Source organism: Juglans regia, chromosome 13 (assembly GCF_001411555.2).
Source record: "Juglans regia cultivar Chandler chromosome 13, Walnut 2.0, whole genome shotgun sequence".
In the NCBI taxonomy this organism is placed as follows: domain Eukaryota; kingdom Viridiplantae; phylum Streptophyta; class Magnoliopsida; order Fagales; family Juglandaceae; genus Juglans; species Juglans regia.
The window spans coordinates 13,256,549-13,328,637 of NC_049913.1; the positions used below are offsets into that span (position 1 = coordinate 13,256,549).

Genomic DNA, 72,089 nt, shown 5'->3' on the forward strand with positions numbered 1-72,089 from the left:
CACGTGATCAAAACAAAAAAAACTTCAAACCCTTCCAAAACCAGTAAAAAAACCTCAATGCACCAAAAAAAAAAAAAAAAAACACACGACGAACCCAAAAAAAGCCGAAACCGTTCAAACTCTTACAAAACCAGCAAAAAAACCTCAACTTTGAACTCGCAACAACATTCCCACCGAAACAAAACCGCAACTTTCAATTCACAAAAAATCGCAACTTTCAACCTGCAAAAAATAGCAACTTTCGTAAAAACCATTCCTATTCGACAAGCACCACCGAAAGCGCAACCCAAACGTCCCAAACAAACCAACACAACACAAAGAGCTATACACAGAAAACGGAAAGGCAAAATGAAAAGCAAGGTAAACGTTCAAATCCGACCAAAATGCACCACCCAAAACCCAAAAAAAACACACAAGATACACCCAAAAAAATCCCAAACCCTTTAACTTTCAACCCAAACCAACAAAAAAAAAACTCAACTTTGAACTCACAACAACATCCCTACAGAAACAAAACCTCAACTTTGAACTCACAAAAAAGCACAACTTTCAACCCTGAAAAAAACCAAACTTTTGGAGAAATCCTTCTTTTCGACAAGCACCATCGAAATGGCAAAATGAATAAAAACCCAGACATCCGAAACAAATCCACATAGCACCAAGATCCATAAGCTGAAAAAGGAAAGACAAAATGAGAAGCAAGAGAAACGTTCCAAACACCTTCAAACTGACCAAAATGCACTACCAAAAATACCAAAAAAAGGCACAAAGCACACCCAAAAAAATCCGAAACCGTTCAAACTCTTCCAAAACCAGAAAAAAAATCTCAACTTTGAATCCAAACCAGCAAAAAAACCTCAATTTTGAACCCACAATAAGATCCCCACAAAAACAAACAAACCCACACAGAGAGCAAACCAAAGGTTTCAAACAAACCCACACAAAAAACTACACGAAAAGAACAGCAAAGAAGGAGAAGACAAAATCTAGAGAAAGAGACACAAAAGACCAAACACAATGAACGGATGAAATGCCAAAATCAAAAGCTACCCAAGCGTCCAAACAAACCCACGGCAGAGAGGGAGAAGGCGAGAGAAAGAAAGAGAGATGACCGAATGGAGAAGATGAAAAGCACCCGTATAACCCACCTAAATATCTACCCAAGGAAAAGATAAAAAAAAACTCCATACAAGGAAACAAAGGGCAGAAATGGAACCGCAAAAAAAGACAAAACACACACACGAAAGAAAAAAACGGAATGGGAAATCACTGTAAACACTATAGCATGTCAATTCCCATTTATATAATAACTATAGATATATATTAAAAAAAATATGTGATGATGGTTGGGCCGTTTTAATATTTTATGGATCCTTAGAGCATTGACAATGGCTTAGTGATTAAATCTAAATTTTGATTAGAATTTGAGGTTTTACCTATTATCAAAATTTTTGAAGAGGTTAATTCACATTGAATTAATCATTCTAAAGTCAATATAATAATATAATATTATATAGTTGACAAGGGTGTTTAGAATACCCTTCGCCATGCAATGACTGGTGTTATTTAATATTTAATATTTTGTATTAATATTAAAATTTAATATTAAAAGAGTGAGGTAGTTGGATGAGAAAATCATAAAATATTGATTTGATCATTCTACAGTGACTCTCCAAATATAATTAGGGGTCCTAAATTACTGTAAATCAAAATTCTACAAATATTCATTGAACTAGTTTAATGCAAGAATTTTAATTAAAAAAAAAATTAAAATTTAGACTTGATTGGCAATAGGGCTGTAATCAAGCCGAGCCGAGCTGAGCCGGTCTTTGGCTTGCTGATCTCGGCTCGACTCAAAATATTCGAGCTCGAGTTTGAGATTTTTTTTTATTCTTTGTTCGAGCTCGACTCAATAAGTTAAACTCTCAACTTGAGTTCGAGCTCGTCCCACAAATGAGTTCGAGTCGAGCTGAGCTCAAGCTCAAATTGTTTATTTTTTTTTTTTTTTGAATAAGATTTAATAATTAATAAAATAAAAGATCTAATATTAAATTTATACAACTAACAAGTAGAACCTCTATTGAATATCTTAAAAAATTTCTAAATAATTAAAAAATCTAACTAGTTGATATTTATCCAAAATAACAATATATTAGTCTACATATATTATTGATACATACACTTAATATGATAGTATATATCTATTTCATATATAGTTCACACATACTAGTATATGAAATTATTAAATTTTATCGACTAATTATTATACAAATTATAAAATATACCTATAAAGTATATTCACTATATAGACATAAGTAATTAGATTATATATTATATATTTAATTATAAAAGTGGTATGCATATATTATTAGCTAATACATATATATATGTATAAATACATAAGTGTATATATATATATATATTTATCAATATATGAATTAATTTTAATCGAGTTGAGTTAATGAGTCAACTCGAGCATAAACGAGCGGGCCTTAATGAGCCTTAACCCAGTCGAGTTTTGTCAGGTGTGTGTCACTTACAAATTAAGCGGATATCTACTTTCATGAATGAGTTTTTTTTTTTTTTTAACAAGTCAAATTCGATTCAAGTTTAATCGAACAAGTATCAAACGGACTATCGAACAAACTAATCTATTTAGAGCAGTAACTGACAATTAGGGGTGTAAATTTAAATAAAAAAATCGGTCCAGAACCGGTTCTTGAATTAAACATAAAATATATATATCAAATTATATTATATAGTCTAATATATTATATGTCTATACTAATATATAAGTTTATGACTAATACTAATATATAACTATACTGATAATATAATATTAATACCATTATATAGTCTAATATATTATATAACTATACTAATATATAAGTTTATAACTAATACTAATTTTTTTACTAAAACAGATTTTTTTATTAGTGTAGATTTTGTAATAGGAACAAATTTTTAAAACATATTTTTTGAAACAATTTTTTTTTATTGACAAATCGGATTGGAATTTGATAAAAACAAAGATACCGATTTAGGAAGCTAATCGGTGCATAATCAATTTTAAAAAATACAAAATCAATATATACCGATTCGACTCTAAATTTTATCTAAAATCGAACCAGACCGATTAAGCCTCTACTTACAATAGCCATCGCCAATAATCTTTGAAAGAGACGTTTTATTTGTCCCAAAAGACAAAGCGGCTTCCAGTTCCCACTCCTTAAAGTGGGCTTAAACCCTTGGCTCCAAAGACCGGTATAAAGTGCCCATAGCCTCGCAAGCTGCCAATTTTTTCTTCTACTTTGTTTAAATTTTCAGCATCGGTGTCTACAAATTCAATTCGATCCTGTTCAGGGAACATAGCGTGAATACCTCTTTTTTTCGTCCATGGATTCGTCTTCATCTTATACATCGTCTCTGCACCTAGCCATGGCGGCATTAGTTGGGGCCTCACTGATGGCCATCTCCGCTTTCTACTGCCACAAGCGCAGCGTCGATCAAGTCCTCCAGCGTATCATCGAGATCCGCCGCAAGCCCCCTCGCAGTGCTGGTGACCACTGTGTAGAAGACTATAACGAGGCAGAAGAAGAAGAGGAGAAGGAGGAGGAAGCAGAAGCAGAAGAAGCGCGAGACGATGACGGCGGTTACGGTTCGGACGGAGAGATGGAGGTTGATCGGAAATTTTGGTCCCGGAGTCTGTCGAGGTCACTGGACGAGAACATGCTTCGCTGTTATAGAATTTCATCCTCCATGCCCAATGTGGCTTCGAGAAATGATTGGCTGCATGAGGACTCCAAGTTTGATCAGCCACTTCCAGGACTTAGGGCTCGAGGTATTGCTTCCTCGTTGGACAAACTCGATTTGATTTCGACGGGGCTTCCACCTCTTCGAATGGTTCAAGGAGACGGTATGCGTTCTATATTCTAATATAGTGATATTATTATAGGTAGGGTCAGAATGCTTTGAATCAGTACGTTTCGTTGTTCGTGGGAAATGATGTGAGAAAATCACGTGGGTAAGAAGAAAATAATATAATTCTAACAGTTTGTTATATTTTTGAAACTTTGGAGGTTGGTTGTCAAATACCCAACCATTGATACAAAATATCTTTGGATATTAATTTGACGAAGCCTCAGTATCTATCAGCATTCAATAGGCTAGTATTCAATGATTTAACATTATGTCCATTTACAGTATTAAGGTATTTTAATCCGGCCAATATATCGCCCCTCCGTGACTACTTTAACTTGTAACGTAATCCTTACTTTGATATCAATTGTTAAAGACATGACCATTAATCTAAAAATTTTAAGACCGTTAAATATTAATTTGGTTAAGCTTTTAACCCTCCTCCTCCTCATCGTAACATGGATTTTGGATTGGAAAATGATTTACATACAACATTTTTTAGAAAACTTTACACAACTATATTTTAAATGAGGGGTATTTTTATAAAATATTTTATAAAAGTAACATTATTTTACAAAAATACCCTTATCTTATAACATTATTGTGAAATATGTTGGGAAAATATGTTATGAAAATGTGTTGTGTGTATATTACTCAATTTTTAATCTTACGTACCTAGTAAACATATGCCACTGAGGGGGAAAAACCGAAAAAAAAATAAATTCGTAAGCTATAGCTATATTAGCTTGCCCATTAGGGAGAAGGGTGGTAAAAATGTTTGCGCAACTATGTTGTTTAACGTGTCTCTGTGTCTTGGTTGACTGAACGGCAATGTGCCTTTTTTTTTTCTTTTTTTTTTTTTTCCTGTCCCTGTCTCTTTCTTTTCATTTAGAAATTGGCCACAATGAATATCTCAGTAGTTAAAGGCTATATCACCAAATTCTTAGGGTCTCTCTCTGTGTGTATGTATATATATAAAAGATATTTTTGAGCTTGTGAACGGTAATAGGCTAATATTAATAAATCTTTCAATAAGTTGAACTGTCTCGAATATCTTAGTAACTAAAGCTTATATCACCAATTTTTTTTTTTTTATTGGCACCGGGTGTCCAGGAACAGCACCCCGACTAATCTCGGGGGTGATCACCAAAATTTTAGGTTCTGTTGATGAATTTAGCCAGGCATCACGATAAAAAGCCTAAGCCTCGGGGTCTCATTTTTCCATCTGTAACTAGATGAATATTTGAAACAAGGGGTTTGATTTACTGCATTTTTTTTACTGCTTGAGTTGTTTTTGTAAAGATGTCTGTATGTGTAATACGCTTTAGAAGGTAGAGTTTCATTAATGACTAAACAGCTGCTGGGCCAACAGGCTTGTATCTTTTGCCGTATCTTCCTGAATTTCACTATTGTTTTCTATGAAATTCTAATGAGAAAACTAAACAAAGAAGCTGAATCCTAATTTCCATGATAAATATGGTTGTAATATTGCCAGCATACGCACGTAACTGCTTTATGGTGATGTGTAAATGATATCCAAATCATTTTCCTTTGGATAGGAGAGGATCGGTTTGTTAAACATTCTGGTATTGATACAAGGATAGCATCTGTTGGTAGGCGAGTAACTCCAAGATCCCCTGGTGGAAATGCTTATGATAATTTCGAAGATTCTGATGAGGAAGGAACTGAGCTTGCATATGAAGACGACATGCTTTGCAACTCTGGATATATTGATTCTGGAACTGAACTCACAAATGCACAAGTATGCGTAGTTATAGCTACTTATTTCATATTCTAGAATAGGTAAGCTCGAATAGTAAAAATATGGTATTTGGTTTTAGAAGTTATCTATCAACTAACAAAAAATAGGTAAAGACGATTTTGAGTTTACCAAAGGTAGCTTTGGGTACTTTGAAAAGTAAACTCCAATCTCATTCTATAATTTGTTTTTTATTGGATGAGTAATGTCAACGTCAAGAAAGTATCTTTGTGTAAGTATACGTTCATTGTTTCTGGTTCTATGTTAGCAAATGAGAAAATCTTTTATGGTTAAGTGAAGAAGAGGGTTCACAGACCAAGGGAAATGAGTGGCAGTCCTCTAGCCAAAAAAGTCAGCACGTTGTACTAATACAAGTTTCTTACTTTTTTGTCGTTATAGTCATTGTTCATGTACAAGTTGTGAGAAAAAGATTATCCATAATATATCTGTTTTGCTTGTTGATGGGTTTGCAGGATGCAAATTCAAACAACCCAAACATGGGCACTGTTCCAATGATGGGTGAGGGCGAGAACTGTCTGCAAGATAGGGTGTGCAGGGTAACTGTAAGTGAAGCAAAAGCTAGTGTAGATCTGCATGGCCATGGAAAGGTGGATACAGCTTCAGAGTACAGAGTGGGAAATGATCGTAATTTCGCCAACACTAATTTACCTCTGAGAACAACAGTCCATGGTATTTTTGACTTCCCCTAAGTTTAGTGGAGATTCATTTCTTGTTTCCATCTCTTCTAGTTCTAGACACCTGTATTTATTGGTTATATTGATGTTGAATTACCCATTGGTGGTATTTCATTTCTCTACTTGACTTTATTTAATTGCAATTCCTTGGGAACGAAAAGTTACCAAATCTGTAAAAGGTTGATATAGATACTCTAATATATAGACAAACACACACACACACACACACAAGTGAATATGCCAACTTGCCAAGGTTTTTTGGACTAGATGGCTTAAGGTCTTGTCTCCAAATGGGAGAATCAGGTTTGAACCTCCCACCCCCTGTATCAAATATATATATATATATTTATATATAAGTGAATACATTTTCCATTTTATGTCATATGGCTAGCCTAATATCTTCATATCTATCTACTTACTTTTACTTATAAAAAAAAAATATCTATATACTTATAAAAAAAATATCTTCATATCTAACCATTAGCGATGGTTGTATTTTCCTCTAACATAGACGCTTAATGTGACATTGGAGCACGGTGTTAGAGAACTTATAGGGACATAAGAGGGAATCGACTGATGATTGCTTGTAGATGAGCATTTATCCTGATAAAGAAAATAATTTTTAAATGCTTTTATGAATGGGATGGGGGTAGGCCGTAATAAATTGGCAAGGTCGGAATATGGCTGCCAAATTTCTGATACATATGGTATTGTATGAAAATATGTCTTACAGCACGGTGATCATGATATGCATTTTCAATTATTTTCTTGTATTTGGATGTCTGTATATGTTTTTGTGTGAGAAAAATTCATGTTGAATATCTTATTTTTATTGTTAAATTTAATTTGCAATTCTTTGGAAGGAAATAATGTTATCAAAATCTATTATTTACAGAAAAAGGTTTTGTAAACCTTTACAAGTGCACAGTTGTATTATTTGAAGGAAATACTAACCGCTTGATGAATATTTCTCTTGTTTGAACATATGGATTCAGAGTCAAAAAACAAAGTAGAGGAGGAAGAAGTATGGACAACAATACGTGAATGTTTAGATTTGCGTAAAAGTTATGTATATCTTGAAATAGTTGAACCATGGAAAAAGGAAGCTGCAGTGGAATCTAGTGCATCAGTGATGAACAGGGATCCGTTTCACTTTGAACCTGCTGAAGCAACAGCTGTGAGTTATTTCATCCTTGTTCATGGAATGAGATTTTCTGAAGATTTTTTTGCTACGTATTAAAGCTAGCTGTATATTACATTAAAATACAAATTCATATATTTGTTAACCTTTTGTCTGATACTTGCTTTGTGGCAAGCAGCACCATTTCAAAATGGAAGATGGAGTTTTGCATGTTTATGCAAATGAAAATGGTAAGCGTTATAAAGCAATTCATAGTGCAGTAAAAGCAACAGTTTTTTATTGGATAATTGATGAGTGTTCTTTTTTGTTATTTTATAGTTTCTTGATGCTAAGTAAATTTAAGCCTTCTCTGATTTCTAACTCAGATACTGTGGATCTCTTCCCCGTTGCTAGTTCAACACAATTTTTCACTGATATGCATCACATCCTGAAAGTTATGTCTCTTGGAAATGTTAGATCTGTATGCCATCATAGACTACGATTTCTTGAGGAGGTACCGATCTGCAACCTTTGTTTTGTACTTCTGTTTTGTATTCTTCACTTTAGCCCATGTTTGTAACATATGCCTGGACATCATACAGAAATTCCGACTTCATCTGTTAGTAAATGCAGATAGGGAGTTTCTGGCTCAAAAGAGTGCACCACACCGTGACTTTTACAATATCAGAAAAGTTGATACACATGTGCATCATTCTGCATGCATGAACCAGAAGCATCTCCTTCGCTTCATCAAGTCAAAACTTAAAGAGGAACCTGATGAGGTAGAAACTGTTCCTTTTTTCCTTCTTCAAAGTTTTTGTTTCATGAAGTAAGTGTTTCAACCTACATTGGACGAGTCAAAATTAAGCAATCCTGTATCACTATTTTACAAAGATTCTCTCCCTTTTCAATTTCGCTTTGTTGATACTTGAGTTACACCATGGCAGGTCGTCATATTCAGAGATGGAAAATATATGACCCTTAAAGAAGTTTTTGAGAGTTTGGACTTGACAGGGTATGCACAATTATTCTCTTGGTTTCTATTTGCATAAGAATGCTCCCCCCCCAAGCTCTCTCTCTCTCTCTCTCAATGTGTTTTCACATATGTATCCTTGTTTGTCTAAACTGAAGGCAATGCAATGCAGGCATGATCTTAATGTTGATTTGTTGGATGTCCATGCTGATAAAAGTACCTTCCATCGATTTGACAAATTCAATCTTAAGTATAATCCTTGTGGACAGAGCAGACTCAGAGAGATATTCTTAAAACAGGAAAACCTTATCCAAGGTTGGTTCACGATAACAGTTTCTGCATGTTGCCTGCATAATCCTCGATGATTGCAAACTGGAAAGAGAATTTGTTGCATTTGGAGAAACTTTTGGAAATAATGCCAACTTTTTTTGATTGGTTTGGTCTTTCCATTCTTATGTAATTGCTTTGTATTCTTTATCCTAGGTTCAAAAGTTTGTGTAAAACATCAATCACACATGATCTATAATCTAGTTTTTCTTCTGCCGAAACCTGACATACCGCCTGGATAGCTTGAACTGAATTGTTGTATCTCTTCATGTGTGCCTAATATGAGTGTTTCTGTATTTACTAGCTTAGTTTCTTCATTTGTGATGTTTCTTGAAACTGAAAATGTGGTCCATAAGGAAATGGTGAACATGAAATTAATGTATTTGACTACTTGGGCTGGCTACATGAATATTTTCTTGCCATTTTATCTAAAGCCATATGAACTCTTATTCTTATTTTATTGTTGCACTTGTTCTATACTTTAAATTGCCCGTATTGTTATTATTAATGTAATTTAGTGAAGCTGAATATTTGAGTTAATATTACAGGTCGGTTTTTGGCAGAAGTAACGAAGGAAGTTTTAGCAGATCTTGAAGCAAGCAGATACCAGGTTTTATCATATATAATATATACTGTCAGAAAGTATGTAATGCCAAATGGACTTATGCATTGTTCTCTTTATTCTTTTTCTATGGATCCTCTGTATTATTTGATTTAATACTATTCTCATATATGTATATTATAGAATTTTTGGTGGCCCTTCTTATCAGTTTTACTGGAAGATCTTGCAGTTGTATACATCTCAGCTTATCTAAGTAATCAGTTTTATGGTTTAATGCTTAGATAATATGTAATAGTTAACTTATAAAAAAAAAATGTAATAGTTAGGGCATCTGCTCGATTTTTGCACCACTTAAATTTAAGCCCTCATTGTACACACAGAATTTGATTTGCACTTAGTTTTGGTATAGAGAGAGAGAATCCTTTAGCACATTGTAATATTTTAAATCAGAGATAGGAGAGCGTTTTGGTGTTAAAAAAACCCATACATAATGTTTTTTTTGATAATTAATAAAAATTTTATTATCACGAATAGGCATAGTCCAAGTACACAGGAAGTATACAAATGAAATACTTACTACACTCTAGAAAACAGGAAAACTAAAACAGAAACAGATTTCGTACATTTTCATCATTCCTTTCAAAGACCTTAGCCCACAAACTCAAAAGTAGAAAAGAAAAAGTTTCGAAGATCTTCAAAAGAGCGCTCCTTGTCTTCAAAACATCTCCCATTTCTTTGCAGCCAAAGACACCACATTAAACATGAGAATCATTCTTCACCTGGCTGCAACCTCTTTCCTCATCTCACAACCCCCCGCCAAATGCAAGAAGCTCCACAACTTCCTTAGGCATCACCCAAAATAAATCTGTCTGACCAATAACCTCATACGATAAAGAGTTTGCCACCTCACAATGTAAAAGCAAATGATTTACAGATTCTCCATCCTTCTGGCACATGACACACCAATCGGCTACACATACCCCGTTTTCTAAGATTATCCGTAGTCAATACTTTCTCTAGAGCAACTACCCAACTGAAGAACGCCACCTTTGTAGTTACCTTCACCTGCCAAATGTTTTTCCATGGAAATACATAGGCAACATGACAATTAAGCACCTTATAATAAGAACTGACTGAAAACCTAAAATTTCTAGCATCGTCCTGCAATAGCCTATCCTCTCTTCCTTGTATCACTTTTGAATTATAAATCCTTCCCAAAAAATCTGAGACAACATTAACTTCCCAATCATTTGGATTTCCAGTAAAGTCAACATTCCATAAAATATTATTATCCGTACATTGAAGGTAATCTGCCACAACAACATTTTGATCCCCTGCCAGCCTGCAGAGAGATGGAAAATTTGGTTTAGGAGCTGATTCCCCACACCAAATGTCATGCCAAAAGAAAATCCTCTTCCCTTCCCCCACCTTAAATTTAATATGTTTAGAAAACTCTCCTCAACCTTTCCTAATAAACTTCCATAAACTCGCCCCTTGCGCTCCTCTAACTTCTTTAGAACACCAATCCTCCCTCCCATTCCCATATTTTACTGCGACAACATTCTTCCATAAAGCATCTCTCTCTTCATGATATCTCCAAAGCCATTTCCCAAGGAGTGCTTTATTAAACAACCTCAAATTTCTAACCCCCAATCCTCCACAAAAAACTGGTTGACAAACCTTGTTCCAACTAACCAAATGAAATTTCTTTTCCTCTCCTTTTCCTCCCCATTAGAAATTACGATAAATATTCTCAATTCTTCTAGAAACCCCAGCCGGCAAAGGGAAAAGTGAAAGAAAATAAGTGGGAAGATTAGACAATGTACTCTTTATCAAAGTAATTCTTCCCCCTTTAGACAAATATATCTTTTTCCATTCAGCCAACCTTTTCTTGATCTTCTTAATCACCCCATCCCATATCAAAATAGATTTGTGAGAAGCACCCAATGGAAGACCAAGATACTTCATCGGCAATGAAGCAATCCACACTCCAAAATATTAGCCAAATCTGAAATATTGCCCACAACACCCACATGAACAATTTCAGACTTGTTTAAGTTAATCCTTAGGCCTGAGACAGCTTCAAAACATAACAACAATGCTCTCAAAGTTCGAATATGTTCTTGGTTGGGCTCGCTGAAAATCAATGTGTCATCGGCAAAAAGAAGATGAGATAATTTAATGTTATTCCTTTCCTCTTTTCCCACCTCAAAACCCGACAAGTACCTTCATTCGATCGCCGCTTCCAACATTCTACTCAACGTTTCCATGACAAGGACAAAAAGAAAAGGAGACAGCGGACCTCCTTGTCTCAAACCACGTGAACTATTAAAGAACCCATCTGGAGTGCCATTCACCAAAATGGAAAATCTTGACGTCGACATACACCATTTGATCCACATACACCATTTCTCCCCAAAGCCATATCTCCCAAGCAAATACAAGAGAAAATCCCAACTAACATGGTCATATGCTTTTTCCATGTCCGATTTAATCAAAATACTAGATTCATTAGATTTAATTTTGCTGTCCACATATTCGTTAGCAACTAAAACTGAGTCGAGGATTTGCCTCCATCTTACAAAGGCATTTTGCGATTTTGAAATAATTTTTCCCAACACCACACTCATACGATTGGCTAACACCTTAGAGATTATCTTGTAAACCCCATTCACCAAACTTATAGGTCGAAAATCCTGCATCTCCACATCCCCTACCTTTTTGGGAATAATTGCTATAAAAGTAGTATTTAAACTTTTCTCAAATTTCATAAATGTATGAAATTCAAGAAAAACCTTCATAATATCGTCCCGCACTATATCCCAGCAAGATTGAAAGAAAGCCATAGAAAAACCATCCTGACCCGGAGCCTTTTCTCTTGCCATTCCTCTAACCACATCAAAGAACTTCATCCTCATCAAAAGCTCTCTCTCCAACCAAGCTGCACTTGCTTGATCAATGGAGTCAAAAAATAGTCCATCAAGCTTTGGCCTCCAAGCATATTTTTCACTGAACAACTTCTCATAAAACTTGACAATGTGATCCTTAATAACCTCTTGATATGAAATGATGTTATCGCCATCGTGAAGAACCTCGATAGCATTATTTCTTCGATGGAAATTCTCCATACGGTAAAAAAATCCCGTGCACTTGTCACCTTCTTTTAGCCAAAGAACCCGGGATTTCTATCTCCAAGAAATTTCCTCCATTAAATATGTCTTCTCTAATTCATCCACCGCCTCCACTTTTTTTCTATCCAATTCCTCACCGGAAACATCCCCCAGCAGCTCCCTTTCCTCCAAACTCTGCAACTGCTGCATCAAGAGTTTCCTTTTATAAGTAGGGAACTTATATTGAGAATTTTCTCTCCGTACACATGCACACTTTTTTTTTTCTTGATGCTTCCTGTAACGTTTTCTTCATCGTTAATGTTACGCTAATTGGTTCTGAAGTTGTGATGGTTATGCTGGGTTGTTCTATAGAAGTGGTGATTGAATCCAAATGTTTTATTTTGTCAAAACTTGGTGGTGGTTTGTGAGTTACTGAGAGAAGCTGGAAAACAGAGCATACGGTGATGCTGGGGCCTTCTTCAACACAGTGGCTTGGGAAGTTGTTAGAGGAGAGCCTAAGCAGGGGGAGTAAAGAGGTGTATTCGGCAACGCAAAATGGTTTCTGTAGTATTATTGCTCAACGCTGTGCAAATAGGAGAGGGAGATATCTTGAAATTTCAGAGTATAACCAGGGGGAGGAGGAATGTTTTATGTATTCTAGAAGGAGAGAATGGATGGGGTTGGAGGAAGATGAGGGGCACTGAGCACCATGCTCGGTTGTATAAGGATGTCCTTTCTGCGTCGATGCCGAAAGATGTAAAGTTGCGTGATGGTGGCGCGAGAGTCGTCGACAGAGGGCAGGGGCAGTGGCGTCGTGAAGTCACGTCGAAGCCGAGTGGTGAGTTGAGCCACTCCCATGGCAGGGTCTCTGCGGCGTGTCAGGAGACGTGGGAAGTCCGAAGGAGGTTACTGGAAATGCAGGGGCAGCTGCGTTCTCTGCAGAGGGACATGGCTGCGATAGTGGCTTTTGTTGGTTCATTTAAGGAAAGGGAAGATACGGTGGATTTAAAAGGAAATAAATAGGTCATGGGTCATGGGCCTAGTAAAGCCTAGGAAGAGGCCCATCAAAAAGTTATAAGGGGCAAGGGATGGGCCATGTGGTGAAAGAGGGGTGGGCCGTCTCGGCCCAAAATACAAAATTCAGATCTGTCTGGTGGGGCTGGGCCATCTCAGCCCAGGGCCCAAAGTTGCAGGCAAGGGCCTGGGGAAGCCCAGCCCAAGATTATGTCCGTTTCGCCCGTCGAGAGCCCTAGCCCAATTTTCCCAGCTGAGCTACACAATCTCGGCTTTGTGCCAGACAGCCAGCCGACGGCGAGTGGTTAGGTGACGGTAGCACAGACGATGCCGACAGAGGTAGAGGAGGCCGCCGATGAGGTGGCGCTGGTGTTCTGTGCTCAACAAGCATTGGTGGGTTTCGATTATCAGTTTTCTCCGTCAGAGGAGGTTCAGAACTTGCTGACGAATGGTGTTATGGTGTTTTTGGCTCCAGTGGATTTGTCTGTGAAACCGTTTGAGGAGTTTGAGTTGGCTGAAGTAGAGGAGGACTCGGATTACCTTATGCATTCAGTGGAGGATGAACTTTTCATCCCTGAGGCTTGCGGTTTAGAGGAGCTTTCGGTGGGGAGTTTCAGAACTTCCAGAACAACAAGATGGGGAATCCTATCCCATTAAACTACAATTTTCCAAATCAAGCCTCAGAATGGGTAATACATAAAGTAAAAGAAATTTAACATGTGGTGGGGATTGAATGTGATGGGTATGAGGAGCAATTTATAGCTTTGTTAACTGCCATAGTTGAACACCACCAAAAAAAGAAGGGGAACTCGAAAAAAAGTGGGGAACTAAAAAGATTGATGTGGTCGATGAACTCGAAGGGTAGCTCTAGTAGGAATAGGGCAAAAGAGAAGGGGCTGATTGTTCCCCAATGAAACCCAAGATTGTATCTTGGAATGTCCGGGGTCTAAACGAGGTAGAGAAGCATCTTCGGATTCGGCGTTTACTTTGTAAGTGGGAAGCGGACATTGTATGCTTACAGGAGATGAAGCTGAAGATGATCAGTAGGAAGACTGTGCGGAGTTTATGGAACAACATTTATGTAGATTGGGTAGACTTGGCCTCTTCAAGGGTATCGGGAGGAGTTGTGGTGATGTGGGATGAGCGGGTGGTGGAGAAAGTGGAGAATTACATAGGGAGATATATGATAGCATATTCATTTAAATGTGTATCAGTGGTTTCTTGTGGGCATTTGCAGGTGTGTATGGCTAATCTAGATATCGTCAGAAGATTATTGTGGGATGAGCTTGCAGGGGTACATAGCTGGTGGGAGCTCCCTTGGTGTATTGAGGGGGATTTCAATGTGGTTCGTTTCCAAAGTGAAAGTTTTGGAAGTAGAAGATTGAGGCCAGCAAGTTTGGAGTTCTCAGAGTGTATTTTTGACTTGAATTTGATCGACCTTCCACTTGTAGGGGGTTCAGCCACATGGTCGAATAATCAAACCTGGTCCCGCTTGGATCGTTTCTTAATTTCACCTGAGTGGGAAAGTTATTTTCCGGATGTATGGCAAATGCGTTTGGTATGTCTAGCCTCAGATCATTGGCCTATTTTGATTGTGGAGGTATTAGTGGTAGAAAGTATTTTAAGTTCGAGAACATGTGGTTGAAATCTGAAGGTTTTGTGGAAAGGATCAAACAATGGTGGATTTTGTATCATTTCGAGGGGACAACCAATTTCATTTTTGCGAATAAATTGAAAGCCTTAAAAAGAGACTTAAAGGAGTGGAATAAGCAGTCTTTTGGCAATGTAGAGGAAAACAAAAATACCAAGTGGATGGAAATACAGGATTTAGAAAGACTACAAGAAGGGAGACCACTTACTGAGGAGGAGCAAGCACAGAGAACTTTGCTGGTCGCAGATCTTGAGAGGATAATCCTACAAGAAGAAATGTCATGGCGCCAGAAATCAAGAGCTCTTTGGTTAAAGGAGAGGGATCGGAGCATGAAGTTTTTCCATAAAATTGCAAACTCTCATAGAAGAAATAATACCATTGAGGTGCTGAAAATTGAGGGGGTCGAGTGCAGAGAAGAAGAGGTTATACAAGAACACGTGGTTGATTTCTTTGAAAAGCTCCTAATTGAGCAAGTGGGGTGGAGGCCTACTCTGGATGGATTGGTTTTTAACACTATTGAGTCGGGGGACGTAGCTAGGATGGAGAGGGCTTTCAAAGAGGAAGAGGTCTATGATGTAGTAAGGAAAATGGCAAGAGATAACGCCCCTGGTCCTGATGAGTTCTGTATGGGTTTTTTCCAAGAATGTTGGTAGGTGATTCAAGAAGATCTTTTGAAGGTGTTTCAAGAGTTTTTTTAGGTAGGAAAATTTGAGAAAAGCCTCAACACCACTTTTCTTGCATTAATCCCTAAAAAGGTAGGGGCCATTGAGATCATAGATTTTGGCCTATTAGCGTAGTGAATGGTACATACAAGATTATTGCAAAAGTGCTTGCTAATCGGTTAAGTGGGGTCTTGGGGAAATTGTTATTAAACCTCAAAATGTTTTTGTGAAGGGTAGACAGATTCTCGATGTGGCTCTAATTGCTCATGAATGTTTGGACAGTAGATTGAAGGCTGGCAGCCCAGGGCTTATGTGTAAGTTAGATATGGAAAAGGCGTATGATCATGCTAATTGGGATTTCCTTCTATATCTACTGGGTAAGTGGGTTTGGAGAAAGGTGGAGGTCTTGGATTAGCTGGTGTATATCCACAGTAAGATTCTCTGTGTTGATCAATAGCAGCCCGAATGGTTTCTTCCCTAGCACTCGTGGTTTGAGACAATGAGATCCGTTATCTCCTTTACTTTTTGTTATTGTTATGGAGGCACTAAGCAGGATGATCTCGGCTTTAGTGACTAATGGTTTTATTAGTGGTTTCTAGATTGGATTGCTGAGTAGGAGTATTACTACTATTTCTCACTTGTTGTTTGCAGACGATACGCTCATTATATGTGAGGCTGATCAAGACCAGTTGAGAGTTGTGAAGGCGATGTTGCTTTGTTTTGGAGTAGTGTCTGGTTTAAAAGTGAATTATGATAAATCCGAGTTGGTGCCAATTGGAGAAGTTCAGAATACAAGGGAGTTGGCTGGTACAATGGGTTGTAAGATAGCGTCTCTTCCTATGAGTTATTTGGGATTACCTTGAGAAGCTACAAAGAGATTTTCTATGGGGGGGCTTAGGAGGAGTTTAAATTCCATCTAGTCAAGTGGGAGATGGTGTACCGTCCTATCTCTAATGGCGGTTTGGGTATCAGAAATTTGAGGTTGTTCAATCGGGCGTTACTTGGCAAATGGTTGTAGCGATATATCAAGGAACCGGAAGCCTTATGGAAGACTGTGATCGAGAATAAATATGGTGATTTAGGGGAGGGATGGTGCACTAGAGAAGTTAGAGGGGCCTCTGGAATGGGGCTATGGAAACATATTAGAAGGATGTATGGTGTTGATGGGAGGTCTTCCATCAACACACTAGACTGCAATTGGGTACAAGCTTCAAGATCGGATTTTAGAAGGATGTATGGTGTACCAACAATGTTTTACAAGATTTGTTTCCTACACTTTTCTTGATCGCAAGTACTAAAGATGCCATGGTGGCGGAGGTTATGGAAGTTGCAGGAAGGAACATTCATTGGAATATCAACTTCAACCGGGCGGCACAGGATTGGGAGATGGGGAGTTTTGTAGATTTTTATAGTCTCTTGTATTCTTGTCGTCCAAATATCCAACATGAAGATGATTTGTGATGGAGCCTAGCGGGGAAATGGGTGTTCACTGTTCGTTCCTTCTACAAGATACTCACACAAGTTACTGAGATACAATTTCCTTAGAGAAAACTTTGGCGTTATAAGGCTCCTCCCAAAGCTTCTTTCTTTGTGTGGACAACATCTTTAGGCAAGATTCTCACTACGGATAATCATTGCAGACTGGTGTTACTTGTGTAAAAGAGGGAGTGAGTCGGTGAATCATTTACTTTTACATTGCGAGGTTGCCAGGACTCTATGAGATGAGGTGTTTAACAGAATGGACCTAGCGTGGGTTATGTCGGAAACCGTGTTGGATGTTTTGGCTTGTTGGACCTCAATTCGAGGTGTGCGATAGATCAAAGCGGTTTGGAAGATGATCCTTATTTGTATTATGTGGTGCCTGTGGCAGGAGTGCAATGAGAGGACTTTTGAAGACAGAGAGATCTATGGCGGAGCTAAAATTTTTATTTTTTAGGACTCTTTGTACTTAGGTCATTGCTGTGGACTTTAATGGCATGGATTTTCATGACTTTTTAGTTTCTAATGCTCCTACATAAATAGGGCATATTTTGACTTTGTAATTGACAGTTGCTGGATTAATAAATATTTGTTTTACTTATAAAAAAAAAAAAAGAGTTTCCTTTTATTTTCCGTGTTCCCAAACTCCTCCACATTCCACTTCTTCAAATCTGATTTTAGTGCTTTAAGTTTACCAGCCAGTACAAAGCTCAGAGTACCAGAAAATGAGTATGAAGACCACCACGACCTCACCCTATCCACAAAACCCTCAGCCTCTAACCACATATTTTCAAATTTAAAATACCGTAGCACACTAAAAGTGCTCCCACTCTCCAGCATAATAGGATAATGTTCAGAGCACATTCTGGATAACCTTTTCAGCCTCAAATCAGGAAGGCTAACCTTCCAAGAAGCTGAAACCAGAAATCTGTCCAGCCTAGACCAAGTCCTTCCATTGGACCACTTAAAATCCCCACCAACCATCGGTAAACGATCAAGCCAAGCTCAGAAATCAGATCAGAAAATTCATTCATAGCATGAGAGAAATAATTGTCCCCCACTCGCTCACTAGGGAACTGTATAATGTTGAAATCCCCTATAAAACACCAAGGATCATCCCAACAACAACGAACACCTGCCATTTCATCCCATAAAAAGCTCCTACTATTATCCACATTTGGACCATAAATCCCCGCAAAAGCTCATTCAGATCCGTCATCCACACTTTTGAAACGGCAAGCAACCATAAACTCCCCCACATAATGATCTACTATCTCCACTAACTTCCTATCCCACATAACTATAATACCACCCGAAGCCCCTTTCGAAATTAATTCAATCCATCCCACACTTTGAAAATTCCATAAGCTGTTCACAATTGATTGATTAACCAACTTCAACTTGGTTTCTTGGAAACAAATAACATCAACTCTCCACTTTTGGGTCATATTCTTAACCCGAAGACGTTTTCTATAGTCGTTCAGCCCGCTTACATTCAAAGATATGATTGTTGGTTTCATGGATGACTATAAATAACCCTCTCCTATCTCTAAAGGCACTTCCTTTCTTTGTATTATAAGGCTTCGTTTGGTTGATCAACTCATCTCAACTCATCTCAACTCATCATTACAACTTTTTCAAATTTCAACACAAAATATAATAAACAATTCAATTTTTTCAAATCCCAAAATAATAATAATATTAAAAAATAATATTCTAACAATATTTTATTATCTCAATTCAACTCAACTCAACTCACTTCAACATCCAAACACAACCTAATCAATAGAGCACGATAACCTTTTCAATTCCCTCTCATTCTTTTGAGCGGATCTGACGAGCCTCTATGACTATCAAGAGTGCTCTAAATTGTTCCTCATATCCGATACAAGAGATTCCCACACAATCCTTGATTTCATCCACTTTCCTCATCACCCAATCAGATGATGAATTGGGCCAATCAATTCCTGGAAGGATAGAGCACAACAGATCAGGGTCCATTTCATCTTTAGATTCCCTTTGCTCACCTAACTCACTTGCCTCTACCTCCACCTCCACCTCCCCTCCAAGAACCATCAACATCTCAAAATTGGATCTTTGGGTGAAAGGGACCCTAGAAACAAAATCCTCGATGGACCCTGTGACATAACCGTTTGATTCCAGATCTCGCCACATGTGTATCCTCAGAGAGATCAACTACGACCGTCGTCACTTTCTGTGAAGGAATCGCATCTTTCGAAGCCGTCGAGGGTTTATTCTGAGAATCCTCAAAGTTCCGAATCTCAGAGAATAGTCGCCGTAGGATTAGCCCCTATCATCGAGCCTCTCGATGACTCAACTGTCGCCGTCGAGCCTGCCTGCGACGACAAAGTGACTATCGGAGCCACTGAGCCCTTGGGATTCTCTGCCTGCGACAAAACAACCCTCTCCTTCAACATGTCCTCCCTCTTCCCCGTCGCCGATGGATCCTCTGCCTGCAATGAGACCTTCGGCACCGTTGAAGGGTACCCATCTATCAATGGGCCTGCAAGAGTGGACGACACGAGACCAGCCTGTTTCCTGGTGTTTAACAGGCTCATGGGCTGCGGCTCATATCCTGGACCCAAGCCTAGGATTGCCTTTCTTTTGTCTCCTGTAACCAAATCCGTTTCCTGCACCATTTGGCCCTTTGAAAGCTGCCTTTCTCTAATTAGGCCAAATTCCTCCACACTAAAGCCCATATTGATGCCCCTTTCCTCCAAGCCCACTCCAACAGCTCTTTGTTCCTCTTCACACCGTATTAAAAAGTCCACTCTGTCCTGAAGCATACATAGTTGCTCCTTCACGTCTAGCAGCGTGCTGTATACGTTCCCCTCTGCCAAGCTGACAGTAGGCTTGCCACCTCCACCCTCCCGCTGCACAGTGCCTATCCCTATGGTACGATGATCTCTGCCAAACCCGTGTCCATTACCCAGACCTGCAGAGGCTCCTCTTGGGACTTCTCTAACACCGCTACCTCCGCCCTTATCACTGGGTTGCACCGGCTTCAAAGTTACCTCCAGAGCCTCCCTATAGGAATGATGTTTCAGCTGAGGCACCACCACCATAGGTACTCTACCCTTGTTACGGTTTAGTCCTCTTCCTTCGTTTACAAAATCCCACAACGCCTCCATCATCCTTCTCCATCCCTTCCCCTCCACCTCCTTTAGTACGAAGATGAAACTGCGCCTACTACCACCACCATATTCCACTATAGCCATGGTGTAGAAATCCTTTGTTGCACCCTTCAAACAATCCTCCAGTGTTTTGGCAAGCCACTGCACTGTGGACAACCCCATTCTCACCTTATTCATCACCTTCCAACCTCTCTCAGTAATGAGCAAGGAACCTCCTTCCCTTGAAAAAGAAAAAACCTTTGATTCTATTAGTAAGTGTTTAGTAGACCCCATTCTATTCACCCCTGCAATTCCAGGCTTGCTAAAATCTTGCCGTCACAGACCGTAGACCATCATTGGAGAGAAAATTTATAAGATAATTTTGATTCATAAACCCATACATAATACTCTATCCTATATCAGTTATGGCATATTTCTGTTGCTTGAATTGATTCCCTTGTATGCAAAAATTTCTGTTGTGTCGTTTGTTTATGTTGGTTTTGGTTTTGCCACACCTCTCTTAGTTACTAACTTATCAGTTATCCTGAGCATAAGTCAATAGTTACTCCATTTAGTCTCTCTTCTCCTCTTTCATGTCTCAAAACATTGATCACTTGAATGCTAAAGAGTTGTTTGTTTTTCATTTTCAGATGGCAGAGTACAGGATTTCCATTTATGGACGGAAACAAAGTGAATGGGATCAGCTGGCCAGTTGGTTTGTTAACAATGAAATTTATAGTGAGAATGCAGTATGGTTAATCCAGGTATTTTACGTTTTCATCTTCTTACTCTGGTAGCTGCTGTAGTATGTGTGGCTAATTATTTTATGGGATGTTTTGATTGTTCAAATATGATTGTTAATGAGAGCCACTGGACTAATGGAAATGGATAACAAGGGAGGGAGGGAGTGTATCTACAGTTCTTAATCATATATTCAGTTTTATATTGAAAAAAAAGGAATCCAGATCTAGATGTGGTAATTGATAAACATCATTCTGCATGGCGAAAAGATCATATTTAAAAGTGACATTGCATCATTTGACCTTACTTTAAACTTTAGGCAGAAATTAGGTGATGTTTGGATGTAAGATGAGATCATGATAGTGGAGAATTGTCTGTGAATGGTGGTAAAATCTTTTTGAGATGAGGTTTTGATAGGCTGGATGAATAGTGAAAAAATTATTTGAATAATATGATAAATAATTAAAATTTTATAGAAAGAAAAGAAAGAAAGAAAGAAAGAAAGAAATGCAGCATCCACCCCGTGGTGGCAGCCACCAAGGGGTGGCTGCTGCGATTTCTTTTGTTATGACTGAAAAATATGTTTGACTTTGTGTAACGAGTCCGGCGTGGAGCATCCATAAGTGGTGGAGCCGAGAGCTTAGAGGAAGGAGATGATGGGAAGGGTTAGGGATGAAACCCTAACCCACGTGCAAGCCTACAGAGGATAAGGATTGTCGGGGAAGAGAAGTGTTCCACTTCAGTTCCGTGTAGTCGTGTGCTTACCTTCTGAAGTGTTCAAGTGAAGACCATGGGCCGGGTTTGGGCCGTATGTTACTGCTTTTGTTAATTAGTTAATTGCTGTTGGGAGCCCGTAGTTTATTGGGCCTTTATTTTACTTTAGTCATTTACGTTGGGTCGGTATTGAGGCTGAGGCCATTTACGTTGGGTCTGTATTGAGGCTGAGGCCTTTTATTTGGAAACCCTAGTATTTAAATTACTGTAGCTGCGTATGCAGTCATCGGCATTCTGAATGAAAACCTAGCTTTCTTAATTTCTTATCTGTTTCTCATCCCCTTTTCTGGAGGTGTTCACCCTCGAAGTGAACTCTTTTACCTGTGTGTGTGTTAAATTCTGTTTGGAAGTGTTACAAGTGGTATCAAGAGCCACCGAATTCTGGCACTATTTTACAATGGCTGAAGGAACAAGAATCAATCAACTACAAGAGGGGCTCAATGCCCTAAAAACAGCTTCCGAAAATCAATACACTGAAATAAAAAAATCATCTGATGCTAAGTTTTTAAACTTAGAGAATGAAATGGCTACTCTCAAACAACAAAATGAGATCATCGTACAACAGCTGGCATTGTTAGCAGCGGGAATGAAGAACAAGCAGCCCCATGTTAGCTACAGGGACTCATCCTCTAGTGAGCAACCTGGGAAGGACTTTGAGCAAATGCAGCTGCAACACAATCTGCCTCCCCCGTTCCAGCAACAACAGCAGCCGTACCAGCAGCACCAAGTTCCTCACAACCAGCAATTTCAATATCAAAATATGGGAGATGTGCAAGCTCGCACAGTAAGGTTAGATTTCCCCATTTTTAATGGAGAAGATCCTGCAAGTTGGCTTTATAGAGTTAATCAATTTTTCCATTTTCACAATACAATACCACATCAAAAACTGAGGCTTACATCATTCCACATGGTGGGAAAAGCCCTTATTTGGTTTCAAGAAATGGAGGACACTGCCCAGTTTAGGGATTGGGACACATTCACTAGGGCCTTGTTGATTAGATTCGGGCCTAATGCTTATGATGACCCAATGGAAGCCCTCACTAGATTGAGACAAGTCGGATCTGTTGAGGACTACCAAGCAAGGTTTGAGACCTTATCTAACCGATTAAAGGGCTTGTCGGACACTTACAAGTTGAGTTGTTTTTTAAGTGGCTTAAAAGATGAGATCCGGTTAACCGTTCGAATGTTCAATCCCACTAGCCTTACCACAGCATATAGCCTAGCTAAACTTCAAGAGGAAAAGGTTAACCTACCCAAAAGATATACCAGATTCAGCTCACCATACTCACCCGATCCAGGTATTTTAAAAAACCCTCCCACCCACCCAACAGATTACTCCACAACCAACCACACCAAGCCACACTTTCCAATCCACAAAATCTCCCAAACTCAGATGAAAGAACGCAGGGACAAAGGATTGTGTTACAATTGTGATGCCAAGTGGGTGCCAGGCCATAAATGTAAAAATCCTAAGCTCTATTTACTAGAGGAGGTACTGCTGGACAGTGATTACAGTGATACCATTGGGGAGGAGCTGTGTGACCAAAATGATACAACCCAAACTACCTTTGAAACCACCATTACCCCACCTAATCCAGAAATATCATTACATGCTATCACAGGATCTCATAACCCAAGGACTATGAGGGTAAAAGGTAGAGTGGGAAATCAGTGGCTCACTATCTTAATTGACAGCGGATCCACCCATAACTTTGTGGACCCGGCTATCATTAAGAAATCCCACTTAGTCATTGATGACACTGAAAAAGTAAAGGTAAGAGTTGCTAATGGGGATCTCATCCCAAGTGAGGGAAAATGCCAAGATGTGAGACTTTTCATCCAGGGCACTGTTTTTATGTTGGAAGTTCAGATTCTGGTATTAGCAGGTTGTGACATGGTGCTAGGTATCAAGTGGTTAAGGGACTTGGACTCAATTTTGTGGGATTTTAAAAAGCTGTCAATGAAATTCTGTTATAATGGAAAACAAGTGATTTTACAGGGCCTTACAGCAGCACACATGATAGAAGAAGGTTCATTCTACAGCAATGACAAGTTCCAAAATAAAGGAGTTATTTTACAGATTTTAGAGGGGGAAATTGAATCTGTCCAGCAAGCAAAAATCCCCATTCCAGCCACAATTCAGAACCTGTTGACTCACTTCAAAGATATATTTGCTGAACCAAAAGGACTACCACCCCCAAGAACCCATGACCACGCCATAAACACCATACCAAACACTAAACCCATCTCCATCAGACCCTACCGTTACCCTTATTATCAAAAAGATGAGATTGAAAAGATTGTCCAGGAACTCTTAAAGACGGGGGTAATTCAACCAAGTCAAAGTCCTTACTCCTCCCCCGTCCTGCTGGTTCGAAAAGCCGATGGAACTTGGCGTTTATGTGTGGATTACCGTGGGCTGAACAGTGTTACCATCAAGGATAAGTTCCCTATTCCGGTGGTAGAAGAATTAATGGATGAGCTGCAAGGGTCAATGATATTTTCAAAGCTGGATTTGAGGTCCGGCTACCACCAAATCAGAGTTAAGCCCGATGATGTTCCAAAAACAGCGTTTAGAACTCATGAAGGGCACTACGAGTTCCTAGTAATGCCCTTTGGGCTTACTAACGCTCCTTCCACATTTCAAAGCCTAATGAATGAGGTATTCCGCCCCTTTCTAAGGAAATTTATACTTGTGTTTTTTGATGATATTCTTATCTATAGCAGATCTGAAATAGACCATGTTACACACCTAAAGCTCACTCTTGAGATACTTAGACAGCACTCATTGTTTGCAAAACACTCTAAGTGCAACTTTGGTTGCAAGGAAATCGCCTACTTAGGCCACTTGATTTCAGCGGAAGGTGTGAAGGCGGATCCCGAAAAACTCAAAGCTATGATCGAATGGCCCCTACCAAAATCCCTAAAAGCACTAAGGGGATTCTTGGGATTAACAGGTTATTATCGAAGATTCATTAGAGGGTATGGGGCTATTGCAGCTCCTCTTACAAGAATGCTAAAGAAAGATGGTTTTTCTTGGAGTGAAGAGGGCAAGATGGCATTCCATATGTTGAAGGAAGCGGTCACCCAACCCCCGGTTTTGGCCTTACCCGATTTCACCATTCCATTCATGATTGAATGCGATGCATCCGGCACTGCTGTAGGGGCTGTCTTAATGCAGCAAGGCAGACCACTAGCATTTTACAGCTATGCCTTAAAGGGCAGGGCACTCTCACTTTCGACATACGAGAAGGAATTTTTTGCACTTGTATCAGCGGTGTTAAAATGGCGACCATACTTACTAGGAAGGAAATTTATAGTGAGAACAGACCAGCAGAGTCTTAAACACTTGCTTGATCAGAAAATTGGGACACCAATGCAGCAAAGATGGATTACTAAGCTCCTTGGCTATGATTTTGTAGTGGAGTATAAGAAGGGGTCTGAAAACAGAGCTGCTGATGCTCTGTCCAGAATGGAAAAGGCTGAGGAAGAGACACTGATGTTGATTACTTTCCCTAGTGTGGAATGGGTGGACGAGTTGAAACTAGCCTATGGTTCGGATGCACACTTGCAGGCCCTGTTAGAAAGCTACAACAAGGGCAACTTGAATCCTCGATACACCATGAGAGAGGGACTTCTTCTATATAAAAATAGGCTGTACATTCCTAACAATGAGGAATTCAAGCAAAAGTTAATGGAACTCTCACACAGCAGCCCCTGGGGAGGGCACTCGGGGTACGACAAATCAGCCCATCGCATGCGAAGGGATTTCTTTTGGCCCGGCATGAAGAAGGATTTGAAGAAATTCATTAGAGCTTGTGACATGTGCCAAAGGGTAAAATCAGATAACACACTGCCCAGCGGCTTACTACAGCCATTACCCATCCCTTCCCAGCCATGGACAAACATAACAATGGACTTTATAGATGGCCTCCCAAACTCTCAAGGCTACAATAGCCTTTGGATTGTAGTAGACCGCTTGACAAAATACAGCCACTTTGTTCCATTAAAACACCCATACACTGCCAAAACAGTAGCTGAATTGTTCCTCAAGCACATTTTCAAGCTACATGGACTACCAACATCAATTGTGTCGGACAGGGATACCACTTTTACAAGTAAATTTTGGCAGGAACTTTTTTCACTTCAGGGTGTTCAAATGCACTTAAGTACAGCCTACCACCCGCAAACGGATGGCCAGACTGAAGCTGTCAACAAGACCGTGGAGAATTATCTAAGGTGTTTCACTTCGGACAGACCCAAGGATTGGGTACTCTGGATTCCTCTTGCTGAGTGGTGGTATAACTCCACTCAACACATATCTACGAAACTGACTCCCTTCGAAGCACTATATGGTTATACCCCACCCCGAATCCTAGACTACATTCCCGGGACAGCTAGAGTGGACACAGTAGATCATACCCTCCGCAACAGGGATCAAGTCACTAAGCTCCTCAAACAAAACATTCAGCAAGCTCAAAACCGAATGAAGAAGTATGCAGATCTAAAGAGAAAAGAACAAAAGTTTCAAGTGGGAGATTCAGTATACCTCAGACTACAGCCTTACCGTCAGACCAGTGTAGCCCAACGAAGGAATCTCAAGCTCGCCCCAAGATTCTATGGACCGTTCGAAATTTTGAAGCAAGTTGGGAGTGTCGCATACACACTGGATCTACCACCATCTTCACGGATTCACCCCACCGTGCATGTATCTCAGATCAAAAAGAAACTTGGGTCAAAAATCACAGCAGTTCAATCGTTACCACCACTCGATAGAAACGGAGTCATTTACCCAGAACCGGAAGAAATCATCAATCGAAGGATGCGAAAAGTGGGAAACAAGGGAAGAGTCGAACTGCTTACCCGTTGGCACGGCCAGGAGGCTTCCGACGCTACTTGGGAGACGTACGCACGGCTGAAAGAGGACTTCCCTCACCTTGCGGGCAAGGTGTTCTAAGAAGGGGGGTATGTAACGAGTCCGGCGTGGAGCATCCATAAGTGGTGGAGCCGAGAGCTTAGAGGAAGGAGATGATGGGAAGGGTTAGGGATGAAACCCTAACCCACGTGCAAGCCTACAGAGGATAAGGATTGTCGGGGAAGAGAAGTGTTCCACTTCAGTTCCGTGTAGTCGTGTGCTTACCTTCTGAAGTGTTCAAGTGAAGACCATGGGCCGGGTTTGGGCCGTATGTTACTGCTTTTGTTAATTAGTTAATTGCTGTTGGGAGCCCGTAGTTTATTGGGCCTTTATTTTACTTTAGTCATTTACGTTGGGTCGGTATTGAGGCTGAGGCCATTTACGTTGGGTCTGTATTGAGGCTGAGGCCTTTTATTTGGAAACCCTAGTATTTAAATTACTGTAGCTGCGTATGCAGTCATCGGCATTCTGAATGAAAACCTAGCTTTCTTAATTTCTTATCTGTTTCTCATCCCCTTTTCTGGAGGTGTTCACCCTCGAAGTGAACTCTTTTACCTGTGTGTGTGTTAAATTCTGTTTGGAAGTGTTACACTTTGAGATGAGATTTGATTACCCAAACATCATGCAAACGTTTGCATATCTAAACAATTTGGAGATGAATGGTGGTACATTTTTTTTAACTTATGGTAGATGAACCAGACAGCAAAGATTTAGAGACAGAAATATAGCGGATAGCCTCCACTCTGGCAAAAAGATATTGTTGAAAAGTTACATTGCACTTCCATATTGCTTGGGATGTTATATATTATACTCATCAGAAAAGAAGATTGTTTGGGACATTATACCGTGAGCAGTAATGCAAAATATGCTTGTCATGCACCCAAATGATCTTGAGACTCATGGTAATTATTTAGAGGTGCTGTAAGAGATCGTTTTGATTACGTATTGGAACCAGTAAATGAAATAACAATATTGCATCAGTGAATTAAAACAATGTGGAGTATGACATTTCTTTAGAACCTTTATTGTCTTAGTGGGAATTTTATTTACTTGTTTCTTATTTGTTGGCATGGTATCATAATTATTTAATTGGTCTTGCATGTTATCTTTTCCAATGCATTGTCAATTGCAACTTTCTTCTTCAATTTTCAATGAGTTGTATAGTTCTATGCCGTTTTCACTAATTTCTTTTCAATCTTTCTATAAACTTTGATATGCAGCTACCACGGCTCTATAACGTGTACAAGAAAATGGGAATTGTTACCTCTTTTCAGAATATTTTAGATAACGTGTTTATTCCACTATTTGAAGTCACGGTGGACCCAAGTTCTCATACTCAATTACATTTGTTCCTGATGCAGGTGGGTGAAATATGTCATTTTTTATATATCCCCCTCTTTGATTGACAGTTCTTTAATCGATTTACATGGAATTACAATATTCCTCATTCTCTGTAATATGTTTTTACATATCTGTTCTTGTTTTTTCTTTTTTGTTTTAATCTGTGATTTATGCCTACTCAACTCTACTCTAGTAGTCACTAGACTCACTATAGTAGTCCGTCCGGCTGCTCTTGCTGAAATCATTACTCTTCATTCTCCCGTGCTCTAGCAATTGCATTCCCTAGACCACTACCTTGTAGTTAGGTACGGACAATCAATCCGTAGTGAATCTAGGAATGAATGGGGATTCCTATCAATAAAAAAATTAAGAATATATAATTAGAGTTTTCTTCCTTTCTCTCACTCAATAGATGTATCTGGTCTGATAGTACTGGTACAGTACAAGACGGTGGAGTGCAGTGGGATGGATGGTAGAGGGCTGCCTGTGCCCAAAAGCGATGATTCACTTGTCCCCTTGTCCTAACATTTTATGTATATTGGCTTATGACATATTGCCATTATCCAATGTAATTATTTTATGTCTAATGCAAGATGAGACAACTACCAGTTTGTCTTAATATTTGCCTGAAGCTGCTGCTTACTGCTCCATTTGGAGAACAATATGGCTATAATCATGGGACTGATTTCGGAAGTGCCTGTTCCATGCCAGTTGGGAAGGTGTAGTCAGCCAGACAAGTCTTACACTAATTATTTTGAGTTACTTTTGGCAAATGCCTTTTTTTTGTTTAATTATCAGATTGGGATAAACCAATGTGGGGTGCTGCAATATATGCTAAAGAACTGTTGAGTTTCCTTATTTGGGCATTCCAAAATGGTAGACATTTTTATGCAATCGCATCTGTGCACGTCGGCATAATGAAATTTGAGTGAGGACACCATAACTGCTGAACATAGCCTTAGTTCCGCTACTTGGGGTCAAACACAAAATCCTGTCACCATTCACCCCTCTTGATACTTGGCAATCATGCCTTTTCTCATTGTTCACCATCCAATTTTCTCCATTTCTGCTGTCCCTTGGGCCCTCCAAGTTTGAAACACCTTGTTTATATACTGATTACATAGGTCGTTGTTACTAATGGTCAAACGATCTTATCTGATTTTTCCACATCTTTTCTATCTTAATGCCACCTCAGGCCTAAGAGGGCATTCATTTATCCTTATATATGGGCTTGTATTTGGAGGGAAAGGAATGACCGAAATTTGAGGATCGAGAGCGCTCATCGGAAGAGTTTAAGAGTTTTTTCCGGAAGACTTTATTTATGTGGGCCATTGTTATAGACTTTAATGGTCTCAACTTTCATGATTTCTTTGTATCCGTTTCTAGTTCCTAACTACGTGTAATCTCATGTATACTTCTTGTGTATTTGGGCTATGGCTATTTCAATATCAATAAAATATCTTCTTACTTATAAAAATATATATATGGGGTTGTATTTTACCAATTCATTTAACCTCTTCATTTTTGTTTTATGGAGTTACTGCCTACTGGTTTTGAGACCTTGAATGAAATGAGCGTGGTTTGTGTGGGAACTTATTCTTACACCATCAAATGTTGCTTCACTTGATCCTTTTTGTTTGCTTTACTCGAGGTGCTTAATAAGGTTAGTTGTTTTCCTTTTCAGGTGGTGGGCTTTGATATTGTGGATGATGAAAGTAAACCAGAAAGGCGTCCGACTAAGCACATGCAAACACCAGCTGAATGGACCAATGAGTTCAATCCTGCATATTCGTATTATGCTTATTATTGCTATGCAAACTTGTATATTCTCAACAAGGTCATACTTCTTAACTTCAACTTGTTCTGTTATTTTATAGAATGCTTTACCTTTTTTGTTTATATATTTGCATTTTTACAAAAAAAGAAAAAAGAAAAAAGACAACTTAGCTTTCTAAGAAAATAAATATGTAGTTTAAACTGATATCAAACTCTATATTTTCTTTTCAGCTTCGTGAATCAAAAGGAATGCCAACAATAAAATTTCGGCCCCACTGTGGAGAGGTTTTGATCTACTGTTGGTTTCGGCTCCTATTCTTTATGGTTATTGAAGTGCTTCTGATTTTTGCAACATTTGCAGGCGGGTGATATCGACCATTTGGCTGCCACATTTCTTCTGTGCCATAATATTTCTCATGGGATTCATCTACGGAAATCTCCAGTTTTACAGTATTTGTATTACCTTGCACAGGTTCTGCCCACTTTTTTGCTCCCTCTCTCTCTCCCTCTCTCTTCCGCCCCCCTTCTTCCATGGCACTAGTGTGATATCCTCCGGATCTCATGTCTGTCATAGTCTGCAGCCCTAAAGTTCATGGCACTATGGAGTTTCTTTTTTCTCTTTTTTCTGAATCCCTGTCTCAATTGTGCTAATGTTACATTAAAATAAATAGTAATTTCCATTATCTTTTCAGATTGGACTGGCTATGTCACCTTTGAGCAATAACTCCCTTTTCCTGGATTATCATCGCAATCCTTTGCCCATGTTCTTCCAGCGTGGCCTAAATGTCTCACTCTCAACTGATGACCCTTTGCAAATCCATTTAACAAAAGAACCACTTGTGGAAGAATATAGTGTTGCTGCGAAGGTTTGTAGCATATTATTTTCTGTCGTTGCTCATGTTCATGTCGTTGCTTATGTTCATTATCTTAACGAATGATATTTTGCAGGTCTGGAAGCTCAGTGCTTGTGACCTCTGTGAGATAGCTAGAAATTCTGTCTATCAATCTGGGTTTTCACATGTCACAAAGGTGAGAACTTGACAAAAAACAATCTTTGATGTTGGCCATTACATACCTGAATTTGGAAAAACCCATTCTACTGTAAATAAATTTGCGAATCTGAAACTCTTTAAAAGAAAGTTTCTCTATATTCTACTTTTTCCCTATCGGAAACTATTAAAATTTATGAAGAGCATGGAAAAAATTTTCAAGGCTTACTATGAAAAAGCATGAGTCTCGTACATGGTCATGCTACTGCACAAGCAAAAGAAATGAGAGAGCTATATTAGCTAGTCTCCAGAACAAGTCTTTTAATCAACGTTTAATATAAGGGCCATTGTTTGGTTGAATGGTCACATCTCGGGCTGTGTAGCACTACTGCATGGGTTTGAATCTTACAAATTATCACTTCATATCCAAACTAGGAGCCACCTAGATGGGACCATCAGTGGGTAGCTGATCCTATTTCTGTCTCCGACCTGACATTGGGCTGCCTTCATTTAAATACAACTGATAGGAAGTGCTTCCATGAGAGGGACCACAAATTCCACAACTATATTTGGGGCTGGAGATGAAAGTTCTTGCTATGAATTAGTGGATTTTTTTGTTGCCAATCATCCCCTTTTTATTCTCATTTGGGTGTGCATTTGGCATGGAGAAGCAGAATAATTGCCAGTTGAGGGTGGTTTACATATGGTATTAACGTAATGACAAATATTTCTATTATTATTTTGGTCCTTTTGCAGTTGCACTGGCTTGGTGATGGATATTTAATGAGAGGCCCTGAAGGAAATGATATTCATAAAACAAACGTACCCAACATAAGGATTGCATTTCGTCATGAGGCAAGTTTTACCATTTCTCACAAGTCACAAGAACCATAAAATGCAAGCAGTTTGATGTCTATTGTTTCCAGCTAATTAGGTAGATGTTTTGCAGACATGGAAGGAAGAGATGCAGTGTGTCTATTCAGGAAAAGCCAGGTTTCCTGAAGAAGTCGAGTGATGAAGCAATCGATGCGGAATATGAAACGCTGTATTAAGTTCGGCTTGATGCCAATTTTATGCATGGCTTATGTCTACTAAGTACTATTGTCACATTACCCGGGGCCATCTTCTAGTTCTCTGCTTCATTCAGTGTTAGAGTTTGTAAAGAGTGGCAGTTTCAAGAGGAAATATTGTTTCAGCTTTGAGGGAGGACCCCTTTTTTGTTTAAAAGAAAATATTAGTGGTCTCGCCGTGCAAAAACGTGCTTGGCCAATTTTGTTCTGGTGAAGTGGGTATTATGATTTGAATTGCAATCCTTGTTACTTTGTTCTAGGGCATGATCTTCAGAAACTGAATTCCTTTTGGAGCATCAGCCGTATGATCTGGGCTGGATTCTTGCCTTAAATCCTTTGCTGACTTGAAGTGGAGAATGACACATGAAAAGGTGTTCCCTCCTCTAGACCGCCCCCCTGGGGCACGTAAAGAGCCTTTCGCATATGGAGTGCTCCTAGGGGCACTTTTTTATATATTATCTTGTTGTGGAAAGAGCCCCAACTAAGCTGCTATTCGCTTTTGACATTTGTTTGGAAAAACAGAAATGCTATTGTCAAGTTGGGTCCCGACAAAAAAGTTTTCCCTTAGTGATTAAGTTTTTTTTTTTTTGTTTTAGCTTAGTGATCAAGTTTTTTTTTTTTAATGATGTAATAATAATTTTTTAAATATTTAAAAGTAAAAAAAAAAATTGAATGAAGAAAATAAAAAAATCTTTTTGCTTTTGTCGGGAGCCGTCTCGTGCCACGGCTCTTGGAAAAATGCCCTGTACCTAGTGAGATTCACTAATGCTGACTGGGATATTTCGAATATTTTAATATATTATAGTAATGAAACAATTAAAATATTTTATTAAATTTTGAAAAAAAGAAAGAAAATGTGGAATAAATTATTATAAAGTTAAAAAAACTCCTGAATATAATTTTTATTTTAAAATTTATAAAAATAGTATTGTTTTTGTGTTTTATTTGAGTGTCTGAAAAAATTGTAATGATTATTAGTTAATAATTAGATAAGATATAAAATTAAAAATTATTTTATATTTCAATAATGTGTAGGAAGGAAATATATCTGAGAGGTATAAGATATGTTGAGTTGCAGACCTAAATGCCATTCAAACAATAAGATTTCAGTTGGGCAATTAATTTCCGTGTTTACCACCCTTGAACTTACCACATCCGCAAATGCTAAATTACCTAAAACTAGTGCCACGTGTAATTATAATTTTATGTGTAACTTTTTTTTAATTAAAATATTAAATATTAAATTTTATAATTTTAATATATTAATAATTGACACGTTAACGTATATTATTATATAAATAAAAATTTGTAAATACAAATAGTATTTTCTATTTAGCAAAAGCTGCGTCTACTGTTTAATTCTTGGAAATATCATCCAATAAAAAAAAAAAAAAATTAAAGACAATCCTAAAATAATATTTGGATAAGTCGCATAGTTACATCCGATGATAGTCCTATAGATTCCGCCCCCAATAATTTTCATCAATATTTTTCGGAATGATTGTATGCTATATTCTTCAGAAAATGTTTACTATTTAAACACAATTTTAAATTTTTAAGGGTGCCTCTTTTTAATCAATCTTTTTATGTGATGTCACATAATTATTATTTTTTATTTATTTAACAATCGTTTGATTTTTTTTTAAAATTATAAAATATCATGTCAAAAATAAAGCATTAGTAATTAAAAAATAAAAAACAATATCTTTTGTTTAAATAAAATTGTTAAAATGTATAATTATAAAAAAAAATATAATAAAATACATCCCAAAACTATACAAATCTCTCTTTTATTTTTTTTTATTTTTATTTTCATCAATTACTATTCACCCTCTTATATTTTATATCTTACAAAAAATACTCATGTATCATATAAAAAATGTCTCACATTTTAAAAAAATTATAAATATAAAATATAAAAATAAATAATAATCTATGAATAACAAATCATTTTCTATTGTCGCTGCCCTAGCTAAAACCCTTATCCAGCACCTGTGATCCGTCCAACTCTCAAATTAAATTTAAAAGCCTCCTCGCTATCATTTGCACTCTCTCGCTCTTATTACCTAAGGCTAAAACTAAAAGACCTTCCCAAGAGCCGCTTTCGCTGCCTTCCCTCCTCCCCCTACACCAAAACCCTTACCTTTTCCACCACCAAACCCCGGTGGTGCTTTCCTCTTCTCCCCCTTTTTAGCCAAAACCCTTCCTCCGATCGAATCCAATGGCGGATTGCGCGGCCTCTGACGTGTCGGAAGGCCCAGTCCTCAGCCTTCTCAACAAGCGCCTCCGAGCCCTGCGCAAGAAACAAAACCGTATCCTCCAGATGGAGGAAGCCATCTCCCAAGGCAAGCCCATCAACAAGGAGCAAGAGGAAGTCCTCCGCTCCAAACCCACCGTCTCCATCCTCATCGACGAGCTCGAGAAGCTCCGCCAGCCCCTCTCTCAAGCCGTCTCCGAGGAGCTCAGCCTTGCCGCCCAGCGCCAACATCTCTCCTCCGATTCCGCCCCCGCCTCCACCGTAGATCCCGAAAACTCCAACGACGACGACGACGACGACCACCACCACCACCGCCAGCGCAAAAATGACAAGCCCGGCCTCAGAATCGTTGAGGATCTCCTCCATCTGCTTTACTTCGGGTCCCTGTTCGACGTGAAGTCGCAGAGCGATTTCACTGCGACTATTCTGACGCGGACGCACGAGCGAGGGTGTTGCTTGACCTACGATTACGTCACCGACGATGCTACGGATCTGCTGGGCGAGAGGGACTTGAATTCTTTATCGGCGTTGGGCGGCTTGTTGATATCGCGCCCGGTCGATTCGGGCTTGTCGCACAAGAATGCCTTGCAGCGCTGCATCGAGCACGCAAAGCTCTGGCTCGCCAACTCCGATCAGCCCATCGAGCCCAATTCCAATCTTACTTGTAAATATTTTAGTGTAGTCCGCCTTCTTTATTATTAGTGAATGATTTTTATATAATTGTTCGATTACTTTGTAAAAAAACTGGTTTTGTTTTTTTATTTGTAGATTCGGATTTGAGAGAGAGGCTGAACAAGATTATGGCTTCGGACTATTTCACCACCACGCCAGAGATGAAAGATCCGGTGGAAGTTGCTGCGGCAGCTGCTGCTGGAAATTATGCTTCTTTCCAGGTACCGATCTCAGCGCCCACCCAAGTGGAAGGCTCAGTCGCAGAATTCCAGCATTCGGTATAGCTTTTATACTCCTTGTAAATTTGGTTTTTATAATGTATGTTTGTTTTTCGCTATATATGGCACACTATATTTGCAATTTCATTTTTATGTTTTTTGTTTCTCATCGTTGCTTCATTGTGTACGGTCTTGAGTTATTAGTTTCAAGTAGGTATGAGCTTTTATTAATGCCATGGCTGAGGCATTTTGCACATCGTGGTATCAGTTGGCTTGCATTTCAACCATAATTTGTTCAACTTTGTTAAGGATTTAGAGGAATCCTCAGCAATAGTAGATTGCCTTTCTCTGTGGAAATAGTGGAAATCAACTGCATCTAGAAGTGGAAGTCAATTTAATTTGATAACATTTTTTAGCATTACACATTCCGAGTGAAGATAAGGATGACAACTCTTATCTTGGTATTTGCTTCCTGTGAATGTTGATTAGTTGGAACTCCGTCTGTTCCAAACTAGAGATGTGAGAAGCTAAAGTTTGACTGCTAATTCCCCTTTGTGTGGTGTCCTGTAATTTGTTAAAGTGGTGCATTATTTATTGATTTATTGTTATTATTATTATTATTATTATTATATGCCAGTGTAGAACGAGTTCATCAACTTATGGCATGTAATACAAAAGCACTGGAATAACTTTATCGGTCTCTATAAAGTCTACACAGCTTGATATGCTTCGTTTTGTGAAGCTATTACATTTAAGTTATTAATTTAACTAATTTTAAAGTGCATATATGTGCAAAAAGGAACATCAAAAAGCTGGGCAACGATGAAAAGTTGAATTATCTTCTGAGAATTAGACAAAAAATGCTTAAAAAACCATGACTTACCGTTTCTCAAAAGAAGAATTGCACTTCTATGGATTTTTTTATCGGAACCCTTCTAGGGAATTTCCAATTATGATGACAACACCTTATGAACCTGCCTCTTATTTCTTCTATAAACATGGGTGTTGAGTATTTGTTGACAGAATTTTGTAATCCTAAATTTTTTTTATAAGTATAATCCTCATTAAATATACCTGTGTCCATGATTGACTGGTTTTCACACTTGAGCTTATGACCAACTGTCAATATGGGTGCTCCAGCTATACTGCTCTATCAATATATGTTATGTTTATAGTGTATTTTTGGTTCATCCATTGGTTCAATGGTGTTTTCAATTATAGAATAGTAAATTTAAAGTCAAGTTAGAACTTTTAGAAAATATGGATCACTGAAGAGATGAATGTTCATTTTTTTTTTTTTATTGGCACTGGGTGTCCGGGAACAGTTCCAAAGAGATGAATGTTCTTGACTTATGACAAAACAAATTGTTGAGTTTGAAAGAAGACCAAATTCTGTAAAAGAAATAAAATTTCCTAATATATGATAAAAGGTATCCATCCCTGTAACGCATAATATTTAACTCAATAATGTTTAAATTATGATAATTGTTTGCACAACACAAAGTCTTGGTTTTTTGTAATTGGTGTATTCTTTTATGATTAAAAAAAAAATGAATAGGAAACTTCTTGGTAGCTTTTACTTTTGGCTTTTCTTTGCTCTTTGCTCTTGATGGTTTGGATGTAAGCTATGCTCCTTTGTAATGTCATTAATCTCTGCTTATATGTGGACCCGGGTGATTTTAGATGTCCTTCAATTCATTCTCATTAAAAGTTTCTTGTTTATTTAATCTAAGACAAATAAACTAGTGTTTATCATGGGCCAACATTTTCCTTCAGAAATCATTTGAACTGAACACAATAAATAGCCTGAGCTCATTGGAAAACACTCCTTTAAAACTTCCCCTTGCTATTTCAACCCTCCTTCATACCACTTTGACCCTCGATGACTGAGTTGTGCCATCCAACCTATGGGATCAAGTTCTACTCCATACCTTATCGAAGGAGTATCATTCTTTATAATTGATTCTCTTATGAACCACAACATCATTCTCTCATCATGGTGGTGTGCTAGGAGACAACTTTCTCATTGTATGATAACTTGTATAAGGGTAGGTGGTGTATGAGATCCCACATTGCTTGGAAAGGAGAATTTATTGCTCTTTATAGTGATTCCAAATGGGGCTTCAATTGTATCATTGACTAGTCCTTTTGAGTACAAGCCTAGATGTGGCTTGGGCCTCCCTTGAGGCATTACAAATGATATCAGAGCCTATCCCAACTAAAAAATGTGGGACTTGAGCTGAGCCACTTGGGACAAATTGACTGGATGAGGTCGTCAGGAATTTTTTTTTTTGGGGGGGGGGGGGGGGGGGGGGGGTGGGGAGATTGTGACACCCCATATAAGTGATAAGGGTAGAGAGGGAGAAGTTCTTGCTATTTATAATGGTTCCAATGAGGTTCCAATTATATTATTGATTATTCCTTTCGGAGTATAGGTTCAGATGTGGCTTGTGCCTCCCTTGGGGTGTTACACATTGATTATGTAACCTTTGTTGTAGGTACACTAAAATCATTCATTTCATATGTTCTAGTACTGTGAACTTCCATATCATTTCTTTCATACACTAACACGTACATAGTATTTAATAGGTATTCATATCCATAACATATAACATGTGCAATACTTCATAAGATCATAATAATTGTTATTCAAATTTCCCTGAACATGTAAAGCATTTCGTAGAACATATACAAAATCATTCATGAAGTTGTTTAAATAAAAGAGTTTTATTCTAACACATTATTATACTTTCATTCTTAAACTTAACAAAAGAAAGCTCGATGTATACTTTTTCGTGCAAGAATTTCACAGCATTTTATTATAATCAAATAATGCAATACATTGAAGCAACATGAAGAAATGTTTCAAATAAAGATTTCTTAAAAAATATTTAAGCATTTTGCATTCACCAAATCTGCTTACCCAGGTGGTCCTCTTGCATTCACTTGGCTTCCTTAACCAAAACAGATAGATTTCGTTAATTTTCTTAGTATGAAGGGACTATAATCAAAAGTGAATTTGAGCAGTAAACATAATGTAGTTCCAGGTTGTTATTTATGAAGGATTATTATTACATGCAAATCCTAAGGCCAAACTAAGGACTTGAGAACATTGTTTACATGTATTTACTCCTGACATCTAAGACTAAGGGTAGGTTTGGGGGATGAGATGAGAATTTTGTGTTTTGTTTTGAAGTTTAAAATATTATGTTTTAATATTATTATTGTTTTGGGATTTGAAAATGGTGTAATGATGAGATGAGATGAGAGGAGATGAGAATTTTGTGTTTTGTTTTTATTACCAAACCTGCCCTAAAACAAACCCAAAAATCATAGCACTCTCTGTTGCTGGTCACTGACCATTTGCAGTCAGTAACCCCAAATTTATAAAGTATAATATCCTATCATACAAACTGCAAAAACTATGAAATTGTACAAAATAAATCCATCATATCTTTTGTTTTAATCCACCAAATCGTGCTTAGACTTATCCTACAAACAATTTGATAAATTGTGCTTATATCAGTGCTCACCTCTTCTCCTAGCAGTACCGTGATAACTTCTTTGATTCTCCTTTCTCCTTTCTCCTTTCTCCCTTCTTCTGTTATGTGTCTTATATGTGATTGAGCTAATTCAGCTTTATCACATACTTGTGTACTTGTGCTTGCTTGCATCTGTGGGAGAAGTCAATAAGTTAGAATTTATGAAAATAAAGGATGCATTGGATGCTGGTTATAAGCATTTATCTTGAAAGCCGCATTCTGACATGTTTCAAGTCAACATACTAAAACCATATCAAACAGTATTCTAAGCGTTAGTCCTGAGAAGCTCGGGCCTTCCTGTAATGATCATCACTTCACATAATAGTCATGCTTGTTTTGCAATTTTAGTGGAAGGATCCGTATCAGGTGATCATAATTTTAACGAGTCTTCTCAACATGTTGTAGACAAAATCAGCTTTCACCACAAAAGAAAAGCTGAACCCTACTGTTGTTTAAAATTAATGGATACTCTCTTCCATCATTTTACTTAAAGATCCCACAAGTTCATTTCTTCTTAACAAAACGAAACCCGCTGCCTTAATTCCACCAAGAAGAGTGAAAGAAAAGGAAGCCTAGCATTTTCTTTTAAGAAAGATTTATTTAAAGAAAAAAATATGAAATGCATGCCATGTTTAAATTTGTATCTGTCATGGGAGAGGATGGAGTATGTATTGCTACTTATGATAATTAGTCCTTTTTGTTCTAATGTAAAATTTTAAATTTCTCCCCCCTGGACCCCTGGTTATGCATTTTCTTTCAACTTTCTTGTATCTTCTGCAGGACCAAAACTCGGAAAATTTTCAAGGACACGAGACTGGCGATGATGAATCTAGTCCTGTGGATGAACTACAAAAGGTGCTCTAAATTAACTTGATACAGTCCTTTTTACTGCAACTTTCTATGCCTTTGATTGAAAGGGTGTGGTTTCTGCTTGGCAGGATGAAGAGAGAGAAAATGCAGCAGAGATTGTCTCGGTTCAACAAGAACAAACCGAATCACAAGCAGAACTGGAGCATAGTGAGATAGATCCACAATCAAAGGCGCAACAATACATTCCCAGAAGAATGTATCAGAATCAAAGAGGTGGTCGTGGTGGTAGTGGGGGTGGCCGCCGGGGTTATTCCAACGGCCGCGGAGGTCGAGGCAGTGGCAGGGGAAGTGGTACCTATTTGAATGGTCGCAACCAATATTATGAGCAGCCTGGAAATTATTATCCTAGGAATATTTATAACAATAGGGGAAGGGGTGGAAGGGGTGGTGGGCAGTATCATAACAACCATGGCTCAGCAGTTCCAGGTGGGCATTCCCCAGCTGATGTTGGGGTGCGTTCATGACATTACTCACACTAGGTGTTCGTATGGTGTTTGGCAATGTCTTGATGGGTGGGTGGCGAATTGTTTTTTTTTTTTTTTATGCTTTGTACAAAACATATTTTGAATGTTGGTTGCAGTTGATGAATTTACCATCCCGGACCACCCTTCTGTAGTTCGGTTAATGAAAACTTCTCATCAGAAACCTTTTGGGAGAAAAGGTAGCTTTTTTTCTTTTTTTCTTTTTTTTTTTTTAATTCTTTTCTTTGCAATATTATTTATTAAAAAATTTAATCTCTGGCCTTCTACTAATGCCCCGATTGTTATCGTCTCCATCTTCAAGAGTGAGCAGTGCTCCAGCACATGAACTCAAGTATTGAGAGAATCTAGCTAGAGCTTGATAAATTCTGTTTGTTGCAGTTTCTTATCTGATTTGATTGAACATTTTAACTAGATTTCAGGATAGCAGAAGAGTTTAGGTTTCAGTTTCATTCAATTCAATTCAGAAGTTGGAGGTGCAGGATATTTATTTTGAAGAATTTAACCCAAATAGTTCGGAAGAATCTCTTCGCTTCTCTCTATGTAAACGAGCGAGGGAATGCATCATGATGGGAATGAAGAAAGACATGTGTATTATTATTTTATGAGGAGGAAGCCAAAGGTACCCTCCCCCCCTCTAGAGGTCGTGCAAAGACATCATATCATGTCTTTATCCAATTAAAGATCATACCTTTTGCATATACATATAGAAATGGAATTAGATTGATGATTATCAAAACTCACTTAAAATTTGCACCACTTTTCCAAAGTAGAGAGAACACATGTAGTGAATGTAAGAAGATGATAACCAGTGCTGCAACACAGCGAGACTTGGCAAAAACAGTAAAGAAAATAGAGAGACGAGTGGATGGAAGAAGAACTTTATTCCTCTGTATTGTTCTGTTTTCGTATACAGAGAATGCAAAACATATATACAACAGAAAGTTCTAACTAACTAACCGTAAGTTCGAATGAGCTAGTGACATCTGTAAAGTAGAATAACAAATCAAAGAATAATGAAAAAGATGACAGCTTATGTACAAGGGATAGTAGGGACTAAACGACTTGTAGTTTGGCCTGTATCCTCTAACATCCCCCCGCAAGATGGAGAATAGAGATTAACTATGCCCATCTTGGAGAGGTGTAATTGCAGAAGGTAAGAGGGTAATGCTTTAGTGAAAATATCAGCTAACTGGGTTTGAGAGGAAACATGAGCTGTTGTAATGGTTCCTGCTTGAATTTGATCTCGAATCAAGTGGCAATCGAGTTCAATGTGTTTCGTTCTCTCATGAAACACTGGATTTGCAGCAATATGGAGGGCTGCTTGATTATCACAGAAGAGGAGGGCAGCTTGTGGATGAGAGATACCAAGGTCTTGAAGTAAAAACCGAAGCCAAGTTAATTCAGAACAAGTGGCAGCCATGGATCTATACTCAGCTTCAGCTGAGGACCGAGAAACCACATTTTGTTTCTTGGATTTCCAAGAAATCAATGAGCTGCCTAAGAATACACAATAACCTGTAGTTGAGCGACGAGAGTCTGGACAAGAGGCCCAATCCGAATCACAATAAGCTTGGAGCTGAAACTGAGATGAGGAGGAAAGAAAAATTCCTTGTCCAGGAGCTGCTTTGAGATACCTTAGAACCTTGTATGCTGCTGCCATGTGAGTTGAAGATGGTTTATCCATGAATTGACTCAACAATTGAACTGCAAAACATAAATCTGGCCGAGAGATGGTGAGATATAAAAGTCTACCAATAAGCCTTCTATAAGTGCTTGGTTCAGCAAGAGAAATGCCCTCATCTTTGCTGATTTTAAGGTTTTGATCAAGAGGTAGCTTGAGAGGTTTACAACCGAGCATACCAGAATCAGCTAAGATATCTAAGGCATATTTCCTTTGAGAAATGTGAATGCCTTTGGATGATCTAGCAATCTCTAGGCCCAAAAAATATCGTAAGCATCCAAGATCTTTGATTTTGAACTTGCAATGAAGAAAAGTTCGAATGGAATCAATAGAGGTTTGAGAATTGCTAGCAACTAAGATGTCATCCACATAAACTAACAAGGCAATGTAAGAGTCTCCATCTTGCTTTGTGAATAAGCTATAATCAGCTTTTGATTGGAGAAAACCAAATTCAAGTAGATGAGAGGTAAGTTTAAAATTCCACTGCCTTGATGCTTGTTTAAGACCATAGAGACTCTTAAGTAATTTGCAAACTTGATGTGGCTTTCCCTTGGTGTACCCGGGTGGTCTCTTCATATAAATTTCTTCTTGTAAATCACCATTAAGGAAGGCATTGTTTACATCAAATTGGTGTAAATGCCATCCTTTAATTGCAGCAACAGTGAGTAAACATCTCACAGTAACCAGCTTAGCAACTGGAGAGAAAGTCTCATGAAAGTCTATGCCCTCTTGTTGTGTGTAGCCCTTGGCTACCAACCTAGCTTTAAGTCTTTCTATAGTGCCATCAGACTTAAATTTAATCTTGTAAACATACTTACAGTCGATGGCTTCTTTCCCTTGAGGTAAGTCAGTAAGTGTCCAGGTATGATTGTTTTCCAAGGCCTCAATCTCAGCTTCCATAGCTTTGCACCAATCAGGATCCTTCAAGGCTTGTTTATAAGAATTAGGCTCGGATTGGAGAGAAAGAGAAGAAGAAAAAGCTTGGAAGGAAGAACTGAATTTATGGTAAGATAAACATTTATTTAGAGGGAATGACTTACCATTTGGAGCAGGAGCATCCTTGGAAATTGATTGTTCAGGAGGAGCCAACAAAGCCTGATGACAGTGAAAGTCTTTCAAATATTGAGGTGCAGTTCTAATCCTATTTGACCTTCGAAGAATGGGAATGGGGATGTGGGGAGAAGTAGAATGAGAAGGGGACTCAGTGATTAGTGAAGGAGGTGATATGCTGACAGTAGAGGGGGTAGAATGGGCAGGAGTGGAAATAGTTGAAGGAATGGAAGGTGCAGGAGAAAGGGGCTGAAAATTAGAGGCAAGAGGTGGGGAAGATGAAAATATGGGTAAGTGAGACTCTAGAGAAGGAGGTGATGGGGAAAGGGTGGGATTTTGGAAGGGAAAAATGGACTCATGAAAAATTACATCCCTTGAAATGAAAATGGTGTGGTTGGTAAGGTCTAACAATTTGTATCCTTTTATTCCAAAGGGATAACCAAGGAAAACACATTTTCGACCTCTAGGGTCAAATTTCTTTCTACCATGTAAAAGGGTGGCTGCAAAACATAAGGAACCAAATACTCTCATGGGAGCATAAGCAGGTCTTTTGTTAAACAGAAGCTCATATGGAGTTTTATTTTTTAAAAGTGGGGTTGGAAGTCTGTTGATGATATATGTGGCTATCAAAAGAGAGTCACTCCAATATTCTAAAGGCAAATTGGCTTGGAAAAGTAGGGCACGAGCTACATTAAGCAAGTGCTGGTGTTTCCTCTCAACAATGCCATTTTGTTGAGGGGTTTCCACACAGCTTTTGTGATGAATAATGCCTTTATCATTAAAAAAATCTGTCATGCAAAACTCAGCACCATTATCACTTCGTAGGGTTTTAATTTTGAGTCCAAATTGTGTTTCCACCAAATTATAAAAGGACTTGATGCATGCTCTAGTTTCAGCTTTGGTAGAAAGTAAATAAAGCCAAGTTGTACGAGAGAAGTTATCCACAATGGTCAAAAAATATTTAGAACCATCATGTGCAACAGTGGGACTAGGTCCCCATAAGTCACAATGAATTAGTTCAAATATTCTAGATGAAGAATGAACACTGTCATGAAAGGGCAATCGATGAAATTTTGCTAATGGACAAATGTGGCAAGGTTTTTCATTAATGGAATATGTGTGCTTGCTTACAATAGGGTCAGAAACCAATTTTAATCTAGAAATAGATAAATGACCCAGGCGACAATGCCAGAGATCAGCATGAGCATCAGAATTAACAATAGAAGCTGAAGAAGAAAAATCTGTGTGAGTGTTATGAGTAGAATCTGAGAGGGATAGTGCAAGGGCTGAAGGAGAGACGTTTGTGCAGACCAAGTAGTATAGGCCATGTCTTAGCTCACCCTTCCCAATCGTTTTCCAAGAAGGCAGGTCCTGAATGAAGCAACAATTTGAGAAAGAAAACAAACAACAATTTAGAGAATGGGTTAACTTGGTTGCTGAAATTAAATTAAATGAGAATGAAGGGACACAAAGAACATCCCTCAAAATGATAGTATCTGTCAAATGAATGGTACCAACATGTGTTACTGAGGCTGAGCTTCCATTGGGAAGCTTGACTGAGTAAGCAACAACTGAGGTAATTGAGGTGAAAAGAGAAGTGCTACAGACCATATGGTCTGTGGCGCCCGTGTCAATTACCCAATTGGAAGAAGAATTATGTAGGAAACCGTGTGTGTGTGTAGAGAAGGATGTAGATATACCAGACATTTTGGAAGAATGGACAGAAGAGTTAGAGGGTTGAGGTTGAGTGCCAGAGTGAAGAACATTGGCTGCAATTGAAGAATCCTGAGATTGAATCAAAGACATAAGCTGCTGATATTGAAGTTTGGTCAAACCAATCCTGTCATCACTAACAATTTCAGATTCAGTAGCATTAGAAAGAGTGGCCTGGTTAGCAAGAAAACCAGGAGGTTGCTGCTTGACATGAAACTTGTGACCAGGTGGGTAACCATTCAGCTTGTAGCATTTGTCGACTGTATGGCCAGTTAAGTTACAGTGGGAACAAATGGGGGCTGCTGCATTGCCAAGTTTGAAACAGTTTTCCAATAAATGGCCAGAGATTTTACAGTAGCTGCAATAGGGCCTGTCCTTTTTGGAAGAAGGATTTGTTTTGGAAAATCGTGAAGGAGAAAATGGTTTCTTAATGGCCAGTGCCATGGTTTCAGTGGAAGGGACAGTGGAGATCATTTGGTGGTGCCTTTCTTGTTGCTGAATGAGGGAGAATACTTTGGTGACAGAGGGAATGGGGTCCATCAACATAATCTGGTCTCGGATGGGAGAGTAGGAGTCATGTAAGCCCATTAGAAACTGAAGAACACAATCTCTCTGATATCGATCTAAAAGTGTTTTCATGGTGCCACAATTACATACGGGAATAGGGTCATAGATGGAGAGTTCATCCCAGAGAGTCTTCAGTTTACCATAATATATACTTACTGAATCATGTTCTTGAAGAAGGCTAGCTAAGGCTTTCTTGAGTTGGAAAATTCGTGGGCCATTTTGTTGAGAGAAACGGTCCTGAAGATCTTGCCAAATTTCCTTAGCATCATCAACAAAAACAACACTAGATTTAATGGAGGAACTTACAGAGTTTTGTATCCATGAAACGACCATGTCATTGCACCTTTCCCATAGGTCAAATAAAGGGTCCATGGAATCAGTAGGTTGCAAGAGGTTACCATTGATGAAACCAATTTTATTTTTCGCACGAAGGGCACGGCGCATGGCACGAGACCAAGTGGCATAGTTGTCTGTAGTAAGAAGTTCAGAAACGAGAGTAATGGCTGGGTTATCTCCATGATCCAGGCGAAAAGGATTTGCTGGATCAGAGAGATTGAGGTAGCGAGATAAGGTATTTGTGTTAAGGTCTGAATGAGGGTTGAAGGAGGTATTTGTGTTAAGGTCTGAACTGGATTTGGGGGAGGTGGGATTTTCCATCGATATATCTCTCAGTGGCTCTGTGATACCATGTAAGAAGATGATAACCAGTGCTGCAACACAGCGAGACTTGGCAAAAACAGTAAAGAAAATAGAGAGACGAGTGGATGGAAGAAGAACTTTATTCCTCTGTATTGTTCTGTTTTCGTATACAGAGAATGCAAAACATATATACAGCAGAAAGTTCTAACTAACTAACCGTAAGTTCGAATGAGCTAGTGACATCTGTAAAGTAGAATAACAAATCAAAGAATAATGAAAAAGATGACAGCTTATGTACAAGGGATAGTAGGGACTAAACGACTTGTAGTTTGGCCTGTATCCTCTAACAGTGAATGAGAGAAGTTAGACATGACAACACTAATTAAAGCAAGCAACAAGTGATGATGCTCCATTAACATTTCTCCATTTCTCTACCATCCTACTTCCTAGTAAGCAAGTTGCATCATACAATGTTTGAGAGAATGCTTGTGGATGTTCATTTTTTCTTCTACTTTGTGGGGCCATTCAGAATATTCTTTCTCGACATAGACCCCTTCATTAAAGGTGTTCTCACGGTGACCGCCAGAATAAATAATGCTCTTGCCATTGCCTCTCATCTTATCTTTCCTTTCCTTTTTTCTCATTTTATAGATAAATAAATACAAAATAGAATTAAAATTGCACACAGAATATAACTTGCAAAAAAGGGGATGTCAATGGCCAACTTCTAATTGGGACCATTTCCCAAAAAGTATGCTCTCCGAAACTCTTATAGCCGCAACTGAGATGCTTGCTCTCTCAGACATGCAAGGCACGTGGACATAATTTATTATTTTATTTTTGGAGAGTTGTGCATAATTTTTAGAAATATATTAAGACATTTGTCGATAACATGAAAATTAAAAATTAAATAAAATATTATTAAAATATATTTTTTTAATATTATTTTTATTTTAAAATTTAAAAAAATTAAATTATTTAATTTATTTTGTACAAAAATTTAAAAAATTTATAATAATTATATCTTAGATGAATTTGAATGTTTTATAAAAACAAATGAGTTATAAGATTTACCTTAATTCTATTAAATGTATGGAGATTTTAATTATCAGAAATGTTCAACGTTTTGAATTTGAGATTCAAAAAGTATTCCGAATGTTGTTTTTTTTCTTTTTACTTAGTGATTAAAGAAATGTTTTTTAATGATGTTGTGAATTTTTTATTTTTTTTAAATATTTATGATGATTAAAAAAATATATAAAATAAAAAATAAAAAAAAACTTTTTTAACTTTTCGGTAAATTTTCAGATTACATCTCTCGAGAAACGTAACACTACTCTTTAATGATTTATGACTTCCCATCGATCAAATCACATAGAAATTAGCTCCTTGCATTGATTGAGAAATAAGTTTATTTTTTATTTTTAGCAATCTTACTCTCCTCACCCTAGATTTTGTTATCCCAATTATATTTATTGATGTGAAAAATTTTAAGTAGCAATTACTTAAATAAAAGTCACTTACAAATGTGCTACATGGTAAGTATTGTTGAGGAAGAAAACATCTAGAACTACAAACATCTTTTCATAATTTTCTCAATTCAGTGCATCTTCCTTTATAAGCGGTTTTGCGAATTTCGACTTATGGACGTTGTCACATAAGTTCAAAATATATTTCGTAAAAAATAATTTTACAATAGGATATGCTACATAATGTCACGCTAAATCATAATTTAGTTTTTTTTTTTTTTGTGATTCTCCATAGGTGTAAGATTTTTCTTACACATCACACATTTAACTCTACATACAATAGTTTGGATATCCATCATTAAATTTAAATACAATTACATATAAAAAGAAAGAATTATATATTCTTAATGTATTTATAAAACTATTTCAATCTCAATTTAGGGGGACTTTTTATGGAGGAAGTAAAATAATACCGAAATTTAAAAAATATAAATCTATTTTTATTTTGGGGTGCTTATGCCTTAACTATTTTTTAAATTAGAGCCAACGGTTCATACAATACATTGAGTCACATCATAAAGCATAAACGAATCCAATACTGATCTTTGAGATTACAGTCGTGAACGGTGTGTCTTTCCTTATCAAACTCCATCCTATATAAAGCCCTCCCGAACCCCCCCCCATTTAGGAGCTCAAGCCAAAGCTTTCGAGATTCCAGAGTTCGTAGCTACAAGATAAAGAAATCTGCATTAAGAAAGAAGCAAGGAAAAAATGGGAGGCAATGTTTACGAATTGCAGAAGCTTAATGGATCAATGGCATCTCGTGTCACCGCCTTCCATTCAAACGAGCAATGGAAATCCCACTTTCAGGCCTTTAAGGACACCAACAAGCTGGTAATTAATTCAACATTGTTCTTAATTATCTAAAGATTCATAATCTGTTATTTTTTTTTTGGTACTGATATTGGATTTGGTTTCCGCATGGTGCTGAAGTCGGTGGTTTATTTCACTGCTACATGGTGTGGAGCATGTAGATTCATCGAGCCAGCTTTCAAGGAGTTTTCTGCAGAATATAAAGATGCAGAGTTCATCAAGATTGATGTGGACGAGTTGGAGGTAACATGGCTAGCTCTTTTCCTTTTTTAACTAGAAATATTTGATTTTGAGACTCTTTTTGAAGTATGATTGCTAACCATTTTAATGGTGAAAACAGTCTGTGGCATGGGGACTCGAGGTGGGGACATTGCCAACATTTTTGCTGGTGAAGAAAGGAAAGGTGGTAGAGAGGGTGGTGGGGGTTAGGAAGGACGAACTGCAGAAGATGATTGTGAAACACAGGGCATGAGGACCACCAATCATGCGTGGAGCATCAATCCTGCTAGCTGGGCTCTGCTATATAACTATATATATATATATATATATATATATATGTATTCCAACTACAACTACTTGAAAAAGAGAGCTCAAAATAATACACACCCATTTACATATATAGGCTAAATAAGACGGTGTCTTTTCTCTTCGTTGTTAATGTAATATGCGTGAGCTTTTCTCACTTTAATTTCTGTGAGTTCAATTGTTACTCTCTCTCTCTCTCTCTCTCTCTCTCTCTCTCTCTCTCTCTCTCTCTCTCTCTCATGTCATCGAGAACAAGAAATCATGTTGAAGTGAGGGATCTAAGATAATTAAGTTTATTAAATAAAAAAAAATACTCTTATGTAAAAGATATAAATCCAGAAAACATAAAAGCAAGCGTTCGAAAAGTAAGAGACTAGTACTCATGTTAGCAAATTAAAATTAATAATTTCATTAGATATTTTATTTATATTTGATAAGTTTATAAACTTATGACATTTATTATTTTATTAATTGTAATTTATTAGTAACATAAACGATGAGTATCACAACAAAATTTCATGTTCTGAAAATTATATAGTTTACATGGATATAGAAGGTAGAAAATGTCCTACAAATACTCGTTTATTTTCACAAATCACAATCATTCTAATTTCATTTCATCTAATCATTACAATTTTTTTAAATTCTCATATAAAATAAAATAAATAATTCAATATTTTCAAATCCCAAAATAAAAATAATATTAAAAAAATATATTCTAATAATATTTTATTTAACTTTTAATTTTTTTTTCAACTCATCTCATCTCATTTACAGAAACAGACGAGACTAAGTGTGTATTTTTTTTATCCTTTTAATAGTTAATTCTCACATCATTCTCTCCTATGGTATCAAGTAGTCGGAAAACTATTTATCATTTGTTACTTATCTTAAAGATAATAATTAAAAGGATAACAAATAGCATTCTTCAATGCCCAAATCTTCCATTATTAAGCAATTAGATTTCGTCAATGTTTTCAAGCAGCCGAATTCTAAACACTTAAACTTGGATGGACCGAATAAGATTATCATCTCTCCAAAATCCTACAAGTTATCAGTAGAAGCTCTCGAATCCGTCCATCAAATTATTCATTGGAACCGGTAACTCTGAAATTAAACCGAAACAGTTTTATATTTTTATTTTGATAACCGTGGATGTCCAGGCCAGCTTGCGTACACCTCGACTAATCCCATGAGACCCTGAAATTAACAACCAGGAAACCTCCAGTAGCACTAAGAGGACTTGAACTAGTGACCATTGGAGAGCAAATCCAAAGCCGGACCAACTGAGCTACCCCTCAAGGTCTTATTAATACAGGTTGGGAAAGGATTGTCGAATAGACAAAACAAAATGAACAAATACAGTAACGAACGTCTAAAAAGATGGGCAGATGTTAGCATATTGAACCACATAACTTCCAAATACACCATTTAAAATGTTTTCCTCGCAATGGCACATTAAAAACCACAATCTTTACATTCGTAACACACAAATTTTAAATTAGATAACCCAAAGTCATCTAGTGACAGGCAATGCAGTAGCTGAGGATGCTCTGCTTTTTCCTATGCTACTTTGTGCTACCAACAAAAAATGGCATCCCTTCAAACCTCCTTCCTACTATGCACAATCCTCCTTTTTTATTAGTGAAGCCCGTATATTTACATTTAACTGACCTTGCAATATCAATCAGAGTTTCTGGATAGTTATAACCCTAGCCTTCAACAGAACTAGTTATCAGCTCCGCCAAGAGCTCTCCTCAAGTCAGATTTCTGTTCTTCTGTGAGCCTTGACGGGAACTTGACGTCAAACTTAATTACAATGTTTCCTTTCTTGCTTGGTTCCTTTGAGTTGGGCATTCCTTCATTTGGGATCACCATCTCATGGCCGGGTTTGACAATATCAGTCACTGAGATTGCAAGATTCCGTCCATCCAAGGTTGTCAGATTAAGAGTTACCCCTGCAAGAGCCTCCATTAGCGATATTTTCTGAGTGACCACCAGGTCATTTCCATTTCTCTTGAAAATAGCATGAGGTTTCTCGTCCACCACAAAAATTAGATCAGCTGGAGTAACGCCAGGTTCTTGGTTTCCTTTCTCAGGAAAAGTAATTTTTGTGCCCTTCTTCCAACCAGGTTTGATATCTATTTTTAGGATTTCTTCAACAGTCTTAGGTCTACTGCAAAAAGATTGCTTGTATTAGTGAAACCATGAAGGGAAAAATTGGTAAGTAAAACCATGAAAAAAAAAAAATCATACTACCTAAATGCAGTGGCATTTAAGAGTAAACAAACCAATTAAGACATTTATATTATAAGTAAGAATAAAGAAACCAATTAAGACATTGCAAAGATCCAGCAGTTCGGAACAAAAAAAAAAAAAAACTAATCAACAAGGTTGCTTTTGAAATTCAACCAAGGACAAACGAAACCCTGATAGAACAAAGATTTTATTTCCAATAATCTAATATTAGGTAGGAGAAAAGAGGTTGTGTGTGGAACTGCAATTAAAATAGCTTATCAATTTCAGACAAATTCATAACTTAAAATAGCTTGCAACTGCAATTAACTCAGATCTGTAAACTTGCATTTCTATCATCAAGACAAAGCTAACAAAATCAACCAGGCTAAATAAACCTTGCAGTCTATTCAGCTATACACAGAACTATGTTCCTTAATCCTTAGTGGCTACAAATGACAACTTCTCTATATGAATAACAGACGGCTCAAACCAATCGAGATCTCTTTGATTGAGGTAGATGAGAATGATTGAAGCCTTGTCTGTAGTTAATGGATGGCCAAGAGAAGTCACGTAACGTCACGTCAAGGTAGATGGATACTATGAATCCTTTATCATATGAATAGAGCAGACATCGCCTTAGACGTCCATGTATCCTTTATCATCTCCTGAGTTGAGAGAGACAGAGAGAACAGATGGATACTATCCCCTATATTTAGCAATAAACCCTATCTATTGATAGAAAGATTTCCGTTAAATACTCAACTTTTTGTTTTTTTTTACAGGAGTTCATCATATCCAAGGAGCGTACCACTTGTCTTCACACCCCCCCTCCCCCCCAAACCAAAAAATACACCACCATTCGACTAGTGTTGGGTGGGGGGCTAGCCTGTTTACCTTTCAAATCAAACGTAGTAAGTGCTGCATAGCTACTTACATGATAAAGGAAACTGAAGAACCAACCATTAGTCAATAGGAGTCCATTTCCCTCTCTGCAAATACCTTGGGTCCTTGTGCAGTCCTCTGGTTTCAACCCCACCACCTTCTGATAGTTCACATGAATGCATGAGGGACTATCCTTTCTCTCACTTGCAAGTGTATTTTACTCTCAAGACAACAGTCTTTCCCTTCTATAAAGCAAAGCAAAGCGCATGGCGCTGGAGTGAAGAACCTCAAAATCACACTTAAAACACAATGTAGCGCATGGCATAAAACATATGCTTTTCACTAAATTTAGATTGATTGAACATAATAAACAGAAATCAAAGATTTTCCCTCTTTGGCTATCTGTGTCGTTAGGAGTAAGAGCATGAGAAGCCAAAAATGATGATCATATTTTTTTTGAACCATAAGGCGAGAGAACACATGTTGACTAACCAACAGATTCCACAGAATAGCCTGAAAGTTTCCCGGTGAATTCATACAGCCCTTATATACTTCTATCAGACATCGAGTCACATGGTGAAGATGGTGAGACTTGTCAAAAAAATCTCTTGATACTAATAGCAAGAAAGTCACATGATATAGGAACCTTAACCGTGGCATCCAAAACGTACACATCGTGTTTAATTCCGACAAACAGTTGAATCAATTTCAAGGTCAAGTATTCTACTTTCATCCCTGCAAGTTATAGAAACAAACGCGGATAAGAGAAGCTCAATTCGCCGTAATCACCAACTAAAAGGGAATTTGGTAAAAAACTACATACTTTCCCATAAGAACACAACATCATAAAGGGAAAAAAAAACCCAGGCTGGCCTATCTTTTTGACGTCTCCACATCAACCAATTGGTTAGTCAACCAAAATTAAATCTTTGAAAATTTGAAACACTATAGTGAATTAGTAGCGCCTCTCACAAAGTTATAAGCAGATTGTAGACGTTGGAATTCAAATGAGTGAAGCATTTTATTACTACATTTTGGGGGGAAAAAATCACTGAGAATAGAAGAAAGTGAATGTACCCAAACTCATCAGGAACAGAGCGCGAAATTCTCATCTTCTTACGACAACCCTTGTAAAGCTCCTCCAAGGTACACACCAACTTGCTCTCGATCGCAGCCGCTTTCGGATTCGCCTTCTTCTTCACCTGGCTCCTCCTTACTTCCTCCCCATTCCCGCTCCTGAACCTATCCCCGCCGGATCCGCTAAAAAATTCCGCGAAAATGTCATCGGCATCGCGGGGATTGTACCGGAAGCCCGAGTTACCAGCAGTGAAGGGCCCACCGGTGGAGTTAGGGCCGGCAAACTCGGCAGCTTGAAGGCCTTCCTCGCCGTAGAGGTCGTAGATCTGGCGCTTCTGAGGGTCACTGAGGACGTCGTAGGCCTCAGAGATCTGCTTGAACTTGGCCTCACTCTCATTCTTGTTGGCCGGGTTCTTGTCCGGGTGCCACTTCATCGCCAACCTCTTATACGCCTTCTTCAGGTCCTCCTCGCTCGCATTCCGGCTCACCTTCAGCATGTTGTAGTAGTCCACCCCCATATCTCTCTCTTCTATGAAACTCTTTGGATTTTGAGGGGAATGCGAGGGAATTCTTCAATTATTTAATTAATACAGGTTTTGTAATGCGAGGTTCGTGAAGAATCACGAAGCTTCTTCCGCTGTGTTTACAGGAATGTGAATGAAACTTTGCTTGATTCGAAATTCAATGGAGGTCGGGCAGAGAAATCGGCGAGTCGGCCGTTGTCAACACTCAACAAGGCTTCAAAGCTTACGCGCTCCACTAAGGTAAGGAGCAGTGGCCACGGTTTTGTTACGTCTCTGTCGATATTTTCTCTTTCCTTTAATGTGGAAATGCTTGTGTAACAGCAGCGGTATTGCAAATTCATGAATGTCCCTTTTATTATTATTAGTATTATTATTATTTTTTTATTTCGTGATTAAAAAAGTAATTTTTAATAATGTTGTGAATTTTTTTTATTTTTTAAAAATATTAAAAAATTATATGAAAAAAAACATATAAAATATATTAACAGAAGCTCCCAATGAGAGCTCTTAGCTGTAACTGTAGAGGATTTTAAAGTTCAAACATTTATCATCATAAATATTTATCTTATCTTATTTTGTACGTTGAATTCGAAATTTGAAAGGGGTACAGTTTTGATCAGAAAATAGTATTGAATTTGAAAATAATAATTTTTATTTAGTAAAGTCCATCGTGATAATTCTAGAGCATTTATAAAGGGTAAGGGTTATGTCCTTTAGCCGTTTGGGTAAGATATTAGATTTTTTTCAAATGTCAACTTGATTGACGTGGATATTTTTTTTTTTAAGTTTTTGATAAGGATGACGCTAGGGTTACATCTTAAGGGCACGTTTGGATTCGCAAGTCATCTCAGCTCATCTCAACTCATCTCAGCTCATCTCAACTCATCTCAACTCATCTCACTACTATTCAGTAACTTTAACTCACAAATCTCACTACTATTCACAACTCATCTCATTACTATTCACAATCCATCTCAACTCATCTCAGCTCATCTCAAGTCATCTTCGAATCCAAACGTCTCCGCACACCATTGCAGTTTTTTTTTTTTAATGTTAAAAAAATACATACACATAAATTCACTAATAATAAATTTTTAAATATATAAAAATAAAAATAAAATTCTGGTGTGCATATTTTTTGAAGGAAAACTATAATTATTTATTTATTAGAGAAATTTACATCTATAATCGGATACATATTGGATGTTCCCATATCAAACATGACATCATAAATCAAAATAATGTATTTAGAATTCCATTAATACACTATTTTCTTTTGTGACTAGTTTGATCTTCACTATTGCTAATATTATTTATAGATAAATATTCAAGAGGCAATACTCTCTGCTTAAACAGAGACTTAACATTACTCTTCATAAAAAGATATGATTCAACCTCAAACATCTGATACACGAACTTTTTTTTTTTTTTTAATTAACAATAAGGAACCAAAAATAAAAGTAGTGTGTGGTGTGCATATTTGATTTGCACCCAGGCATTTTTCTAATTTTAAATATTAACAACATTTTAAGAAAATTGACAACTATATCGTAGATTCCTTTGTATCATTATGTTTATTTTGAAAATAAATGAGAATTTAACATATAGTGGGACTCATAGTTAGTTGTATTTAGTATTACATACAATGCATTATTTTTAAAGGAAAATCTCATTTAATGTATGAAAGTAAAATATTCTGAAATAAGACATTATATATTTAAAATTAGATGCAGAATAAATTTTTAGAATTATATTTGTATAAAAACTCCACAATTTTAGTAGATTTTTATATAATAATTGTATGATATCGCTTTATTTGATTTTTTTTTAAGTGCTTTTTACTGTTGGGCGTGCCTCTAGTGCAATTTTACTTTTTATTTTATAAATATTTTTTAAAAAATATACAAATTCATTCGTAATCATTTTCTTAAACATTAAAAAAATTCATTCATTAGCTAGCTTGGCCATTTGATATGCAACATGATTGCCTTCTCTAGGTGCATACTGGATACTCCAATATCTCTACCTTGGAATTAAGCCTTAATGTCTTTTATCATTTGACCATACCAAGACCAGCTCTCCTCATATTTTTGTACATGTTTGATTAATGCAAGAGCATCTCCTTCAAAAATGACCTGTTCTAACCCAATTTCCAGATATAACTCCATAGCCCTCTCTAAAGCAAAAATCTCAACCATAAGTTCATAACAGCATGAGTTTATACTTGACTTTTTCCACCTGATAGCCCTATTTACTGGAACCTCTACTGGTATTGGATCTCTGAGCATCACTTGTGCCTGCTGAAAGCTCTCCACCTCTTCTTTTGCTCCTTGTAAAATTGATATGGGACTTTCAAACTTTCTTTCAAAAACACACACACACCTATATATATATATTTCTCCTTAACCAAATCCTTCTAAGAACACATGCAGCTTCCTCCAATTCATTCCTTGGTAATCTTGTTGCCATCTCTTCTCATATATTATAAAAATCAACCTCTACACATTTCCGTTTCTGTAAACTGCTCAAAGCATCTGCCCAAACATCTGAAGCAGCACCACAACTCCATAGAGGGTGACAGCTTGTCTCCTCACATAGTTCACATATAGGACAAAGATTATTATCAGTAGCTTTCCTCCTAAAAAGGTTCCTCTTTGTAGGGAGCTTCACTAACAGCTTTCTATAGAAAAACTTCAAACTGGATTTAGAACTTTCAACTCCCAAATTTTCTTCCATCCAACTGAACCATTATTGCTAATTGACTGTTAACCTCCCATCACTCTCTACGTATGAACTGTCAAATAATATGCAGTCTTCACAGAGAACATACCAGATTTGTTAGGACCGATTTTATCGTCTGAACCTCTCTTGCTTAAAAGTAACCTATTGATTACTGCTGCCTCTTCTTCATCTCCCTTCATGAATCAGGTTTGTGTATTATCAATCAACTATTTAACAGTAGCTTCACATGTGATTGAACTATATGAGTGGCAGGAGTTGGCAACCACTTGTCACCCCATATTTTAATCTTTTGACCATTCCCTAACCTCCATCTCATACCCTCTTTAATTAGATTCTCAGACCCCATATACTCATCCAAATCTGTGAAGGACCATAACCAAGCTTAGCAACAAAATACTACCTTGTTTAAAATATTTCTCTTTCATAATCTTGGCAGCTAATGACTTAGGATTTGTTAGCAACCTCCAGAACTGCTTTGCCAACATAGCTTGGTTGAAGCTCTCAATATCTCTGAAACCCAACCCTCCTTCTCCCTTAGAAACTCCCACTTTACTCCATTTTTTCCACTGAATTTCCTGTCTTGATTCATATGACCCCACCAACACCGAGCCATCATGGTTCAGATTTTCTTACACAACTAATTAGGAAGTTTGAAAACACTCATTGCATAAGTAGGGATTGGTTGTATTATTGCTTTTATAAGAATTTATTTGCCAGCCTGAGATAAAAAATGGTTCTTCCAACTGTTAATCCTATCCCATACTCTCTCTTTAATCCCTCTAAAAGCCTTATATTTAGACTTCGCAACCATTACACACCCTTGCCCTAATGTCTTGTACTAATTCATCTCTAACAGCTAGACTTGTATTAGTATTGAAATAAATAGAAGTTTTTTGCATATTCAACTTCTGCCCAAAAGCATGTTCATACCTGTCTAGAATTTGTTTGACAGATCTCCACTGCGGCATATTTGAGTTACAAAAAAGTATACAATCATTTGCAAAGAGTAGATGATTGATACTAATTCCACCCTTACATAAACCCCTTCTATAGCCCCTGCCTTTCATAATTGTGAACCATAGCACTTAACCCTTTTGCACACAATAGGAATAGGTAAGGATACAAAGAGTCTCTTTGCCTAAGATCACTGGTAGGTATTATCATATTTCCTTGATATCCATTAACTAGTACTGAATGCTTCACTGTTGATACACATTTCATTATTAACTTAGTCCACTTATTAACTCAGTCCACTTATCACCAAAACCAATCTTCTTCATAACTGCCCTCATGTATGCCCATTCAACTTTGTCATATGTTTTGGATATATCCAATTTTAGTGTCATACTTCATTCTTTCCCTTTCTGCCTAGTTTTCATTGTATGAAGGGCTTCATAAGCTATCATAATATTGTCAGTAATAAGCCTACCCGGTAATAATGCACCCTAGTTATAAGGGATGATGTCCGGCAACACTTTCTTCAACCTATTAGCGAGGGTTTTAGCAATGATTTTATACAAAATATTGTATAAACTAATTGGTCAAAAGTCATTAATAGACATGGGGCTATTTATCTTTAGAATTAATGCAATATATGTGGAATTAATCCTCACATCAAATTGCCTATCATTTAGAAATCTGCTACAGTAACCTCATCCCAACTACACTCCAGAATTCTTGATGAAAATAAGCCCCAAAACCATCGGGACCAGGGATTTTAAAGGGCCCATCTAATTCAAAGATTCCTCCACTTCCATCCTAATAAAAGTCTTTTGTAAATTCTCATTCATCTCCACAGTTACTCGACTCTCTAAATGAAATAAACAATCTTATATTACATCTAATGAAGGATACGTTGAATTGTAAACTTCTCTGTAATGTTCTTGAAAAGCTTTCTGAATTCCCCATATGATTTGTTGTAAAGACTGATTGAGGACCCGTCACCTGTAATGAGTTACGTATTAATTTAATAGACTTTAAGTTGATAGAAAGATTTTATTATTTTTTAAGTTTGGAGAAAATGCAACATTCCAATTCCCTAAGTTTCCAAATCTTTTATTATTAATTTCATTTTTTATTTTTTATATAATATTCTTAAAGAAAAATCTATTTATAATTTTTTTATCATCATCCTAATAGTATTTAATCATTTAATACTACATTATGAGATGATGAATGAATAATGGTAGGGTAATGAGTAGCATTAGTGCATGTTTGTGATTGCGATAGAAAATATAACTTATAACTTCATGGCTTATAACTTATGTGCATGTTTGGGATTTCAGTAGCTTTAAGGCTTATAACTTATAACTTAAGTAATAAATTCTACTGTTAAAAAGTTATTTACTGTTTAGTAACTATATGTTTAAAACACTTTCAAACATGTTACATTTGTTTAGGAACAAATTAAAAAAGTGTTTTACGAGGTAGAAATGATAATTTTTTGAATTTTTAAATATTATGACCATATCCTTGAAAGTTTAAAAGTTATAATTATCTTAAAGTTATATAGGTATTTTCGTCCATTTTCATTCTTCATTTTAAAATACGAATTACGTTTTGCATTATCCGAAAAAAGCACGTTTGAGAAAAAAGTGTCAAAATGATGTTTTTTCTTAAACATACTTTTCAGCTTATTTGAGAGTAAAATTTAAACAATCTAATTTTTTCATTAAAGAGCTTTTAAAGCCATCTAAACACTTTTTAAGACTCCTACCATAAGCCTTACTCTTTTCTATTCGAGGTTAGACTTGTACAGTAGTTGGAGATTTTATTTTTTTGGAGAGAGAGTAGCTGGAGCATTTGGTAACTAAGTGATGTTAGATATTTATTTTTAGAAATTGATGTTAGGCATTGAGAACGTGTACTTGGCTGCTAATACTTAGGGTTTATTTGGAAAAAAAATTTTATCTCAAAATTTTCATTTCATCTTTTTTTTAAATATCACTTAAATACAAATACTTTTAAACTAATTATTACAATTTTTTCAAACTAATCATTATAGTTTTCATAAATTTTAAAAAAAAAATTTAATTTTTTCAAATTCTTAAATAAAAATAATATTAAAAAACTCTATTCTAACAATATTTTAATTTTAAAATAATTTTTATTCAATTTTTTTCTATCATTTTTTAAAATCTCATTAAACATTTCAAACCATCTAATTACTATTCATAAATTATTTTTTTATTATTTACAAAATTCTTATTTCATTTCACAAATTACAAAATCCTATATAACAAAAGGCGGGGAGAACGTGCGGATGTGTCAGCTGTCAAGTAGTATTTGGCTTAGTAATTCTTAATAAATAATAGCTGGATGTAGCCTGTGACTGTGACAGAGTCTGTGAACAAAGAGAACGGCGCCGAAGCACGATAGGTATAGTTTCAAAATCAGGTTAGTTTGTTACTCGGATCTAGTCGGTCGCTACCGAGATTTGCTAATGAGATGGGAATAATTTACCGTATCTTTTTTTCGAAAAAATCTATATCTATAGTTATAAGCTTACTCATATAAACACATGTCAGCTATTAAATGATGAAGAATTTTAAATTCAAGATTTAAACTAAAAAAATAATAATTAAATGAAGTTATTATTCAATACGTATAATGTTATACTTAAAGTTGTACGTATATATAACATTACTCTATTCTTTTATATGTAAGGTACTTGACATATTATTTATTATATTTATTAAAAATATTAAAAAAACCAACACTTTTATGTAACATGTTGCTACATTAATGATGTTTTTAGTGTATATGTTAACTTGCAAATAGATAAATATTTATTGCTTCACTAATCTCTTTTTGATATGTCGAGACCGCATCGTTTCATTATTGTTATTATTAGTTTTAATATTGATTTTTTTCTCAAAGATGATGTTGCCTAGGCATAAACATGAAAACACCTCACTCGATAGTAACAAATAAAACAGGCCTAGAACCCATGAATTGTTATTTGGACGCGACATTTCTTTTTTATGATGAACGCCAATCTTCAAGACCTCCAAATTCGACGTCCATCGGAGTGGAGCCTGCACGCGTGGGACGAAGTTCCGGACATCGTTGGCGCGTGGCCTTCACGCGCCACCGAGGAGCCCTCTTCCAACGCCACGCTTGGTTTCTGTGGAACCTCTGACTCCGAGACTTCCAAGTCTGACCATCAACTTTTCTCCCAGCGTGAACAGTTTCTGCACGAGCCAATGCCAACCATTGTGCACTGTTCATCAGTTTTTATTTTTTTCTGTTTCTTTCTTGTTGTCTGTTTCAGTATTTTGTAGTTATTTTGTTTCTGTTTTTGTTGACCCGAGTGAGGTTTGAGCCTTTCGATCGGACGTAATCTGAGGCAAGAGTCTTTTGAGAGCGGTGGGCGATGCTACGGCTGGAGATTGTACGGCCGGGCTGTTGTGGTCCATACGGAAGCTGAGTGCTCATTCCACTAGGGCTCGAGATGACGATGCTTGCGGTGGGTGTGACATCTGGGGTCTCACCAGTGCTTGTGGTCTTGTAGTTGTTAATGTGGTTATTTGTAGTTGTTTTGTTAGTTTTTTTTTAATAAAATAGGAATAGGCTATTGGATTTGATGTCCATAGCAGTGTCTCGTACTCTTCTTTCCTGGGAGGATAGAGAGGGCCTTTAAGTTCTGTTTTATAGAGCGCTTTCTCTGTTTTGAGAGAGTTTGATTAGAAGTTAAAACAATATCCGCCACAAAAGAATTTGTGTGTGGGGAAGCCCCAGAGTTGTTGCGTAAGTTGGCTTATAGACTGGATTTTCTATGTATTGAATTTTCTTGTATTAATAAATCACATTTGTAACTTCGATTCATTAATGAAATGAGTATGTTTCTTTCAAAAAAAAAATAAAACAGGCCTAAATAGTAGAAAGTCTTACGCGCTCTTTCTAATTAAGTTTAAGCCATAGTTTAAATCTCAGCTATAGTAAATACAACGAGTTATTATACGACTTATATTTATAATTGAAGATGAATTCATATTTTCATTTAAATACAAAATATTGTTATTTATCGTATATGTTAAACCATATAAACCATATAATAGTAACCCAAAAACTATTGAGTCATCGCCCTTAGGGGTACTTGTAATATTGATTAATTCAAAGTGAGATCACTCCACTACTATTTAATATTTTATTATTATTTTTTATCTACTTTTTATTTACTTTTTACTATTTTTTAATACTACTCAATATTTTATCATTATTTTTTCACCATTTTCTCACTATTATTAACAGATCATCTGAGATCATTTCACTACCCAAACGTTAACCTATTGGCATTGTGACAACTGAAGGTAGTGGAACTACAACCTTCCATTACGTGGTGGGGGTACTATGTCATTGTTCGACAATGATGCAGTTACATCTGCATCCCCTCAATTCATACATGTGAACACCGCTGAGATACATTGAGACCAAACATGTCCAAAAATTCACATGCAAGACTGTTAGAATTTATGTAAATATATACAGCGGAAGAAATACCTCAAGGATAATTTGTACAGTGGTTCCACAAGTGAATCTAGTTTCAAACATCTGATTTCTCCTTTGCTCGGTGTGTGAGTGTTCTACATTGATAAATCTAGAGACATTCAATATGCCCACAACCTAAGTATTTTCACTCACAGAATAGAGAGACTCCCAAAATGCCAATATGATATATGCCAGGGATGGAGGAGTGATTTAACGCCTGGTAACCGCATGGTAACGACTGATTTAAATCAGTCCTCGCATGGTAACCGTTACGGCCATAACTCTAGGCATAACGCATGGAGTAATGCTAGGCGTTATGCCTGGCATCCCAATAAGGGAAGTGGCAAGGGCATGCCCACTAAGGGTGCCCCTGCTTTATTACATCTCCCACTCACACATAGTGGGCATGCCTATATCTCTCATTGTGTTCTCTATCTCGTTCATACAAACAAATATGATGTGTGACCACCGAGTACACATGAAAAAAAAAATTGTGTGGGAGCACTATACCAAATCTCTCCTAGAGAAGACAAGCATAACAACATCCCTAAAGTGTCTCATATGCCCTAGATTCATTCGATCGCATCTAATCAAGCATATTCGATCCCTTTTGAGTTATTAAAAAAAAAAACTCAACTATGTTTTAATTGCTTCTAAGTTATCGCAATGTGTTCATAAAATTTGTCACTATGAAATTGTAGCGTCAAAGTTTGACGTTAGCAAACACAACCGGAAAAATGCATTGTCAAATAGTCTTCCATTCGCTCTCATGTCACTAAATTTTAGTCTAACTACTTTTCCAACAATATCTATTTAGACTGTATCAAATATGATCATAGACAATATGCTAGAGTAGAAAATATCAAAACCTCCATCTTATGACATTGTCAAAAGTCAAGAAGGGCATTTAAAAATAAAATATAGGACTCACATAGTGAAGAAACAGAGAACCATTCATTTACTTCCATATCTAGTCGCAAGAGCACAAATAGTATAAAATACATGCTACGGTGGATCTCTCTTTCTCAAAGAGCATATGTCCATATCAAACATCGTACAAATCTTAGTCTAGACACAATTTTTGCATCTAACCCGATTTTCTTCATTTTCTCTCCGTCAAGGCGCCAAAGAGAATCTTGCATCTGGCTTACTATAGGCTACATGGATTGTGGGTGTCCATTTAAGGTTTTCTTAAACATAATGAACCTTATCTTAGTTCTCACTAAGGCAACATATCTTTTTGTGTCATAGTTATCCCTCTCTAGACAATTAGTAAATGACACAATGTCTCATATTTGCTCGCTACCTCTTTGCAGCGCCAAAAGCGATTACTCGTGTGAGTGAGCCGATCTAAGCCTATTAACATACTTTGTGTGTGTGTACAATTCATATAATATGATAAAGTCAAATAAAAAGAAAATATCACACTGCATTAATATCTCCAAATAAAGTTTAAAGTTTACATTATTGTGTCAACTGAATTATAATCACAATCTATGCAGTCCTTAACTCCTAATATGAGCCATAAAAGGTCTTTCTCTATGGGCTTTGTCAGGGGATCACCAATTATGCGACTCGTAGATAGATGTTTTAGAACCACTTCCTTTTATTCCACCATATCTCTTATATAGTGATATCGAATATAAATGTGTTTGGTTCTTCTATGCTACTTTGGATCCTTAGCATATGCAAGAGCAGCCATACTGTTGCAAAAAAATCTTCACTGGATCAGAATAATCTGCACCGATATCTAGGTGTTGAAGGAACCTCCTCGACCAAACAGCCTCTTGAACTGCTGCTGAACATGCTATGTACTCTAACTTCACGGTGGATAAAGCTATACAGGGTTATTTCTTGCTACTCCATGTAATAGCGCCATTGTTAAGAAAGAAAACATATCCAGTTGTCGATTTGCATCTAGGTCACTGCCCCAATCAGCATCATTGTAAACATTTAGTTGCAAATCTGAACCTTGATAGCATAACGTATAGTCTACAGTTCCTTTGAGATATCTAAAAAATCCTTTTGACTGCTTTCTAATGAGTCAGTCCAAGATTAGATTAGAATCTACTGATCAAGCCAACTACATAGCATATATATGGTCGAGTACATCATTGCGTACATTAAGCTACCAATAGTACTAGCATAGAGAACATGAGTCATCTTCTCTATCTCTTTTGGAGTCTTAGGACACATTTCTTGGCATAAGATCTTGCATTTAGCAATGAGGTTGTCAATGGGTTTACAATTACTCATTTGAAAGTGCTCGAGAACCTTCTTTATGTAAGTCTGTTGAGACAAACACATAAGTCTCTTTGAACGATCTCAATAGATCTTAACTCTCAAAATATATTTTGTCTCACCCATGTCCTTTATCTCAAAATTAAGGGATAACCACTCCTTAGTGGCGACAATCATCCCCTTATAATTTCCAGCCATCAAAATGTCATCAACATATAATGATAACAACACAAAACTTGTTTTGGACTTTTTTATATAAATACAATGGTCTTCTACGATCATCGTAAACTCATTCGAGAGAATGGCTCGATGGAATCAGAGATACTATTGTCTAGATGATTGTTTTAAGCCATATATAGATCGTTTGAGGACGCTTGACCCCTGACCATAAAGCTCGTGGGTTGATCCATGATGAAACGCAGAAAAGAAAAAGGAGCACAAGACGTTTGTGAAAAGTTCTTAAAGAACTTTCTTACAGAGTATCCTTTCTCATTTCAAAAATCATTCACTACTTTTTCCACACAATAAATCATGCATGAGATCAACATATATAGACATTTATATAACATAATTGTAGCATATGACCATACATATTTTGACACCTAGTTAGCCTAATCACCTTTTTGGTTACAAAGAGATTCTCTAGAATTATTCTCCACACTTCTAGAAAGTTTCTTGGTGGCATGAATTCTATTGCCTTAACATCCCCCCGCGATTCAAGCGACACTAAAGTGAGAGTGAGGCTTGATCAAACATACAGAAACCGATTAGTAGAGAGGGGTTTAGTGAGTATATCTGCAATCTGATCTTTACTGGGCACAAACAAGACTTGTAGTGATTTTGCTGCCACTCTTTCATGTACAAAATGGTAGTCCAACTCCACGTGTTTAGTTCGAGAATGCAAAATTGGGTTCATAGATAGATATGTGGCACTTAGATTGTCACATCACAATGCAGGAGGAGTAGAGAGAAAAATGCCAAGTTCACCCAAGAGAGACTACAACCAAATACGCTTACAAGCAGTGTTAGCAACGGATTTATACTCGGCTTCAATAGAAGACCAAGCATTTGTGGGTTGTTTCTTAGATCTCTAAAAAATCAAATGGTTCCCAAAATACACACAAAAATCACCTGTGAATTGTCGATCATCAAGGCATCCAACCCAGTCGGCATCAGTAAAGGCAAATAATTGATGAGAAGAATTAGGAGAAAAACAAAGACCAAGATATCGAGTATTATTGAGATAACACATAATACGTTTGACAGTTGTCCAGTGGGGAAGCCGAGGACAATGCATGTATTGACAGACACAATTTACATCAAATGAGATATCAGGTCTTATAAAAGTAAGGTAATGTAAACTACCAACTACACTACGATACAATTGGGGATCTTCAAAAGTACAACCATTAAGAGCAGTAAGTTTTTCAGAAGCAAACATGGGAGTGGAAACACATTTGGAATTGTGCGTGTTGGTTTGATGTAACAAATCAGTTATATATTTGGACTAAGATAAAAATATACCAGAGTCTGTTCTATGTACTTCAATACCTAAGAAATAATGTAGCAATTCAAGATCTTTAACAAGAAAAGAAACACGTAGGGCATTGATAAAATCTGATATTAGAGAAGAATGAGACCCAGTCACTAAAATATCATCGACATAGATGAGAATATATAGACAACCCAAATCAGTACAGAGGATAAATAAAGATGAATCAGAAGATGAACAACAAAAACCTAAAGATAACAATCAATCACTAAGCTTAGCAAACCAGGCTCGAGGATTTAAACCATATGTAAACTTTTTCAACTTACAGACATGGTGTGGAAAGTCAAGATGCACAAACCCGGGAGGTTGTTTCATGTAAACGGCTTCTTCAAGATCTTCGTGTAGGAATGCATTCAGTATGTCCAACTAATGAAGTGCCCAGTTGGAAGAAACCGCTAGAGAGATAAGAAGACGAATAGTAGTAGGTTTTACAATAGGACTAAACGTCTCAGTATATAGATATATTTATCTAGTTCTCCATTGAGAAAAGTCGTCTTAACGTTCATCTAATAGAGTTTCAAATCCAAATGTGCTAAAATGACTAGAATCAAGCGAATTGAGGTAAACCTTACTACTGGAGAAAATGTTTCATCATAGTCTACACTCTCTTGTTGGGTATATTCTTTCACCACGAGACAAGTTTTATACATTTCTATTGACCCGTCCGCTTTATGTTTGACCTTTAGAACTCATTTATTCTTAATGGCCTTTTGCTCTGGCGGTAGGTCTACCAGATTTCAGACCTGATTAGTCCTCATAGACTCCATCTCATCGTTTAATGCTTTCATCCACCCATCTTTAGTAGAATATGAGAAAGCCTCTTGAATGGTTCTATGCTCATCATTATCTTGTAGCCCCACAATGAAAATTTCTCATTCAATTCCAAATTGACAACGATGAACATTTTCACGTGAGAGCTCCTACGTGGTTAAAGCTATTGTATATTATTACTAGGAGCTAAATCACTCCAATGTTCCTGGGAGCTTGAGAAATATCATCATTCTAAACTAGGATGCTTGGAGTGGCTTCCTCTTGATTAACAAGTTCTTGGAGTTCCAAACTCCTATCAACCTTGCCTTTCATTGAAAATTCATCCTCGATGAAACTCACATCTCGTGACTCAATTTCAGATACTATTCCATCAGGTTGTTCATCGATTAATGCATACCCTTTAGAGTGATCAGGGTATCTTATAAAGATACATTTCTTCCCTATAGGACCCAGCTTTCCATATTTATGAAAAGAATCATGAACAAAGCCGCTGAACCCCATGACCGCAAGTTATTCAAGTTTGGTTTCTCATCGGTCCAAAGTTCATACGGAGTAGACGACACTGATTTTGAGGGCACTTGGTTAATGATGTAGGCTACAGTCAAAAGTGTATCCCCCAAAAATGATATTGGTAGGTTTGATTGTGTCATCATCGATCTAACCATCTCAAGCAGTGTCCGATTTGTCATTTCCACCATGCTATTTTGTTGTGGCGTTTATGACATCATCAACTGCCTTTTAATCATTTTTCATCACATAACATTTTAAATTACTCAGACAAATATTCACGTCCATGGTCAGTTCTTAGAGTGTTTATACTATTGTCTAATTGATTCTCTACCAAACTCATGTATTATCTAAAGCAATCCAATGCTTCAGACTTATGAGAGATCAAATAAACATGACCATATCGTGAAAAATCGTCTATGAATGTGATGAAATATGCAACTCCATGACTCACCCTCACATTCATTAGGTCACATGTGGCAAAGAGACTTTAGCGAGATTGCCTATTAGGTCTTCTATTGCTAACCGTGTCATTCTCTCTTGCCCAATATGGCCAAACCTAGCATGCCATTTATTTAAATCTAAATTATCAGATTTAGTGAAAAAAATAGTAGATTCATTAAATTCGAATAATCCAAATACATTATCATAAAACCATCTAAAAGAAAATTATAACCATAAAAAACATGGCCCAAGAATATAGAAACACCATTGTTTTCAAATAAAATGCAGAAACCAAGTCTTATTAAAGTAACTACGGAAAGTAAATTTCGTCATATTTTGGGAACGTATAACACATGATGAAGTAATAGAATACGACTGCCTCGCAAGACTAGCTTGTAGGTACCAACTCTCAGCACCTCCACACTAGCTTCATTCCTCACCTTGATATCACAACTCCCAACAGGAATTCAACAATACTCCACAAATCCAAGTCTGTCTCTTGCTATATGCTCGGTTGCTCCTGAATCAACAGTCCACAAAGAATAAGAGTGAGCAACCATCACATGACTAGTTATATAAACAAAAAAAAGAATAATCAGATTGTACATTCTTCAGCTTAATACAGTCATGAGCGAAGTGACATTTCTTTCCACAGTTAAAGCAATCTTGTTTGAATTTGTTCTTCTCGCGCTTGCCTTTTTTGCTATGCTTGAAAGTTCGTGACTCTTTTTGCACACATCCATTAGTTACCCCAAGCTTGTTATTCTTGAGCTTAGCCACATAGGATGAATGTTTAGGCTTAATAGCCTCTAGGTGTTCGGCCTCAAGTTCCAAATGATGCGACACATTACCAAAGGTTTCGATGTTCTCATTGTGCGTCAAATTCTGGCTCATTATTTCCCAAGAATTGGGTAGTGAGCGTATCACCGCTTGGACTAATTGCTTATCAGTCAGATTATTTTCAACCACTCTGAGTTCACAGATCATTGATGACATCGTTCTAAGATACTGCTTTATCGTGTGTTCAAAGCACATCTTGTAAGATTCAAACATCATAGTCAATCCGCACAACCTCGTGGCAGAAGTTTTCTCGAACTTCACTTTCAATGCTTGCCACATACTCTAAGCAGTGTTGTACTCCTCGAACTCACTGATAAGGTCATTGTGCATGCTGCTTAACATAGTAAAGCGCGCACATCTATCCTTCTTGAGCCAATTCTCAAAGGCCTCATGGTGTTATTCTGAGTTCCTATTTTCAGGCTCAGTTAGGAAGTGAGTTAAGGTCTCCAAGACCTCTTGCTCATTCAAGACACATTGGATTTTAAGATACAAAATGTCATAATTCTCCCCATCAACTTTTTCTCATTTGTTCAAATATGCAATAATACCTTTCGATGCCATTTCACTACAAAAAATGCACAAATTAGATATTACACACTTCAAAAAAATGTTGCATTAATCTAAGTTAAAGAGAAAAAATAATCTAGACATGTCACAAAAACGAAAATTTGATAGGCTTCATAATCATCTCTTGCGCCACAATTCTTAATTATTAACTTTCAACTTAATTTTCACGCAATTTTAAATTATATGGGAGACTAAAAATTCAATTTAATTTCAACCATACTCCCACTAATTATCACTTCTGAAAAATAATTTGTAGGCCAAAACAAAAATAAATAACCTTACTTATCCAGTGATAATTTCATTAACCAATCATATATATATATATGAAAAAATAATTATGCCAAAATTGTTTTTAAGAAAAAATTTTTTTTTTCCAGCACAATTAGTTCATAAATAAAATAAGAACCCCACCTATAACCAAAGGAAGTAGAAGCCCAGTGGTGTGCCTACCCATTGGATCCTTCTAGGTCATGGGTTCAAAACAAAAAACACTTTTTCCATTTTAACACAATAAAACTCACGGGTTAGTCCAGAAAATGGGTTATAAGCCAGACAAAACAAAACTTCAAGCTTGGGTCTTGTTTAAAAAATTTCTTGGGTTGGGTTAAAAAATAAGCACAAACCCAACCCTTTTTTTTATCTAGACTAATTTGGAAAAGCCCAACATAATAAAACACGTTTTTGAAAAAAAAAAACCCAAATCAGTTTTTTTTTTTTTTAAAAAAACATGTCTTCAACCTCAAATTCTGGCCACTATTCATGTGAACAGTACCAAAAAAATACAGCAACCATTTGCCGCCTTTATAGTAAGCCGCCGGTTCACAGAGTCACTTCAGGATGGAAAAGCACTCACCGATGTGCTCTGACCATCACTTTGAGTGGCAACTGTGGTGGGCTGCGCCTGTGGTGCACGCTGCACCACTGCAATGCGCGTAACAACTATGGTGCGCGCAACACCACACAATGCGCGTTGTTGCACGCGGTGCTCTCAGCACTACATGGTGCAAGTAGCACCCATGTGGTTGTGCAACAACCGTGTAGTGCGCACCACCATGGTGCATGCAGCACCTGGTGAGCACCAACACCGTGCACAGCGTCACGGTGCAGTGCATGATGAATACAACATGTATTGTATTCTCAAAAAATACAATACAATGTATATACAAATCAATAGATGAATGCATAAAAAAATTCATATTGTCAAATACATCCACTAATGGAGCGATGTTCATGTAAACGAAGATGAATAAAAACTTACGGAAAGAGACCATGGCATTTCTAATAGTCTAAACATGTTTTACAAATAGAGATTCATAACATTATATATACAATGATCAGATTCACAAATCGTAAGAAAAAAAAATATCAGTATTTACATGAACAAGAAAAAAAATAGAGACATATATATCACTAAGAACAACTAACGATTGCTCTGATACCAATGTTAGAATTTATGTAAATATACACACTGGAAGAAATACCTCAAGGATAATCTGTGTAGTTTTTCCATAAGTGAATTCAGTATTCAAAACTCTGATTTCTCCTTTGTCCAGTGTGTGAGTGTGCTACATACATAAATCTAGAGACACTCAATATGCCCACAACCTACATATTTTCACTCACAAAACAAATAGACTTCCAAAATGCCAAGATGATATCTGCCAGAGATGGAAAAAATCAATCATCGTATGGTAACCGTTGGCTAGCCAACGTTACAGCCATAACTCCAGATATAACGCCTAGAGTAATGCCAGGTGTTATACCTGGCATCCCAATAAGGGAAGTGGCAGGGGCACGCCCACTAAGGGCGCCCCTGCTTTATTACAAAGGCAAATCTATAATGCAACATGTATACAATTCTAGTCAATCATGCCCTCCCTCTTCAATGTCCTGCATCGGGGAATCATAATGATGGAGAGAATCGAGACTGAAATAAAAGTAGCACAAAATAAGAACCGCTACAGAAATAAAGATTCATTAACTGAATAAGAATAATGTGTTAAGCACTGATTTTACAATGAAATCACCACGGCAAGGAAGAAATGTTCATTGCACCTGCAATTCTGAGGAACCCTCCTGGACAAATTTGACAATCTCTTCAAACTTGGAGGCAAAGACATAAATTGCTTCCAATCCTGGAGCATAATCCTTAGATCATGGAGCTTGCTGTCTAGGCCATAACAACAATTTGCATGCATTGTACAAACTTCATTTAAATCTTTGCTAGGTTCACAAAGCCCACCAAAATACGCAGTGTCTAAGAATTTCATCTTTAGTCCAATATCTAGGATGAAGGGATGAAACTTGATAATATTGAGGACATCCTGATCATGGTATCCAGGAAAAATTTCATGCGAAGTGTACCAGAATTTGTAGAACTCTACTGATCGATTATTTGATTTTACATAGTTAAAGCCTCCGTTGGGTCTGTTATGTAAATCATCGGAGCTCCCTAGGAAAGAATCACAGGCTATTTGGAAATCTGCATCCAAATAAAACTGAGGAAATGGGTCTCTAAACCACATGACATCAGCATCCTGGAGGAAAAAGCGACCAAAAAGCCATTGAATATCAAGGAAAGTTCTTCACAAGACTGATTGCAATCAGATAAGAAACATGATAGTGATTATAGAGAATAAGTATCCTTAAGACCAAAGCTGATAAAAATGAAACGTTCTTATGCAATAAACACTACAATACCACCTAACAGATTGCAATGTTTTCCTTAAATGGAATAGCTTAGAAGTTTGTGCATGCTATTATTGACTTGAAGCAGATACCAAAAAGAAAAGCTTTTAAAGTACTTGTAATCTGCAGTTCTTATCAGGTTGTCACCAATAGTCAAATCAGTTTTCTAATTTAAACATTATGCGAAAGAATGTGTTTCTCCAATGCTTTCTGAGTTGTTTCAACTTCTGCCCCTGTTGCAGACCTCAAGCATAGGTGAAAAGTTGAATAGATTCTGAACTTTAGTTATGAAGAGAAAGAGTGAGAAAATGATATTTGTAGTCATAATCCAAGGGCCGCGCACTCCTATTGAAAAAAGTAAGTAAATATGAGATCCACATGAAAAAATTAATTTTTTTAATGGTGAACCCCACACTTCTTTAAAAGGAGTGTGTGATACTTGCACAACCCATGACTGTATTAGCATTACACTTTTTTATAATTTCAATAGAAAAAGTTTTCTGAACGTATTCTTTTCTTTTCTTTTATAGTTTTTTAGAATAGTTTATCCAAAGAAGAATGTGCTGAAGCCAATATGGGACCAAGCACTCAAGCCTAACTTTGTAACTTACTCACTCCATAGACTATAAGAATTATTCCCTTTTCCAATGTTGGATTGGGGTGTTATGTTCAATTCAGAGATCAACCTTAAATTCTCAGAGACTTTTGCTATTCCAAAAATCCCTCACATAATCCCATCTGCTTTCCTATCAACCATTCAGGTGTTGCCTTACTCCACGGACTCTGCTTTGTCAGTTACAAGACTTGAAGCATACTCATTCCTCAAACACAGCCAGCTTTCTTCTTATTTGGCCCAAGAAATTCTGCAGTAAAAGTAGACACTATCATAATACATCTAATCCCATAAACTAGAACATTGATGTAGTGTACTCTCCAATGGTTGGCAATCTACTTGCTC

At 37.2% G+C, this 72,089-nt stretch overlaps 5 protein-coding genes across 6 annotated transcripts in view; 3 read left to right on the forward strand and 2 right to left on the reverse strand.

Moving 5' to 3' along the window:
- Positions 1–3,247: 3,247 nt before the first annotated feature.
- Positions 3,248–32,306, forward strand: LOC108983447 (AMP deaminase-like). The gene is made up of 19 exons (XM_018955082.2): positions 3,248–3,916; positions 5,478–5,680; positions 6,151–6,367; positions 7,368–7,549; positions 7,692–7,743; positions 7,879–8,006; positions 8,095–8,274; positions 8,440–8,507; positions 8,638–8,780; positions 9,341–9,402; positions 21,055–21,168; positions 28,055–28,195; positions 29,860–30,012; positions 30,183–30,236; positions 30,313–30,423; positions 30,644–30,817; positions 30,900–30,980; positions 31,697–31,795; positions 31,890–32,306. Exons 1-19 carry the CDS (start codon positions 3,397–3,399, stop codon positions 31,953–31,955), a joined length of 2,748 nt encoding a protein of 915 aa, XP_018810627.1. The 5' UTR covers positions 3,248–3,396; the 3' UTR covers positions 31,956–32,306.
- Positions 32,307–34,042: 1,736 nt separating this feature from the next.
- LOC108983448 lies at positions 34,043–40,229 on the forward strand. Its single transcript, XM_018955083.2, has 4 exons — positions 34,043–34,931; positions 35,036–35,217; positions 39,480–39,554; positions 39,638–40,229. The coding sequence occupies exons 1-4, from the start codon at positions 34,232–34,234 to the stop codon at positions 40,031–40,033; spliced, it is 1,353 nt and encodes a 450-aa protein (XP_018810628.2). The 5' UTR covers positions 34,043–34,231; the 3' UTR covers positions 40,034–40,229.
- Positions 40,230–47,855: 7,626 nt separating this feature from the next.
- Positions 47,856–48,693, forward strand: LOC108991653 (thioredoxin H2-like). The gene is made up of 3 exons (XM_018965978.2): positions 47,856–48,064; positions 48,164–48,286; positions 48,384–48,693. Exons 1-3 carry the CDS (start codon positions 47,942–47,944, stop codon positions 48,513–48,515), a joined length of 378 nt encoding a protein of 125 aa, XP_018821523.2. The 5' UTR covers positions 47,856–47,941; the 3' UTR covers positions 48,516–48,693.
- A 1,245-nt stretch (positions 48,694–49,938) lies between these two features.
- On the reverse strand, positions 49,939–53,535 carry LOC109003348 (dnaJ homolog subfamily B member 1-like). 2 transcript variants are annotated; one of them, XM_035684628.1, is made up of 2 exons: positions 52,766–53,535; positions 49,939–50,741 (listed from the first exon to the last, which is right to left on the reverse strand). In XM_035684628.1, the coding sequence occupies exons 1-2, from the start codon at positions 53,281–53,283 to the stop codon at positions 50,297–50,299; spliced, it is 963 nt and encodes a 320-aa protein (XP_035540521.1). In that variant the 5' UTR covers positions 53,284–53,535; the 3' UTR covers positions 49,939–50,296. The 2 variants fall into 2 exon arrangements, with proteins under 2 accessions (XP_035540521.1, XP_035540520.1); XM_035684627.1 differs by having other exon boundaries at positions 49,939–50,744.
- Positions 53,536–69,863: 16,328 nt separating this feature from the next.
- The window catches only part of LOC109003346 (uncharacterized protein At4g15970-like), a 3,409-nt gene continuing 1,183 nt past the window's right edge, over positions 69,864–72,089 (reverse strand). Inside the window, exons 3-4 of the mRNA XM_035684315.1 lie at positions 70,499–70,980; positions 69,864–70,370 (exon numbers count right to left, since the gene is read on the reverse strand). Of these exons, the coding sequence (XP_035540208.1) occupies positions 70,307–70,370; positions 70,499–70,980 (546 nt within the window). The 3' untranslated portion in view covers positions 69,864–70,306. The remainder of the gene's footprint in view (positions 70,371–70,498; positions 70,981–72,089) is intronic.

What these genes read in the sequence shown, in the direction of transcription:
- LOC109003348 (XM_035684627.1), bottom strand. Translation starts at nt 53,283, where the DNA reads ATGGGGGTGGACTACTACAACATGCTGAAGGTGAGCCGGAATGCGAGC. An exon ending in TCTGTTCCTGATGAGTTTGG is followed by an intron (nt 50,745 to 52,765) that starts GTACATTCACTT and finishes ATCTTTTTGCAG; the next exon opens with TAGACCTAAGACTGTTGAAG.
- LOC108983447 (XM_018955082.2), top strand. Translation starts at nt 3,397, where the DNA reads ATGGATTCGTCTTCATCTTATACATCGTCTCTGCACCTAGCCATGGCG. An exon ending in TCTGAGAACAACAGTCCATG is followed by an intron (nt 6,368 to 7,367) that starts GTATTTTTGACT and finishes ATATGGATTCAG; the next exon opens with AGTCAAAAAACAAAGTAGAG. An exon ending in TACATTTGTTCCTGATGCAG is followed by an intron (nt 28,196 to 29,859) that starts GTGGGTGAAATA and finishes TTTCCTTTTCAG; the next exon opens with GTGGTGGGCTTTGATATTGT.
- LOC108983448 (XM_018955083.2), top strand. Translation starts at nt 34,232, where the DNA reads ATGGCGGATTGCGCGGCCTCTGACGTGTCGGAAGGCCCAGTCCTCAGC. An exon ending in GCCCAATTCCAATCTTACTT is followed by an intron (nt 34,932 to 35,035) that starts GTAAATATTTTA and finishes TTTTATTTGTAG; the next exon opens with ATTCGGATTTGAGAGAGAGG. An exon ending in TCGCAGAATTCCAGCATTCG is followed by an intron (nt 35,218 to 39,479) that starts GTATAGCTTTTA and finishes TATCTTCTGCAG; the next exon opens with GACCAAAACTCGGAAAATTT.
- LOC108991653 (XM_018965978.2), top strand. Translation starts at nt 47,942, where the DNA reads ATGGGAGGCAATGTTTACGAATTGCAGAAGCTTAATGGATCAATGGCA. An exon ending in TTAAGGACACCAACAAGCTG is followed by an intron (nt 48,065 to 48,163) that starts GTAATTAATTCA and finishes ATGGTGCTGAAG; the next exon opens with TCGGTGGTTTATTTCACTGC. An exon ending in TTGATGTGGACGAGTTGGAG is followed by an intron (nt 48,287 to 48,383) that starts GTAACATGGCTA and finishes TGGTGAAAACAG; the next exon opens with TCTGTGGCATGGGGACTCGA.